Source organism: Lolium perenne, chromosome 6, assembly GCF_019359855.2.
Source record: "Lolium perenne isolate Kyuss_39 chromosome 6, Kyuss_2.0, whole genome shotgun sequence".
Classification (NCBI taxonomy): domain Eukaryota; kingdom Viridiplantae; phylum Streptophyta; class Magnoliopsida; order Poales; family Poaceae; genus Lolium; species Lolium perenne.
The window spans coordinates 73422341-73494429 of record NC_067249.2 but is presented as its reverse complement, the minus strand read 5'-3'; the positions used below and the strand labels follow the sequence as shown (position 1 = coordinate 73494429).

Genomic DNA, 72089 nt, shown 5'->3' with positions numbered 1-72089 from the left:
TATATGACATGAGTAAACAAGTGAATCATATAGCAAATACTTTTCATGAATAGCACTTCAAGACAAGCATCAATAAGTCTTGCATAAGAGTTAACTCATAAAGCAATAATTCAAAGTAAAGGCATTGAAGCAACACAAAAGAAGATTAAGTTTCAGCGGTTGCTTTCAACTCATAACATGTATATCTCATGGATATTGTCAACATAGAGTAATATAATAAGTGCAATATGCAAGTATGTAGGAATCAATGCACAGTTCACACAAGTGTTTGCTTCTTGAGGTGGAGAGAAATAGGTGAACTGACTCAACATTGAAAGTAAAAGAATGGTCCTCCATAGAGGAAAAGCATCGATTGCTATATTTGTGCTAGAGCTTTGATTTTGAAAACATGAAACAATTTTGTCAACGGTAGTAATAAAGCATATGTATCATGTAAATTATATCTTATAAGTTGCAAGCCTCATGCATAGTATACTAATAGTGCCCGCACCTTGTCCTAATTAGCTTGGACTACCGGATCATCACAATGCACATGTTTTTACCAAGTGTCACAAAGGGGTACCTCTATGCCGCCTGTACAAAGGTCTAAGGAGAAAGCTCGCATTGGATTTCTCGCTATTGATTATTCTCAACTTAGACATCCATACCGGGACAACATAGACAACAGATAATGGACTCCTCTTTTATGCATAAGCATGTAACAACAATTAATAATTTTCTCATTTGAGATTGAGTATATATGTCCAAAACTGAAACTTCCACCATGGATCATGGCTTTAGTTAGCGGCCCAATGTTCTTCTCTAACAATATGCATGCTTAACCATAAGGTGGTAGATCTCTCTTACTTCAGACAAGACGGACATGCATAGCAACTCACATGAAATTCAACAAAGAGTAGTTGATGGCGTCCCCAGTGAACATGGTTATCGCACAACAAGCAACTTAATAAGAGATAAAGTGCATAATTACATATTCAATACCACAATAGTTTTTAAGCTATTTGTCCCATGAGCTATATATTGCAAAGGTGAATGATGGAATTTTAAAGGTAGCACTCAAGCAATTTACTTTGGAATGGCGGAAAAATACCATGTAGTAGGTAGGTATGGTGGACACAAATGGCATAGTGGTTGGCTCAAGTATTTTGGATACATGAGAAGTATTCCCTCTCGATACAAGGTTTAGGCTAGCAAGGCTTATTTGAAACAAACACAAGGATGAACCGGTGCAGCAAAACTCACATAAAAGACATATTGAAAACATTATAAGACTCTACGCCGTCTTCCTTGTTGTTCAAACTCAATACTAGAAATTATCTAGACCTTAGAGAGACCAAATATGCAAACCAAATTTTAGCATGCTCTATGTATTTCTTCATTAATGGGTGCAAAGCATATGATGCAAGAGCTTAATTATGAGCACAACAATTGCCAAGTATCACATTACCCAAGACATTTATAGCAATTACTACATGTATCTTTTTCCAATTCCAACCATATAACAATTTAACGAAGAAGAAACTTCGCCATGAATACTATGAGTAGAAACCAAGGACATACTTGTCCATATGCTACAGCGGAGCGTGTCTCTCTCCCATAAAGTGAATGCTAGGATCCATTTTATTCAAACAAAACAAAAAAAACAAAAACAAACCGACGCTCCAAGCAAAGCACATAAGATGTGATGGAATAAAAATATAGTTTCAGGGGAGGAACCTGATAATGTTGTCGATGAAGAAGGGGATGCCTTGGGCATCCCCAAGCTTAGACGCTTGAGTCTTCTTGATATATGCAGGGGTGAACCACCGGGGCATCCCCAAGCTTAGAGCTTTCACTCTCCTTGATCATGTTGCATCATACTCCTCTCTTGATCCTTGAAAACTTCCTCCACACCAAACTCGAAACAACTCATTAGAGGGTTAGTGCACAATAAAAATTAACATATTCAGAGGTGACACAATCATTCTTAACACTTCTGGATATTGCATAAAGCTACTGGACATTAATGGATCAAAGAAATTCATCCAACATAGCGAAAGAGGCAATGCGAAATAAAAGGCAGAATCTGTCAAAACAGAACAGTTCATATTGACGAATTTTAAAATGGCACCATAGTTGCTCAAATGAAAATGCCCAAATTGAATGAAAGTTGCGTACATATCTGAGGATCATGCACGTAAATTGGCTTAATTTTCTGAGCTACCTACAGGGAGGTAGACCCAGATTCGTGACAGCAAAGAAATCTGGAACTGTGCAGTAATCCAAATCTAGTACTTACTTTTCTATCAAAAACTTTACTTGGCACAATAAAACACTAAACTAAGATAAGGAGAGGTTGCTACAGTAGTAAACAACTTCCAAGACACAAAATAAAAACCAAGTACTGTAGGTAAAAACATGGGCTGTCTCCCATAAGCGCTTTTCTTTAACGCCTTTCAGCTAGGCGCAGAAAGTGTATATCAAGTATTATCAAGAGACGAAATGTCAACATCATAATTTGTTCTCATAATAGAATCAAAAGGTAACTTCATTCTCTTTCTAGGGAAGTGTTCCATACCTTTCTTGAGAGGAAATCGATATTTTATATTACCTTCCTTCATATCAATGATAGCACCAACAGTGCGAAGAAAAGGTCTTCCCAATATAATGGGACAAGATGCATTGCATTCAATATCCAAGACAACAAAATCAACGGGGACAAGGTTATTGTTAATGGTAATGCGAACATTATCAACTTTCCCCAAAGGTTTCTTTGTAGAATGATCAGCAAGATTAACATCCAAATAACAATTTTTCAGCGGTGGCAAGTCAAGCATATTATAAAAATTTTTAGGCATAACAGAAATACTTGCACCAAGATCACATAAAGCATTACAATCAAAATCTTTAACCTTCATCTTAATGATGGGCTCCCAACCATCCTCTAGCTTTTTAGGAATAGAGGCTTCGCGCTCTAGTTTCTCTTCTCTAGCTTTTATGAGAGCATTTGTAATATGTTGCGTGAAAGCCAAATTTATAGCACTAGCATTAGGACTTTTAGCAAGTTTTTGCAGGAACTTTATAACTTCAGAGATGTGGCAATCATCAAAATTCAAACCATTATAATCTAAAGCAATGGGATCATCATCCCCAATGTTGGAAAAAATTTCAGCAGCTTTATCACAGGCAGTTTCAGCAGTTTTAGCAGTTTCAGGCAGTTTCTCGCGCTTTGCATTAGAAGTGGAAACATTGCTAACACCAATTCTTTTATTATTAATCGTAGGAGGTGCAGCAACATGTGTAGCATTAGCATTACTAGTGGTGGTAATGGTCCAAACTTTAGCTACATTCTTCTCTTTAGCTAGTTTTTCATTTTCTTCTCTATCCCACCTAGCACGCAGTTCAGCCATTAATCTTATATTCTCATTAATTCTAACTTGGATGGCATTTGCTGTAGTAACAATTTTATTATGATGATTTTCATTAGGCAAAACTTTCGATTTCAAAAGATCAACATCAGCAGCAAGACTATCGACTTTAGAAGCAAGTATATCAATTTTCCCAAGCTTTTCTTCAACAGATTTGTTAAAAGCAGTTTGTGTACTAATAAATTCTTTAAGCATAGCTTCAAGTCCAAGGGGTGAATTCCTATTACTGTTGTAAGGATTCCCATAAGAATTACCATAGCCGTTGCCATTATTATAAGGATATGGCCTATAGTTGTTACTAGAATTGTTCCGGTAAGCATTGTTGTTGAAATTATTATTTTTAATGAAGTTTACATCAACATGTTCTTCTTGTGCAACCAATGAAGCTAATGGAACATTATTAGGATCAATATTAGTCCTATCATTCACAAGCATAGACATAATAGCATCAATCTTATCACTCAAGGAAGTGGTTTCTTCGACAGAATTTACCTTCTTACCTTGTGGAGCTCTTTCCGTGTGCCATTCAGAGTAATTGATCATCATATTATCAAGAAGCTTTGTTGCTTCACCAAGAGTGGTGGACATAAAGGTACCTCCAGCAGCTGAATCCAATAAATTCCGTGAAAAAAAATTTAGTCCTGCATAGAAGGTTTGGATGATCATCCAAGTAGTCAGTCCATGGGTTGGGCAATTTTTAACCAGAGATTTCATTCTTTCCCAAGCTTGAGCAACATGTTCAGTATCTAATTGTTTAAAATTCATTATGCTACTCCTCAAAGATATAATTTTAGCAGGGGGATAATATCTACCAATAAAAGCATCCTTGCATTTAGTCCATGAATCAATACTATTCTTAGGCAGAGATAGCAACCAATCTTTAGCTCTTCCACTTAATGAGAAAGGGAACAATTTTAATTTTATAATGTCTCCATCTACATCCTTATACTTTTGCATTTCACATAATTCAACAAAATTATTGAGATGGGCAGCAGCATCATCAGAACTAATACCAGAAAATTGCTCTCGCATAACAAGATTCAGTAAAGCAGATTTAATTTCAAAGAATTCTGCTGTAGTAGCAGGTGGAGCAATAGGTGTGCATAAGAAATCATTATTATTTGTGGTTGTGAAATCACACAACTTAGTATTTTCAGGGTTGGCCATTTTAGCAACAGTAAATAAAGCAAACTAGATAAAGTAAATGCAAGTAACTAATTTTTTTGTGTTTTTGATATAGCAAACAAGATAGCAAATAAAGTAAAACTAGCAACTAATTTTTTTTGTATTTTGATTTAGTGCAGCAAACAAAGTAGTAAATAAAACTAAGCAAGACAAAAACAAAGTAAAGAGATTGAGAAGCGGAGACTCCCCTTGCAGCGTGTCTTGATCTCCCCGGCAACGGCGCCAGAAAAAGCTGCTTGATACGCGTTCAACACGCGTCCGTTGGGAACCCCAAGAGGAAGGTGTGATGCGTACAGCGGCAAGTTTCCCTCAGTATGAAACCAAGGTTATCGAACCAGTAGGAGCCAAGAAGCACGTTGAAGGTTGATGGCGGCGGGATGTAGTGCGGCGCAACACCAGGGATTCCGGCGCCAACGTGGAACCTGCACAACACAACCAAAGTACTTTGCCCCAACGAAACAGTGAGGTTGTCAATCTCACCGGCTTGCTGTAACAAAGGATTAACCCTATTGTGTGGAAGATGATTGTTTGCAGAAAATAGTAGAACAAGTATTGCAGTAGATTGTATTTCAGTAAAGAGAATTGGACCGGGGTCCACAGTTCACTAGAGGTGTCTCTCCCATAAAATAAACAGCATGTTGGGTGAACAAATTACAGTTGGGCAATTGACAAATAAAGAGGGCATGACCATGCACATACATATCATGATGAGTATAGTGAGATTTAATTGGGCATTACGACAAAGTACATAGACCGCCATCCAACTGCATCTATGCCTAAAAAGTCCACCTTCAGGTTATCATCCGAACCCCTCCAGTATTAAGTTGCAAAGCAACGGACAATTGCATTAAGTATGGTGCGTAATGTAATCAACAACTACATCCTTAGACATAGCATCAATGTTTTATCCCTAGTGGCAACAGCACAACACAACCTTAGAACTTTCTCACCTTGTCCCTGTGTCAATGCAGGCATGAACCCACTATCGAGCATAAATACTCCCTCTTGGAGTTACAAGCATCTACTTGGCCAGAGCATCTACTAGTAACGGAGAGCATGCAAGATCATAAACAACACATAGATATAACTTTGATAATCAACATAACAAGTATTCTCTATTCATCGGATCCCAACAAACGCAACATATAGAATTACAGATAGATGATCTTGATCATGTTAGGCAGCTCACAAGATCCGACAATGATAGCACAATGGGGAGAAGACAACCATCTAGCTACTGCTATGGACCCATAGTCCAGGGGTAGACTACTCACACATCACTCCGGAGGCGACCATGGCGGCGTAGAGTCCTCCGGGAGATGATTCCCCTCTCCGGCAGGGTGCCGGAGGTGATCTCCTGGATCCCCCGAGATGGGATCGGCGGCGGCGGCGTCTCTGGAAGGTTTTCCGTATCGTGGCTCTCGGTACTGGGGGTTTCGCGACGGAGGCTATTTGTAGGCGGAAGGGCAGGTCAAGAGGCGGCACGAGGGCCCCAGATGACAGGGCCGCGCGGCCAGGGCAGGGGCCGCGCCGCCCTATGCTCTGGCTGCCTCGTGGCCCCACTTCGTCTCCTCTTCGGTCTTCTGGAAGCTTCGTGGCAAAATAGGACCCTGGGCGTTGATTTCGTCCAATTCCGAGAATATTTCGTTACTAGGATTTCTGAAACCAAAAACAACAGAAAACAGCAACTGGCACTTCGGCATCTTGTTAATAGGTTAGTTCCAGAAAATGCACGAATATGACATAAAGTGTGCATAAAACATGTAGATAACATCAATAATGTGGCATGGAACATAAGAAATTATCGATACGTCGGAGACGTATCATGGACCTGCCGCATCTTGGTGGGACAACATCGTAGCCGTTTATCCGGCTGGAAAAGTGTTTACCTGGGAGGAGTTTGCAAGGAAGTTCAGGGAATCCAATGTCCCTGAAAGCTTTGTGGAATTGAAGCGTCGAGAATTCGAAAGTCTCGAGCAGAAGGATACGGCCATCCTGACTTATGTCAGGGAATTCTCAAAGCTGTCCCGGTACGCTGTTGAAGAAGTCAACACCGAGGACAAGAAAAAGAAGAGGTTCTTGAGGGGGTTAAGTCCCCAGTACAAGGTACAACTCCGAATGATGAGAGCAACTGAGTTCCAAGAGTTGGTGGATGCAGCCATCACTCTTGAAGATGATTTCAAGCAACTGCAAGAAGAGAAGAGGAAGAAGGCCAAGTTTGAGCCTAAGAGGTTTGTTAGTAACAAGCCCAACACCAGCTTGAGTTTCAAGCCCAGGTACAACAACAACAACAACAACAACAACAACAACAACAACAGCAACTACTACAATAGTAGGAGGAACCAACCTTTTCAGACTGCCAATCCAATGGTTTGCCGAAGCTGTGGACTTCCAGGGCATTTTGCCAAGGATTGCAAGAAGCCAAGGATTATATGCTTTGGTTGTCGCCAGGAGGAGCACATGCTGAAGGACTGCCCCAAGAGAAATACTGGAGGAGGTCAGTCATGAGGAGGAGGAAGCCGAGGAGGGAACTGGAAGAACAAGAAACCCTTCGGCAAGTTGAACTGCACCAGTCTGGAGGAGGTGGTTAACTCCGATCAGGCGGTGATAGGTACGCTCCAGATACTAACTCATCCTGGCAAAGTACTTTTTGATACTGGTGCAACTACATCATTCATTTCTCAGCAATTCATCATCAAACATGGGATTAGTTGCACTAAGCTAGATACACCCATAAACATACTTTCCGCGGGGAGAACGATAGTAGTAACCCATACCAAACAAAAACAAGTCATCATGATCAATAAGTGCGCGTTTGACGCAGACCTATTCATTTTACCGATGAAGGACATTGATGTCTGTTGCGGTCAGAAACCCACCGGCGAGCAGCGACGGGCAACACAGTAGAGCCGGGAGGCTCCCAGGACTGCGGCTGGCCCTGGTCCCTCCGAGCGACGGCCCGCAAAGACTCGGCACGCACGTCCGATGCTGGTGCAAGGGCGTGCCACCTGACCTATACCCGGTCAGGAAGGTGATGGATGTGCCTCGCTTAGTTTCCTGCATGGCATACACGTAAACATTAAATACGAGCCTCGATCGGCTCTCAAGTTGTCCTGTGGATCGGCTCAAAGAGCCGATCTACCCAAGATTCGTACGAGGTGTACGAATATATGGTGGTCCTGCTTGATCAAAACAAAGCTAAAACGACCTACTACGATCTAGGGTTTTCACCACATAATCGGAACATCCTACTCGTGATTGAGCCTGGCGGCCACGCACGGTTATCGTAAACCGACCCTAGACAAGGCCTAAAAACCAACACGAGGTTGATCCCCGGAACATCCTGTCTAGGGCTAGCAAACTACACCCTACGCGCCACTGGATCCTTCAACCCGTTTGTAAGGCCTAACTATGCAGATATTAAACTAATCCTTGAAGAACAAGGAGCAATCATAACGGATCGGATCTACTAAATAATGATCAAGCGGGGTGCCGCCCTTACACCTAAGATAGGCGTAAGGGCGGCTAGACGTCTCAGGGTTGCACGACGACAGCATATGATACGAGGAACAATGCTAACCCTAACACGTCTATGATAACTACGTTGCTCGCCATCAAAAAGGCTTCAGTACGAGCAACGCATGAACAACGGATGAACGTGTACTGCCTAGATCGCAAGATGCGATCTAGGCAGCATGATGCTTACCCGGAAGAAACCCTCGAGACAAGGGAGTTGGCGATGCGCCTAGATTGGTTTGTGGTGAACGTGATTGTTGTTTATTTCATAAACCCTAGATAAATATTTATAGTCCGTAGACTTTCTAGCATGGGAATAATCCTACTATATTACAGATACACGGGCAAACTAGCCCAAACTTTGCATATAAGGCCGATTCATGTATTCCTTCCATGTATGTTCTTCAAGCCCATCTTTAATCGCGGCCCACCTCTGATCCGGTCAGATTCTGGTGATAACACATTCTTGGTATGAACTGGTTAGAAGCTAACGGAGCATTGATCGATTGTGTGAACAAGACAGTGTCTTTGAAAAGCCCCGATGGAAGTAGAATGATCTACCAAGGAGACAAGCATACACAGATCGAAGTCGAGCTATAGCTGAACAGCATGAAGGAGGTGAAGTTGGAGGATATACCTGTAGTAAATGAATTTCAGGATGTGTTTCCTAAGGAATTACCTGGAATGCCACCAGATAGGGAGATAGAATTCACTATCGACCTAATTCCAGGAACAGCTCCGATTGCCAAAGCACCATATAAGATGGGGCCTAAGGAGTTGAAAGAACTTAAGGAGCAATTGGATGACTTGGAACAGAAAGGATTCATACAAGAAAGTGTTTCACCATGGGGATCACCTGTGATCTTCGTAGATAAAAGAGATGGAGGAAGAAGGATGTGCGGAGACTACAGGAATTTGAACAATGTGACAATCAAGAACAAGTATCCACTTCCAAGAATACAAGACCTATTCGATCAAGTTAGAGGCGCGGGAGTCTTTTCCAAAATTGATCTAAGATCCGGTTATCATCAGATAAAGATCAAGAAGGAAGACATTCTGAAAACTGCCTTTGTTTCAAGGTATGGACATCATGAATACCTTGTAGTGCCTTTTGGATTAACCAATGCCCCAGCAATTTTCATGAATCTCATGAATAAGATCTTCATGCCATATCTAGACAAGTTTGTCATCGTATTCATTGATGATATCTTGATCTATTCCAAAGACAAGGCCGAACATGCTGAACATCTGAGGTTAGTGTTGCAAACACTAAGAGAACATCAACTCTATGCCAAGTTTAGCAAGTGTGAATTTTGGCTAGATCAAGTGGAATTTCTTGGTCATGTCATTAGCAAAGATGGAATAGCTGTTAACCCGAGCAAGGTAGCAGCAGTTCTAGAATGGGAGGCACCCAAGACTGTCAAGGAAATCCGAGGATTCCTAGGAATGGCAGGATATTATCGGAGATTCATTGAAGGATTCTCCAAGATAGCAGGACCAATGACAAAACTGTTAAGAAAGAACACACCATTCGTGTGGTCAGAGGAATGTGAGAAGAGTTTTCAAACTCTGAAAGAGAAACTCACCACGGCACCGGTGTTAGCAGTTCCTGAAGTTGGCAAGGATTACACCGTGTACTGTGACGCATCCAAGCATGGATTGGGTTGCGTACTCATGCAGGATCGGAAGGTAATATCTTATGGATCGAGGCAACTCATACCTCATGAAGTGAATTATCCAACACATGACTTAGAATTAGCAGCAGTTGTATTTGCACTTAAAACATGGAGACATTTTCTCTATGGAGCCAAGTGTGAGCTCTATACGGATCACAAGAGTCTCAAATACTTCTTCACTCAGAAGGAACTCAATATGAGGCAGAAAAGATGGCTTGAACTGATCAAGGATTATGATTTGACCATCAATTATACTCCAGGAAAGGCCAATGTTGTAGCAGATGCCTTAAGTAGGAAGAGCACCGGAGGAGTGGAACAAGAGATATCACCAGAACTGAGGAAGGAAATAAGCCAAGCCCAAATACAACTTTGGGAGAAGGAAGCTCATGAAGGATGATACGTCTCCGACGTATCGATAATTTCTTATGTTCCATGCCACATTATTGATGTTATCTACATGTTTTATGCACACTTTATGTCATATTCGTGCATTTTCTGGAACTAACCTATTAACAAGATGCCGAAGTGCCGATTTGCTGTTTCTGCTGTTTTTGGTTTCAGAAATCCTAGTAAGGAAATATTCTCGGAATTGGACGAAATCAAAGCCCAGGGGCCTATTTTCTCACGAAGCTTCCAGAAGTCCGAAGGAGAGACGAAGAGGGGCCACGGAGGGGCCACACCCTAGGCGGCGCGGCCCCCTTGGCCGCGCGGCCCCGTGGTGTGGGGCCCCGTGCCGCCTCTTGACCTGCCCTTTCGCCTATAAAAAGTCTCCGTGACGAAACCCCGCATCGAGAACCACGATACGGAAAACCTTCCGTGAGACGCCGCCGCCGCCGATCCCATCTCGGGGGATCCAGGAGATCGCCTCCGGCACCCTGCCGGAGAGGGGAATCATCTCCCGGAGGACTCTACGCCGCCATGGTCGCCTCCGGTGTGATGAGTGAGTAGTCTACCCCTGGACTATGGGTCCATAGCAGTAGCTAGATGGTTGTCTTCTCCCCATTGTGCTATCATTGTCGGATCTTGTGAGCTGCCTAACATGATCAAGATCATCTATCTGTAATTCTATATGTTGCGTTTGTTGGGATCCGATGAATAGAGAATACTTGTTATGTTGATTATCAAAGTTATATCTATGTGTTGTTTATGATCTTGCATGCTTTCCGTTACTAGTAGATGCTCTGGCCAAGTAGATGCTTGTAACTCCAAGAGGGAGTACTTATGCTCGATAGTGGGTTCATGCCTGCATTGACACCGGGACAAGGATGAAAGTTCTAAGGTTGTGTTGTGCTGTTGCCACTAGGGATAAAACATTAGTGCTATGTTCAAGGATGTAGTCACTAGTTACATTACGCACCATACTTAATGCAATTGTCTGTTGTTAGCAACTTAATACTGGAAGGGTTCGGATGATAACCTGAAGGTGGACTTTTTAGGCATAGATGCAGTTGGATGGCGGTCTATGTACTTTGTCGTAATGCCCAATTAAATCTCACTATACTCATCATGATATGTATGTGCATGGTCATGCTCTCTTTATTTGTCAATTGCCCAACTGTAATTTGTTCACCCAACATGCTGTTCGTCTTATGGGAGAGACACCTCTAGTGAACTGTGGACCCCGGTCCAATTCTCTTTACTGAAATACAATCTACTGCAATACTTGTTCTACTGTTTTCTGCAAACAATCATCTTCCACACAATACGGTTAATCCTTTGTTACAGCAAGCCGGTGAGATTGACAACCTCACTGTTTCGTTGGGGCAAAGTACTTTGGTTGTGTTGTGCAGGTTCCACGTTGGCGCCGGAATCCCTGGTGTTGCGCCGCACTACATCCCGCCGCCATCAACCTTCAACGTGCTTCTTGGCTCCTCCTGGTTCGATAAACCTTGGTTTCTTTCTGAGGGAAAACTTGCTGCTGTGCGCATCATACCTTCCTCTTGGGGTTGCCCAACGAACGTGTGAAATACACGCCATCAAGCATATTTTCTGGCGCCGTTGCCGGGGAGATCAAGACACGCTGCAAGGGGAGTCTCCACTTCTCAATCTCTTTACTTTGTTTTTGTCTTGCTTAGTTTTATTTACTACTTTGTTTGCTGCACTAAATCAAAATACAAAAAAATTAGTTGCTAGTTTTACTTTACTTGTTATCTTGTTTGCTATATCAAAAACACAAAAAATTAGTTTACTTGCATTTACTTTACTTATTTCATCATGTTTCCTTTTAATTTTACCACAAAAGACATACCGGTAGGACGTGGGTCTATAGTTGGGAGAAATAATATAGAAGAATTTTTCAATCATGTTAGTACTATTGAAAATTTTGAAGATAGACACTTGGTAGACCTTGCGCCTACTTATGAAATTGCTGCTGCACATTTAGTTCGCTTGTTGGAAACTAAATTTGTTAATCTTAATCCTATAATACAACACATGTTCTTCACACTTGGCGATATGGAAGAAGGGGAAAAGAAAGATTTTGTATTAGAAACCCTTCTTAGAGAATTTGGTGGTTTAGCAAGAGAAGCTAGAAAGGTGTTTGCTAAATTCAATATGCTTGGTTCTCCTACTAATTTTGTTAGTCTCCTTGAAAAGATGGATATGGATAGAATAAGATTCACTAATAATATTGATGATAGAGGGGAGATCAAAGCACCAATACCATGTAAGCTCCTGGCTATGAATGATGCACTAGAAAATAACTATGCTTGGCTAGTTCCTGAAAATTTGTTTGATGAGAATAGCACGCCTAAGACTAATGAAAAGGGAGATGCTGAAACTTATGTATCCAATATACTATGCCTAGTTGAGAAAACTCCACACCCCGCTGTAGAAGTACCATCTCTTGATAATACTTGATACACACTTTCTGCGCCTAGCTGAAAGGCGTTAAAGAAAAGCGCTTATGGGAGACAACCCATATGTTTTTACCTACAGTACTTTGTTTTTATTTTGTGTCTTGGAAGTTGTTTACTACTGTAGCAACCTCTCCTTATCTTAGTTTTGTGTTTTGTTGTGCCAAGTTAAGCCGTTGATAGAAAAGTAAGTACTAGATTTGGATTACTGCACAGTTCCAGATTTCTTTGCTGTCACGAATCTGGGTCCACCTCCCTGTAGGTAACTCAGAAAATTAAGCCAATTTACGTGCATGATCTTCAGATATGTACGCAACTTTCATTCAATTTGAGCATTTTCATTTGAGCAAGTCTGGTGCCATTTTAAAATTCGTCAATACGAACTGTTCTGTTTTGACAGATTCTGCCTTTTATTTCGCATTGCCTCTTTCGCTAAGTTGGATGAATTTCTTTGATCCACTAATGTCCAGTAGCATTATGCAATGTCCAGAAGTGTTAAGAATGATTGTGTCACCTCTGAATATGTCAATTTATAATGTGCACTAACCCTCTAATGAGTTGTTTCGAGTTTGGTGTGGAGGAAGTTTTCAAGGATCAAGAGAGGAGTATGATGCAACATGATCAAGGAGAGTGAAAGCTCTAAGCTTGGGGATGCACCCGGTGGTTCACCCCTGCATATATCAAGAAGACTCAAGCGTCTAAGCTTGGGGATGCCCAAGGCATCCCCTTCTTCATCGACAACATTATCAGGTTCCTCCCCTGAAACTATATTTTTATTCCATCACATCTTATGTGCTTTTTCTTGGAGCGTCGGTTTGTTTTTTTTGTTTGAATAAAATGGATCCTAGCATTCATTGTGTGGGAGAGAGACACGCTCCGCTGTAGCATATGGACAAGTATGTCCTTAGGCTTTACTCATAATATTCATGGCAAAGTTTCTTCTTCGTTAAATTGTTGTATGGTTGGAAACGGGAAATGTTGCATGTGGTAGTGTATAATAAAATACTTGTAGAACATTGAGCTTTGATAACTTGATTCTTTGCAAATGTTTTGAGATATTTAGATGGTAAGGCTTGCTGGATAAATGAGTTAAAATTAGTAGTGGATTGTTGTCTTTAAGCTTGTGTCGTACTACAAACTCTATTTAAATAGTTAAAGGCGTAGTTGGACTTGATAGCTTTCCATGTCTGAGAGTTCATCGTAATAACTAAGTTGTGCTGAAGGTCGAGGGAGCTAGCGGGGTACTTGTGCCACCGTGAACGGCCCTCCTTGGAGTAAATTTTAATCATGCTCTTAATGATGAACCTGCTAGTTGTTTGCAATAAGCTTGTGAGTTCTTTTTGACTAATGTTAAGCTACGGTTTTTGGCACTTCCACCATCCAAATTTGCTAGCCTCTTCGGTACTGTGCATTGCCTTTTGCTCACATTGAGAATTGTGCATACTTCGCCGGTACATCCAAACCCGTGGGAGAACTTTCTCTTGTTCTCCTACACATAAGCCCATACATCTCCTCAAAACAACCACCATACCTACCTACCACAGCATTTCCATAGCTGTTCCGAGATATATTGCCATGCAACATCCATTTTTTACATTACATGCCATGTTGTCATTTATTACTTATATATTGCTTTGCATGATCATATACAGCTGATGTGTGGTTTACCCATGTTACGCTAGATCATTGCACATCCTGCTACACTGGCAGAGGCATACAGTTTCATACATCATGTTTCATTCATTATGAGTTATTTGTACCAAAAAGTGTGTTGTCATATTAGGATGTTGCCCCTAAAAATGGAAAGAGCCGTGGAGGCCATCAAAAAGAAAAGAAAAAGAGAAGAAAGAAAAAATGAAAAGAAAGAAAAAAAGAAAAGAAAAAAAAAAGAAAAAAAGAAAAAAAGAGAATAAAGAAAAAGGGGGCAGCATTACTATCTTTTATCCACACTTGTGCTCATGTTCAGCACCTACATTCATATGAGAGAGTTTTCATGTTTTACTAGTATAACTACGTGGGGAATTTACACTATAGAACTTGGGTTGTATATTCCAATGATGAGCCTCCTCAAAAGTGCTCTAGGTCTTCGTGAGCAACCAAGTTGGATGCACCCCCACTAGTTCCATTGGAGAGCTTTCATACACATATAGCTCTATGTGCATCCGTTGCATGGCAATCACTACTCCTTGCATAGCTTCGATCATAAGGTTTCCTCTTGTCTAATGGTCATTTACAGCTTTGCAAGCCTTTCTTCCATTTGGCCTTCCAAACCCCCATTAACGTTCTTTATGCCATAACATCCTGGTGCTAATACCAAATGCTTGCGCTCACCGGTTGAGTAGACTTCGAAACAGTTGATTCATGATGTTCATGTTTATGTTTACTTGACTGAATCCTTCTTATGTTGTGAAAATTTACTTGATGCTTGGAATGAAGGATAGAACTTCTATGCTGAATACTTAATACATCTTTAATGAACTTTGTACGGTTGCATGTCTTTAAAGCAATAGTTCATGAAAACTTTTAGCTTGTCTAACTCTTGCATTATCATCTCTTATGTCAATATAGATACTTGCTTTGAATGATTTGATCTCAGCTCATATGCTTTACAAATAGTATGATCAAGATTATGATGGCATGTCACTCCAGAAATTATCTCGTGTTATCGTTTTACCTCGCTTCTGGACGAGCAGAACTAAGCTTGGGGATGCTGATACGTCTCGACGTATCGATAATTTCTTATGTTCCATGCCACATTATTGATGTTATCTACATGTTTTATGCACACTTTATGTCATATTCGTGCATTTTCTGGAACTAACCTATTAACAAGATGCCGAAGTGCCGATTCTTTGTTTTCATTGTTTTTGGTTTCAGAAATCCTAGTAAGGAAATATTCTCGGAATTGGACGAAATCAAAGCCCAGGGCCTATTTTCTCACGAAGCTTCCAGAAGTCCGAAGGAGAGACGAAGAGGGGCCACGGAGGGGCCACACCCTAGGGCGGCGCGGCCCCCCCCCCTTGGCCGCGCGGCCCTGTGGTGTGGGGCCCCCGTGCCGCCTCTTGACCTGCCCTTTCGCCTATAAAAGTCTCCGTGACGAAACCCCAGCATCGAGAACCACGATACGGAAAACCTTCCGGAGACGCCGCCGCCGCCGATCCCATCTCGGGGGATCCAGAGATCGCCTCCGGCACCCTGCCGGAGAGGGGAATCATCTCCCGAGGACTCTACGCCGCCATGGTCGCCTCCGGTGTGATGAGTGAGTAGTCTACCCCTGGACTATGGGTCCATAGCAGTAGCTAGATGGTTGTCTTCTCCCCATTGTGCTATCATTGTCGGATCTTGTGAGCTGCCTAACATGATCAAGATCATCTATCTGTAATTCTATATGTTGCGTTTGTTGGGATCCGATGAATAGAGAATACTTGTTATGTTGATTATCAAAGTTATATCTATGTGTTGTTTATGATCTTGCATGCTTTCCGTTACTAGTAGATGCTCTGGCCAAGTAGATGCTTGTAACTCCAAGAGGGAGTACTTATGCTCGATAGTGGGTTCATGCCTGCATTGACACTGGGACAAAGGATGTAAAGTTCTAAGGTTGTGTTGTGTCATTGCCACTAGGGATAAAACATTAGTGCTATGTTCAAGGATGTAGTCACTAGTTACATTACGCACCATACTTAATGCAAGTGTCTCGTTGTTAGCAACTTAATACCGGAGGGGGTTCGGATGATAACAGAAGGTGGACTTTTTAGGCATAGATGCAGTTGGATGGCGGTCTATGTACTTTGTCGTAATGCCCAATTAAATCTCACTATACTCATCATGATATGTATGTGCATGGTCATGCTCTCTTTATTTGTCAATTGCCCAACTGTAATTTGTTCACCCAACATGCTGTTCGTCTTATGGGAGAGACACCTCTAGTGAACTGTGGACCCCGGTCCAATTCTCTTTACTGAAATACAATCTACTGCAATACTTGTTCTACTGTTTTCTGCAAACAATCATCTTCCACACAATACGGTTAATCCTTTGTTACAGCAAGCCGGTGAGATTGACAACCTCACTGTTTCGTTGGGGCAAAGTACTTTGGTTGTGTTGTGCAGGTTCCACGTTGGCGCCGGAATCCCTGGTGTTGCGCCGCACTACATCCCGCCGCCATCAACCTTCAACGTGCTTCTTGGCTCCTCCTGGTTCGATAAACCTTGGTTTCTTTCTGAGGGAAAACTTGCTGCTGTGCGCATCATACCTTCCTCTTGGGGTTGCCCAACGAACGTGTGAAATACACGCCATCAAAGGACTATCGGCTTTGCAAGTAGCCGATGAGCTAAATGTTAACCTGAAGAATGAGATAATGATGGGTCAGTTGGACGATCCATTCATCGTGGAGGAGATGAGAAGGATAGATGAAGGCAGACCATCAGAATTTCATCGAGGAGAATCAGGATCACTATGGTTTCAGAAGAGGATTTGTGTTCCGGATATTGCTGAAATCAAATAAGTAATACTCCGGGAAGCCCATCAAACACCATACTCTATTCATCCGGGAAGTACAAAGATGTACATGGATCTAAAGGAGCTATTCTGGTGGAACAACATGAAGAGAGAGATAGCGCAATATGTGGCGGAATGCCATACCTGCCAGAGAGTGAAGGCTGAACACCAGAGTTCGGCAGGGAAGTTACAACCTTTACCCATTCCAGAATGGAAATGGGAGGAGATAGGAATGGATTTCATCACCGGACTACCCATGACCAATAAAAAGAAGGACATGATATGGGTAATCGTGGACCGGTTGACGAAAAGTGCACACTTCTTAGCAGTAAACCAGCAGGATAAAGGAGAGAAACTCATCGATCTTTACATCAAAGAGATCATGAGTAAACATGGAATGCCCAAGAAGATCATGTCAGATCGAGGATCCATGTTCACGTCAGCATTTTGGAAGCAATTACACGAAGCCTTAGGATCCAAGTTGGACTATAGCACCGCCTATCATCCTCAGACAGGTGGACAAACAGAGAGAACTAACCAGATCCTAGAGGATATGCTTAGGGTTTGTGCCCTAGACTTCGGAGGATCATGGGAGGAGCACTTGCCATTAGCAGAGTTTTCATACAATAATAGCTATCAAAGCAGTATCAAGATGGCACCGTTCGAAGCTCTGTATGGAAGGAAGTGTAGATCACCCATTTGTTGGTATGAAGCTGGAGCAAGCAAAGAGTTCAATCCTGATTATGTCAAGGAAAAGCAACAAATCATCGACATTATAAGAGATAGGTTGAAGATAGCTCAAAGTCGGCAAAAGAGTTATGCCGATCAGAAAAGAAGAACATGGGAGCCACAAGTTGGAGACATGGTATATCTCAAGGTGAGCCCGATGAAAGGACTTTAGAGGTTTGGAGTAAAAGGAAAGCTAAGCCCTAGGTACATCAGACCTTTCAAGATTCTGAGTCAAAACCGAGGGTTAGCCTTTGAATTGGAACTACCGGGAAGGTTATCTCAAGTTCACAACGTATTCCATGTATCGCAACTCAGAAAGTGTTTAAAGACCCAAGATGAACCAGTATCACATGAAGAGCTCGAGTTACAACCAGACTTGACTTACATCGAGAAGCCAGCAAAGATTCTCGAGGAGAACTGGAAACAACTCAGGAATAGAGCTATAAAGTACTGCAAGATACAATGGAAGCACCATCCCGAGAGGGAAGCCACCTGGGAAAAAGAGGAAGACCTGAGGAAAACATACCCCAAACTCTTCAGGTATTACAACCACAACTTCGGGACGAAGTTTTCTTTAAGGGGGAAAGGCTGTAATGTCCCAGGTTTAGAGACGAACGAGGGGTAGATTTTAGAAAGGGATGTGCATTGCATTGTAAATTACGGGGAAATTTCGCGCTTTTAAAACAAAACTGCATCGAAGGGGAACAGGTTTCTCTCTCGACACCTTACAGGGTTAGGGTTTCGAGAGTGCGATGAACTTGTTCTTACTTAACTAGATTAGGGTTTTGAGAAGAGAGAAGAGAAGATGCATCACAATCTTAAGTTGCATGATTGAATTCTAAAATTAAGTTGTATGTTGGAAGTCAAACCAAAGTTGAATTTGAATTTCAAATTCAAACATCAAATAGATATCTCATAACTCAAATTTGTGATAATTCATTAAACAATTATAAATAATACACAATATAAACAATACAAATAATAAGTAAAGCTCATTAGAGAAAACCTTGAGCTTTATTGATCATCACACAAGAATACATTGTCTTTACAATATTCAGAATTGAATTATGAATTTACAACACATTACATGAAATTAATAAATGAAATAAGAAAAAGGAAAATTACAAGAAATTGAAATGACCTAAACTACATTGTTGATCTTCATGAATTCTTTGATCAAGATGATCTTGAGTTTCATCTTGATCATCTCCAAGTTCCCTGCACACACACAAAGAAGAAAAACAAGTTATGCCAAGTGGCAAAGCCACTTGGCAGATTAGAAAAGAATTGAATATGGTGGATAATACCACAGCTCTGCCGAGCTGATCCTCCCACCAGCCCAAGTCCCAAGCCACACACACAGGCAGCACACAAGGACTACTGCATGTCTAACACCACACAAGGCCAGGGAGAGTCACCAAAGTGACCAAGCAAGAGCTGTCGACCAAGGGAGCAAGGTGGGCTAGGTATAAAACCTTTTCACCAAGCCAAAACCCTAGCATCTCCATCGACAGAAGCTCAAAGGGTAAGAACACCAAGAACAGCAAGAATAGGAAGAACAGCCAGAGCTGTTCAACCCATTCCATACATCACCAGAAACAAATCAAGCATCACAAGCCAGCAGGAGGAGCAGGGCAAGCTTCACACATCATCCTAAAGCAAACCCTCTACACCAACACATTTCTAGGAGCTGGAGTGAGGTATACACAGATGATCATGGGCAAGCAATAGTTTTGCTCATAAATAAGCATAAGCATCAATCACAGAAGAAATGAAGGGTAGAAACCCTGTTTGGGTCATCATCTGGCTACCAAGCCAGTTGGTGCAAGCAAATAAGGGTGAAGCAAATAGGAAATCACCAAGGGAACACTGGTTAACCAGAACAATGGCTTAACCAAGGAAATCCAGCAAGGAAATGATCCTATCCAATCAACCAAAGTCACCTAGCACCTAAGACTTAGCACACCATCAGACAGATAGACAACTGGTGTCTATTCTTGTTTGTCAACAGCAAAGATCACTGGAAATCCAACAAGGAATTAACCAGTGAGGTATTCACTAAGCCACAGCAAACCAACTGAGGTGGGAGCTTCCTGAACAGCAAGGAATTGCTGTTGAGGCCACCTCAACCACACAACTAGTCCAAACAGTTAAGCCTTGCACAGATATCATCACCCAGAAGGGTTCAAAGGGGGCTAGGGTACCCAACCAAGGGTTGGCATCCATCTAGCTCTATCAAATTCATTGAAATGATCATTACTGCTCAGCAGTTCACATCATTTATCCATCCAATAAAGCAAGGTAATACAGATAAATGAATTACACAAGTAATCAATGCACCAGAACCTTGCACATGATCCAGAGGATCACTGCAAGTATCAACTGATGCTTGAGCAAGCACCAGCACATGTCTGTGACACACACATACACAGAGATAAGCAACAGCAAGGCACAGACAGCAGGTAAGCAATCCACTAACCAGCAGCTGATGATCATATGATCATCAGAGCTTGCTATAGCATGCCAGTGCATGTTAGAGCATCACTGAGCAGCAGAGCATGTACCAGTCAATTAAATAGCCACAGTTAAGCAACAATTGTATCACAGATAATCATACAAACCATTTTATGATTGTATCTAGAAGCACTCCATCAAGGGATGGAGCTGTTAATTCAACAGCTAGGCTCAATTGAGCATGTCCAAGAATTAGAATACAAATACTAGCACATCAGGAGCACTGGCTCTTGCAAATTGCATGGATGACACACAGTCATCAGGCCAGAGGCAAGTAATTGCACACACAGGAGAGGCAGGAGCAAGATAACAGCACCAGTAACAATTAAATGAGCTTAGCATCACAGTATGCTCATGAGCAAGAGCTCATGAGTTGCAACAGCAAGTAATGGAGAAAGAACAGCACAGCACAGCAGCCTAGAACCATGGCAGCAGCACAGCAGCAGCATACACATGGCAGTACAAGCACAGCAGCAGTAGCGCAGCAGCATGCCTAGCCCAGCACGACGCAGCAGCTAGCACAGCACCAGGGCTGGCATAGCGCAAGGCCACAGAAGTGTAGCAGCAGTAGCACATCAGCACGGCAAGCATCTCCACAGGGAGAAGCAGGCCAGTGGCCGAGCTAGACGAAGGGGAGGAGAAGAGAAGAAAGTAGAACAGGTAACAGAGGAGGAAGGAGGAGGAGTAACTTACAGGCGAAGCAGATGAGCACGACCATGGCGGCACGGGGCACACGCCGGGCGAACGGCGGCGCCAGGCCAAGCCAAGCCTGGTCACCACATCGCCGCAATGCCGGCATCACCACGGCGGCGCCACGGCGCCAGGGACGCCGATGAACGGCGGATCTTCACGGATCCGTGCGGCCGAGGCGCAGACGCGTTGGGGGCGAGTCGAGGAGGACACGAGCGTCAGATCGACGCGGACCACCATGTCCGCCGTCGAGAGGGGGTCCAGATCCGCACCATTTCGTCGCCGGTGATGGCCGGAGACGGCCGGATCAAAGCGGTGACGGCGGAGGCGATTTCGGCGTCGCGGGAGTCGAGAGGGGGATTAGGGTTAGGACACCGCGAGGAGATGACGCGACTGGGTCGGTTGGACCGAGCCCAGTGGGCTGGTCCAACCTAACCAGCTCGGCCGCCTGACAGGTGGGCCCGAGGGGTATTTTGGACATTTCCAAAATACCCATTTAAGTGAGTATTTCTAAGAATTTTATAAAATAGAATATAGCTCTAAAAAAATAATTAAAAATATGAAAATTGATCAGCATAAAATTCTCTATCTAAATAAAATATCAAAGAGAAATTTTGAAGACAATTAAGAATAAGTCTTAATTTGATGATTTAAATAATGATTTAAATCACACATATTATTTTCAATAATGAAAATAAGTCCATTAATGCAATTGGACTTTAAAAACACCTTGACCATATTTCAAAGTTGTATTTACCCTAAATAGAGCATCTCCAAATTATTCTTAGTATTAACCTCTCACATGAAATAATAACGACATCGGAAGGGGGGGAACAAACCCTAAAACTGGAATCATGCATAATTGCTTCTTTAACCATTGCCCTTATCGGACAATGATGCTATTTTTCAGAGACAGAGGACAAGGGTCAGTCCACACCATCCAACTGCAAAACTTTGCAGTGTTCAGGCAAGTTCATCACTTGCTCATGTCATTTGAGTATTTCTATCAAATTACTTGCAAAGCACTATGGTTATCACTATTGCATAAAAACCAAAACCACTACTTTCATAACTATGAATATGACTATGTGGTGGGCAATGGAACCATGGATTGTGTTGATATGGTGGAGGTTCCATTGCAAGGGTTTATATCCATCTAGGATTAAACAACAAATGTCGCCAGTGATTCTTGTGTCGTAATACCCGTGTTAACCATAAGATCCGGAGTGGGACGGAGTAGTCAAAAGTGTTTCCACCTCTCGTTCATCAACGGATGCGCTTTACCGTAGACACTTGTATCTATTAGGGCAAGCGGTTGGCTGGGGAAGCCTTAAGTCCCCACGGCATAGTCCGTAGACACTTGTCGCTCGAAGAACAAGCGGTTGGCTGGGGAAGCCTAAAGTCCCCACGGTATTGCGGTCTATGATGGGTTGCAGCTACCGGCGAAGGAGTTTGGTTAACGAGTCCCAAACTGTTGTCGTGGTCGGGGTCCACCCGTGAGTGGGAATAATGGGACCGGCGAGGACCCAGGGTCGGGGCATGCAACAAAGGGTGGGTGTTTGAGGTAGCGGAGGAACATGATTGGCTAGACCTTATACCGGGCCTCACACCATAGGAAGTGTGGACGGGAGAGCTGCCCGGTTGGCACCAAGGTTAAGATCTCTTATGGGTAAAGCAACACACTGATGACCCACATGTATAGGGGATCGCAACAGTCTTCGCGGGTAGTATAACCCAATTTATTGATTCGACACAAGGGGAGACAAAGAACACTTGGAAGCCTTAACAGCGGAGTTGTCAATTCAGCTGCACCTGGAAACAGACTTGCTCGCAAGAGTTTATCAGTAGTAACAGTTTTATAGCAGTAGCAGTAGTGAAATAACAGCAGCAGAGTAACAGAGACAGCAGTAGTGATTATAGTAAACAGCAGGATTAAAATACTGTAGGCACGGGGACGGATGACGGGCGTTGCATGGATGAGAGAAACTCATGTAACAATCATAGCAGGGCATTTGCAGATAATAATAAAACGGTGTCCAAGTACAAAGCAATCAATAGGCATGTGTTCCAATTATAGTCGTACGTGCTCGCAATGAGAAACTTGCACAACATCTTTTGTCCTACCAGCCGGTGGCAGCCGGGCCTCAAGGGAATCTACTGGATATTAAGGTACTCCTTTTAATAGAGTACCGGAGCAAAGCATTAACACTCTGTGAACACATGTGATCCTCACATCACTACCATCCCCTCCGGTTGTCCCAATTCTTGTCACTTCGGGGCCATTGGTTCCGGACAGCGACATGTGTATACAACTTGCAGGTAAGACCATAAACAATGAATATCTTGATGAAACAATAACATGTTCAGATCTGAGATCATGGCACTCGGGCCCTAGTAACAAGCATTAAGCATAGCAAGTTGCAACAATATCATCAAAGTACCAATTACGGACACTAGGCACTATGCCCTAACAATCTTATGCTATTACATGACCAATCTCATCCAATCCCTACCATCCCCTTCGGCCTACAGCGGGGGAATTACTCACACATGGATGGGGTAAGCATGGCTGGTTGATGGAGAGGCGTCGGTGGTGATGATGGTGATGATCTCCTCCAATTCCCCGTCCCGGCGGAGTGCCAGAACGGAGACTTCTGGCTCCCGAGGCGGAGTTTCGCGATATGGTGGCGTTCTGGAGGCTTTCTGGCGACTTCGACTTCTCCCCGTGCGTTTTTAGGTCGAAGGCAATATATAGTCCGAAGGAGGGCGTCGGAGGCCGGCCGAGGGGGCCACACCACATGGCCGCGCGGGCCCCCCCTGGGCCGCGCCGCCCTATGGTGTGGGGCCCTCGGGCCTCCACCTGATTTGTCCTTCTGGCTCCGTCAGTATTCTGGGAAAATAGGGCCTTCTGCATAAATTCCGAGGATTTTCCTGAAAGTTGGATTTCTGCACAAAAACGAGACACCAGAGCAGTTCTGCTGAAAACAGCGTTAGTCCGTGTTAGTTGCATCCAAAATACACAAATTAGAGGCAAAACAATAGCAAAAGTGTTCGGGAAAGTAGATACGTTTTGGACGTATCAACTCCCCCCAAGCTTAGCTTATTGCTTGTCCTCAAGCAATTCAGTTAACAACTGAGCGATAAAAGAACTTTCACGAACACATTTGCTCATATGATGTATATATTCTCATGCTATGGCTAATACTTAAGCAGTTCATAATAAGATGCATGCAAATAAGATCATCTAACAGCTATGTCAATCATGGAGAGGTACCAACAATTAATAATAAGCATCATGAATCATGTATATAAGCAGGATTGCAATGTTCATAAGAGAGTATGATAAAGTGGTATCTCGCTTGCCCGTATTTGATCGGCAAAACATAAATGCCCAGGCACCTCTGGAGTTCATAGAAAGACTAGAAGTAGAGATTGTCAAAGATAAAAGCATCAAAGTTATACCACAATCAATCATATTTTGAGACAAGCATATTATACTAAGAATGACAATTGTGCTCTCAAGATAGTGCTCAAAGAAAGAATGGAGACACAACACAAAAGTAAAAGATTGACCCTTCGCAGAGGGAAGCAGGGATTAACATGCGCTAGAGCTTTTCATTTTTTTAAAAAAAATCAGGAGTAAAATTATTTTGAGAGGTGTTTGTTGTTGTCAACGAATGGTAATGGGTACACCAACTACCTCGCCAACCGGACTCCCAAGAGCGGCTCCCATGAATTATTTTTATGTTTATGTGGCACTCCTTCCAACCTTTCTTTCACAAACCATGGCTAACCGAATCCTCGGGTGCCTACCAACAATCACATACCATGAAGGAGTGCCTTTTTATTTTAGTTTTATTATGATGACACTCCCCCAACCTTTGCTTACACAAGCCATGGCTAACCGAATCCTTCAGGTGCCGTCCAACGATCACATACCATGGAGGAGTGTCTATTTAAGTTAATTAATTTGGGACTGGGAATCCCATTGCCAGCTCTTTTTGCAAAATTATTGGATAAGCGGATGTGCCACTAGTCCATAATGAAAGTCCGTCAAGAGTAAATGACAAGGTTGAAAGTTAAACACCACATACTTCCTCATGAGCTATGAAACATTAACACAAACTGAGAAGCATTTTGAAGGTTTTAAAGGTAGCGCATGAGAATTTACTTGGAATGGTTTGAAATGCCATGCATAGGTATTTATGGTGGACACTTTGGAATAACTTGGTTTTCAGGTGTTTGGAAGCACGAGCAGCGTTCCCGCTCAGTACAAGTGAAGGCTAGCAAAAGACTAGGGAGCGACAAATCAAGAGAGCAGTAACTGTCATAATCATGCTTGCGGCAAAATAAATTAACAGAGGCATAAAAGTGATACAAGAACTCTGAAGCAATATAAATCATTGAGGCTTAATTGACTTTTATTCAGTCATATGCATGCGTGAGCATGTGCCAAGTCGATATAAATGAATTATTCAGAGGAGGATACCACAATGTCATACCTACTTATGAATAAAACAATGCAAGCAAACATCCATGACATGCTACTCATATTAATAGATTGGAGCTAATCATGAGAGATCATAAACTACTAGACTTTCTCAAATAACATATACCTCACATGAACCAACTAAGCATGCTCACATGGATGAGTATATGTACAAAAATGAAAACAAATAGAGCTCATACCAGCCTCTCACCACAATTCAATTGTCGTAGATCGTCATTATTGCATTTCACTTGTGTAGCTTGGATAATATGAAATGAAAACCACGCTCCAGCCACCGAAGACCATTGAACTCATGATGAACTTTACAAACCAAAGAAGAACAGCAAATATTTTTGGTGTTTTCGAATTGGAAACAAGAACAAAAGGAAACAAGCAAACAAAGCAAAATCTTTTTGGGTTTTCTTATAGCAAACTAGCAATAGCAAATAAAGTGAAACAAATGCAAGAAACCAAAGCAAACAAATTGTGAAGAAAAACAACAGAAATATTTTTGGTCTTTTTGTGTTTTGGGAAAGAAACAAAGCAAAAACAAGAAATAGCAAACTAGAAGACTCACATAAACACAAAACAGCAGAAATTCGTCAAACTTGACAGCAGTACAGTACCCGATTTTTAATAAATTCTTCCACTGCTCAAATCGAAAAGTGTTCAACTAATGAAAGTTAGATAACAACCTGGGGAACATGCACAAAAATTGGCTTCGCAAAATACTGTTCTGGCTATTTTTTAGAATTTTTTCGGTAACAGTCTAGAATCTGTTTTCAGGCAGCACTTCCCCAAATATCATCTTCCTCTCATTAGAAAGCCACTCAAACAAACTAAACAAGTATATAGAAGTATCCAGCAATCATAATATGCAAAGAATGAGTGATGCCGGTATACCTCCCCCCAAGCTTAGGCTTTTGGCCTAAGTGGAGTTCAATCCCATCGAGGCCATGAGGTAGTATCTCCGTAGTACGACGAAGATGGATCATATTCCGGGTATGTGCTAGAAGAAGCACCCGGATACGTGACGGTGTAGTCGTAGGAGGGCTCGGCGTCCTCGGAGTCATTCTGCTGGTGGAAGTCTTGTATCTTCATATGCTCCTCCACCTCCTCCTTAGTGCGCGACCATGGTTGCCTGTCAATATTGAACAAACCCGGCTGGGGAAGAGGGATTTCCTTCTCATCCCTGTCAGCAAACAACATTCTATAGACCATATTATCTAAAGTGGAATCAGTGGTAACAAAATGATGGCTTTTCATAGCAGCAATATCAAGTCTCCTAGGGGTTAATGGCACATCATTAGGATCAAGAGGAAGTCTTAGGTGTGTTAAAACGCGCAATGCAATAGTTCCTCAAAAAATAGGCCCCCTGTTAGACAGGCGGTGAGCAATAAGAGAACCAAGATGATATGATGTCCGTCCAGTAAGTGCAGCATTCAAGAAAGCAAGATGATAGCTAGAAATATTGCTAGTGTTCTCCCTACCAAGAATGCTAGTAGCAATATAATATGCAAAATATTTAATGGCGGGGAGTTGGATGTTCCTTATCTTGCCACGCCGAATGGTGCGACAATCATCATCGGTGATCCCTCGATAGAGCTCCAACAGGTCCCGGGGGTTGTCATCAATCCTCCTTGCTGTACCTACAGGGGCAATATCCAATGCACGACAAAATTCTTCCAATTCCATAGTAACAGGATTACCATAGATCTTGAATGCAACTGTCGGCTCATATTGCTTGTTGTGGAACTTGAAGCTCTCGATGAAGATTTTGGTGAGCATGTAGTATTGCTCCCTTTCATCTCCCACATAGGTGGCTAAGCCCGCCCTGTTGACAAGGGTGAGGAAATCATCCAATATCCCTGCATTTCTCAGAAAATCATAGCATGGAAAAGACGAAGCATTAGGAGCCCCATTGTCCTCTTCGGGCGCGAAGCTAGGCGCGATGATATCCTCATTGTATGATCGCCTAAGTCGGGTGGCGGTCCTAGAAGGCCTCCCGGTGCTGGTTGTTCCTCTCTTGAACAATTCTCCAAAGTTAAACTTCTTCATCTTCCTTTTCTGAAATTTTTCAACAAACAATATAAAACTTGATTTGGTGACATATAATCAAGGGGAACTACTATAGAAACTTACTAGAGTACTAATCATGCATCAAGACTAGTTTATACAACTTAGAACAAGCATGCAAGCTCACTAAACATGTTACCTACAGCAGCAAAATATTCAAGATATACTCAACCAAACAAAATTCTACTTGGATAGGCGGAGGAGTCACATACCGGAGAGCAAATGTGCCAAATTTCAGACAGAAATCTGGGCTGAGCAAAGAGATCGAAAAATCCTGAGCTCTTGAGCAAAAATGCGTGTGAGAGAAAGCTGGTTCGAGTTTTTTCGGGAGAGAGAAGAGTCTGGGAGAAAGAGATGAAGTAGTGGGGCAAGGAGGGGCCCACACCACAGGGTGGCGCGCCCCCCTCCTTGGCCGCGCCGGCTGGTGGGGTGGCCCCCTGGTCATCCTCTGGTGCTCCCAGGTGCCTCTTCGAAAAAAAAGGACCAATGGTATAATTTTTGTGAATTTTTGAAAACTTTGAAAAATGCACATTTCTGGGTATTAAGTTTATTATTACTGGCCAGGAAAAATTTCGAAAACCCTAATCAACTAAGGAACTTTGCAAATCAAAAGTGCTACAGCAAATAAGACAAGTGGAGGAAGAAAGAGATGTTGTTTACCTCCCCTATGCATATAAAAAGTATTTGTTAACAAGGTTGATCAAGTCTTGCCACCAAATAAATTTTACATAGCATATGAAGAAATAAACCTCAAATCAATCATGTTACCTTGAATTGTATTGATATGGATCCAATCATAAGATTTTGATAACCTTCTTTAGGCTCATATATAGGACAATCGATAGTTCCAACTTTGATAGTTCTCACATTAGAAATAGTATTGACTCCACATACTTTATCAATCTTCTTGGGGAAATAAACGGTATGCTCCTTATCATCAACATTGAAAGTAACCTTTCCTTTATTGCAATTAATAACAGCCCCTGCGGTGTTAAGAAAAGGTCTCCCAAGAATAATAGACATATTATCATCTTCAGGCATTTCCAACACAACAAAATCAGTTAATATCAAGCAGTTATTAGTAACTTGAACAGGAACATCCTCACATATACCAACAGGAATAGCAGTAGATTTATCAGCCATTTGCAAAGATATATCAGTAGGTATCAACTTATCTAGATAAAGCCTCTTATAAAGAGAAAAAGGCATAACACTAACACCGGCTCCCAAATCACATAGAGCAGTTTTAACATAATTATTCTTAATAGAACAAGGAATAGTAGGTATACCTGGGTCGCCCAACTTCTTTGGAACTTTGCCATTGAAAGAGTAATTAGCAAGCATAGTGGAAATCTCCTCATTGGGGATTTTCCTCTTGTTAGTAACAATATCTTTCATATACTTTGAATAAGGAGGCAATTTAATAGCATCAGTTAAAGGGATTTCCAAGAATAAAGGTTTCATCCAATCGCAAAATTTATTATAGTGTTCTTCTTCCTTTGATTTTAGTTTCTTAGCAGGAAAAGGCATTTGCTTTTGCACCCAAGGTTCTCTTTCATTACCATGTTTCTTAGCAATAAAATCTTCTTTAGTATACTTTTTATTTTTATCATGCTTGTCAGGTTCATCTTCAACCTCTTCTTTATCAGAAGCATCATTCTTATCATTATCATTATCATTTTCATGTTCATTACCACTTTCAGTTTCAACATCGGAAATAGAAATACTATTAGGATCATTAACAGGTTCAGAGGATTCTACAACATTTTTATGTTTCTTCTTCTTTTTCTTCTTAGAAGGAGCACTAGGTTCAATTCGTTGAGAATCTTGTTCAATTCTTCTGGGGTGCCCTTCAAGATATAGAGGATCCTGGGTAGAGACACCACCTCTAGTTGTTACTTCATAAGCATGTTTCTCTTTAGAATTATTATTTAGCAAGTCATTTTGCACTTTAGTGAGTTGATCAATTTGAGTTTGAATCATTTGAAAATGTTTAACAAGCATCTTAACATCATTGGAGGTTCTCTCCACAATATCATGCAAATTACTAATAGCTTGAGAATTTTCCATTAGATGATTCTCTACTCTCATATTAAAATTTTCTTGCTTAACAATATAATTATCAAACTCATCTAAGCATTGAGCAGGAGGTTTTGAATACGGAATATCTTCCCTAGTAAAGCGTTGAAGGGAGTTTACCTCAATCATGGATGAAGGGGGGATTATCTCACATATATCCTCTATGGGAGGTAGATTCTTCACATCTTCGGATTTAATACCTTTCTCCTTGAGAGACTTCTTAGCTTCCCGCATATCATCATCATTCAATTCAATTAAACCCCTCTTCTTCAATATTGGTGTTGGAGTTGGTTCAGGTGTATTCCAATCATCATGATTCCGGCTTATTCTAGCCAATAAATCTTCAAATTTTCTGCTGAGTTCTTTTCTTGAAAACACAACCAGCACAACTATCCAAATATGCTCTAGATTCAATGGTTAGTCCACAATAAAATATATCAAGTAGATCATTCTTTTCTAAATCATGTCCAGGTCGAGCTCTGATAAGAGAACAAAATCTTGCCCATGCCGCAGGTAATTTCTCTTCATCTCCCTGGTCAAACCTATAAATTCTCTGTAAAGCAGCATGTTGAGCACTAGCAGGAAAGTATTTTCGAAAGAAAACATCACGCAAATCAGCTAGACTTTTAATAAAACCAGGAGGAAAATTATTATACCAAGTTTTAGCATCATCCTTTAATGAGAAAGGAAAAAATTTAATGACAAAGTAAGTACGCATCTTGTCATCATCAGAGAACAAGCTACTCATAGAAGAAAGTTCATTCATGTGTTCTACAGCACTTTCTTTTTCAGTACCACAAAAGGGTGCTTTCTCTACAATAGCTATATGAGATAGATCAAGAGAAAAATCATAATCTTTATCCTTAATGCATATAGGAGATGTGGCAAATTCAGGATCAGGAGATAGCTTATGTCTAACAGTATATTGTGTAAGAAACTTTTTAATGTTTCTTGCATCAGCAGTAGCATTGCATCTATTAATAAGATCATCATTAAGCTCTACATAATCTTCATCAGGATCATCACTAGAATAATCAAGTTCAGGTGAACTAACAGGCGTAGTAGCATTTTCATTAGGAGTTTCAGCATTTTCAATTTGTCTAGACCTAGCAATTGTAGCATCTAGAAAGGATCCCAATGAACCACTATCATCAAGCACAGCAGAAACATTATCAATATTATGAGAGTTTTCAGATTCAGCAGAAGTACCACCAAGAGAAGCTTGTGGTGGTGAAACAAGTTGACTTATCACAGATGGTGAATCAAGTGTAGCAGAGGTACTCAGAGTTGTACCTTTTCTTGTAGTGGATGGTAATATGGCGACTTTAGGATCGCGAGCTTTACCCATGATGGAGAATTTGCAGCGAACAATATCAATCCAAGTGAACTTCCAAATAAAACTATGCTCCCCGGCAACGGCGCCAGAAAACAGTCTTGATGACCCACAAGTATAGGGGATCGCAGCAGTCTTCGCGGGTAGTATAACCCAATTTTGTCGCGGTATCGTCACGGCATATGCCATAGGGTGGCTAATCGAAGTGGTTCCTGAGGGATCTCACGGCGGTATCCGGATGCGGGTATGGGCACGAGCGACACGGCGACGTACCCAGGTTCGAGGCCCTCCGATGGAGGTAAAACCTCTACTCCTGCTATGAGTGTATATGATGATCACACAATACAACGGTGCTCCTAGAGCTGTGTCCGGCTGCTCCTGAGAGGCTAAGGGAGACGATGGTCTCTCTCACAGGGCAGCTCTGTAGGTGGGAGGAAGCAAAAATGATCGATCCCCTGCACGAGAGGGGGTAGTGCGGCTTATATAGGCGCCGGCACTTTACATATAAGACCCTATAGTTTATCGCCGGCTTGGCCGGCTCCGGCTTCCGCTCCTTCCCCGAGGCGGTGACGTCGGGAGCCGTTGAGGCATCGTGGCCTGTCCCATCCGGTCGCTGCGATCAGCGGTATGGAGAGGAGGTGTCCCTGTCGCCGTCAGCCACCGTAGCCGCACGGATTGTCGTAAGCTCCGACGGCCTGTCCGGCGCGTGGCACTATTGCTCCACAAGGTGCCCGCGCTACGGAAGATGGAGTCAGCGTGGACTTTAGGAACCCGGACCACCAACCCGGTTCCTTCCAGTGCAAGACTCGCCAGCCTCGAGTCGGTCTGAGGTACAAACCCCAGTCGGATATGGCTTGTAGAAGCCGGCCCAGCTACAGCATTGGTGGCCGTAGCCAGGCCGACTAGGACCTAGAGCCAGCCGGCTTCCGGACCAGCCGACCACGGCGCTAGCCGGCTGCTCCTCAGCCGGCCTTTGCCGCGAGCCGGCCAGCGGCCAGCCGGCTGCTCCGCGTCCATTGCCCTATCCGGGGTCTTCCCCCCGACATTAGCCCCCGAAGCTGGCAAGGTCCTGCGTTTAGAAGGACCTAGGCAGGTTTTCCTGGCTTCTCGAATATATTTGACGGCACTTGGAGGGGCCGACTGAGAATTTCCATTCAGCCGGCTGCGCCCTCATCCGGCTCGTTCCTGCCAGCTGCTTCTAGCCGGCCGCTTTTTATACTTGTACAGTTTTTGCTTTCTCGCAAGATCTGATGGCGTCTCCGCCTCGCTGATGAATTTTGGTTCGAGCGGAACTTGTTGTCCGACTCCGGCTTGCGGCGCGCCGGGGTCTCCGCCGCCTCGGGCCCTGCGCCCGACTTGACTGGTCTGACGCCTGGCCTGGCGGTCGGTTCGTCTGGTCACATCAATGTTCCTCCGGATCCGGTGCGGTAGTGGGCGACGTGGTGTGGCCGTTTTCGGTAACCGTCGTGGTCGTGGGAGGAGTTACGGCGCAGTAAATCCTGATCGTGGCCCACGATCGCCACGTGGCCGCGTAACGGGTGCGCCAGGCGGCTATAAATGCCCCCGGTAGCGGTACCGAGGCGCCCTTCTTCTTCCTCGCGTTCTTTGCTCTCTCGCTCAAACTTTCTCCGTCGCACGCCCACGCTTCTCCTCCAGCAACCTCCTGGCGAACTCCGGCGAGCCGCTGCCCCGACGATCTTCCGCCGGGCCGCCGCCGCCACTCCATCAATCCAGCGCCACGGGGCCGCGCGTTTCGACGGAGCGTCCTCAGCCGCCGTTGTCACCGCCGCGGTCGCAAGGCTCTTCCTCGCCGTTTCGCCTCTCTTGGTCATCTTCTTCCTCAACCTCGACAATGGCGTCTCCCAGTGGATCGTGGAGGGGCTCGTATATGCGGGAGGACGACATCGAACGACTGGTGCGCCTCCGGCGGATCCCGCAGTCGGTGGTCACGCGGGTGCCCGGCGAGGAGACGGAGCCCGCGCCGGAGCCCGGCGAGCGCGTCGTCTTCGGCGCGCACCTCGATCGCGGGCTGGGCCTGCCGGCTTCGACATTCTTCCGGCAGTTCCTCGACAACTTTGGCCTGCAGCCGCACCACCTGCCGGCCAACGCGTGCGTCCTCCTGAGCTGCTTCGTAGCGTTCATGGAGGCTTACGCCGGCTTGTGGCCCGACATCGACTTTTGGAGCCGGCTCTTCTACTTGAAGGCGCAAACCACCGACGGCCACCTGCGAGCCTGCGGCGCCGCCTCGATCTACACTCGGCCCGGTACGCCTTTCCCCAAAATCCCCACCGTTGACTCGGTGAAGAACTGGCAAATGTCGTTCTTCTATGTGCGCAACGAGGGGCAGCTCGTCGACCGGATCAACTTGCCGGAGTTCAACCCGGCCCCTCCAGTCGGCCGGATCAACTGGAGCTATAACGCCCGCTCGACGGATCCGGACGCTGAGGTGAACCTGCTCTGGGACCTCCTGGCGACAGCCGTTGACAATGGGCTGACAGCCGAAGACCTCCTCTGCACCATCGCCGAGCGCCGGTGCTGCCGCTCCAGATGCGCACCCACAAAATCGGGCACATGTCCGGCCGGTTCGATCCGAACCGGACGTCCAAGGCGGTGCTCACCAAGGCCTGTGTGGCCAGCCGGTGAATAACATCACCAAGGCGAACCTGTCGGAAGACTGGAACTACGGGCTGGCGCCCCACGACAGGGACCATCCGCCGGAGCGGGTAAGCCTCGTGTCTTTGCCAATTTCCGGCTTGCGGCTGCGAGGCCGACTTCCTTTTTCTTCTGCCGACTTCTGGCTTGTTATTTGCTCATGCTTTTTCTGTCTTTCTAGCTCTTTGAGCGCCAGAACGCCGAGGACGGCGACCTGGCGACGAGGAGGTGGACGCCGGATCACGTCGATCCGGCTGACCAAGCCGGCGACCAGGCCGGCGACGATGACCTGCTGCAGGCGCCTGATCTAGGCGGCCAGGGGGAGCACAATCCGCCCCCTTCACCAGAGCAGCAGGAGGAGGAGGAGCCGGCGACGTCCGCCACGGGGCCAATCCCCGCCGTGCCCCTTCGCACGAGGCCGCCCAGCACCACGGCGACTTCGGCGCCCAAGGGCACAAAGCGAGCCGGCTCCACCGCCGCCTGGGAGGCGAAGGCGAAGAAGCAGCGCCGGCAGCAGCCGAAGAAGGTTCCGGAGCAGGCCGGGTGAGTTCTCCTTCTTTTTCTTGTTTGATTCCTTTTCTTTCCTTACTTTTATGCTTATCTTTTCTCTGTTTATCCGGCTAGGGCCCCTATCAAGTTTGCCCAGGGCGGCGGCTCCCGGCAAGCTCCACGCATTGTGTCGCCGCTTCCGCGCCAGAGGAGGGAGCAGACGCCGCAGCCTTCCTCGCGCGCACCTACGCCGCCGCCGCCTGCGGGTACTCCGCCTCCCGCAGGGGCACCTTCCTTTGCCGTGCCGCTGGCCTCAGCGCCTGATCGCGGCACGCGGGCCGACCCACCGCGGCAGCCGACGCTGGACGATATGTTCCCGCGCCGAACACGTCTTCTGGACCCAGCCGCTGGGCCGGGCGGGCATGCCGCCTTCAACCGGAGCCGGAGCCCGTGGGGCTGCTCCCGGAACCGGAGCCGGCAGGGCTGCGCCGCTGCGGCCGGAGCCGGCACCCGGCCCGGCGTGGTGGAGCTGGATGAGAGCCCGGAGGCGCCCCAGCGCCGGAGATGACCGCGCCGGCTGGACCATCCGCTGCGCCGGAGCGACGCCACCGCCGCAGCCGACGACAGAGGAGCCGGCCAGGCAGAATCGCGAGGGACGAGCCGGCGCGCATGGAGGGCGCCGACTCGCGTGCGCTGGTGAGGACGGAGACCCCATCGGCGTCGCCGCAGGGCCTGCATGTGGCCAAGGGCGCACTTCTTCTTCAGGTGTCGTCCGCCTCCGACTCCAGCCTCGGCTCGGCTGCCACCATGGAGCAGGCGTGGCTCCGCGCCGACTCCTACAAGGTGACCAGCCGGGAGGGGAACCCCGGCCAGGCGTCGGTGGAGATGTTCTTCTCCAGCCTGCAGGCCAACCTCAAGGCCAGGGCAGCCGAGGCCGCGGCTAATGTTGCCAAGGTGGAGGAAGCTGGCAAGGTAAGCTTCGTCCGTTTTTGATCTGATTATTATCCTGGTAGCCCTCCGAGGCATGGGCCGGCTGCTTGAAGCCGGCACGGGCTTCGCCTGTGCGACTGACTTTCTCTTTTCCTTAGGCTGTGATGGACCGGCGCACCACTCTGTATAATCGCGCCGTCACCCATTACCACAAGGCCAAGCTGGACCGGGCCAACTTGGCCCGCGAGCTGGAAGCCGCCAGGGTAAGCTCTTGCTTCTTTCGACTCGATGTCTTATTTTCTTTTTAGTCTTGGTTGGCTGACATTTCTTTCCGGCCGCCTCGCAGTTGAAGCCGCCAAGGTCCCGCAGCTGGAGTCGGATCTCCGAGCCGCTCGTGCCCAGTGCGCCGAGAGCGAGGAGGCGGGCCGATCCGCCGCCGGCAAGCTCAAGCTGGCTGAGCAGGAGTTGACGCGGCTGCGCCTGCTGGAGCAGAACCATCTCGCCGAGCTCAACTCCCTCAGGACGGCGGAGAAGGAGAAGGTGGATGATCTGAGCCGGCGGCTGACGGAGGTGGAGAAGCAGCGGCTTGTGCTGCAGGAAGAGGTCACCGCTAAGTCCACGGAGCTGACGGCTACCGCCAAGCGCTGGACCGACGAGTTTAGCGCGCTTGATCGCGGCTTGGCGGGTGAGTGCATCTCTATGTTCCTTTCCCCTTTGCCGGCTTTCGGCTGTCGGCTGCCGGCTTTCGTTGGCAGTCGGCAGCAGAAACTTCTTTCTTCGCTATCGCCATCTTCGGGCTGGTGGTAGTCGGTTCTTGCCGGCTGCCGCCAGGCTTTTCCTTTTGGCTTAGGACTTCGAAAATTTGCATTTTTCAGCTTATTTCGGCTTTGATGGTTTCTGACTTGCTCCTTCTTGCAGCGGCCTTCCCGGAGACGCAGGACGCGGCTTTAGCAGCCGTTGGCGTCGCGCGCGACTCCAGGAGGCGGGAGACTGGCGAGGGCAGCTCAGAGTACTTCTCCATGGAGGACCACATGGCGTCCATGGCTGCCCGCATCGAGCCCATCACCAAACTCGGCTGGGAGCTTCGGAAGGCGGCTGAAGAGCTGGTGCCGATGCTGTGGCCTGAAGAGGCGGTGCCGCAAGATATCTCCGGCCTCATCTCCTCGATGGAGCGGGCGCCGGACCGCTTCCTCGACTGGAAGGAGTCGGCCACGCGCGCTGGTGCCGACATGGCGCTGTCCTTCGTCCTCTCCTGGTACAACGAGGTGGACCTGGGGCAGCTCCAGTTCCGGCGAGCCGGCGTGGAGGACAAGCTCCCAGCCGATCTCAAGGCCGCCCGCCTTGCCCGAGCCAGCGCCATCGCCGACTTCGTCGACAAGGGCGCCTTCGTCACGGACCCGAACCCTCCTCCATCCGATGAAGATTACATGGACGATGAGGAGGCGGAGGACGCGCCCGAGGACGACCCGGCAGCCGGCTCCGCTGATGCCCCTCCGGCTTAGATTTCCTGCTTTTCAGTTGTTCTTTTGCCAAGACAATTTATTAAATCCCCGGGATGCCGGGTGCGCATGTATGAATATTATCGCCCTTTAATTATGTCACACTTTAATGTGTTGGTTATTCATTTGTGTGCCGAGTTGCTTTCTTTCGGCTCGTTCGCTTTTTCCCATCTGCCCCACTCTTTGGCTGTGCTCTTGCCGGTCATACGTCCGACTTGCGATCCGTCGCCGGATCAAGAGCGGGCCGCTGGGTGAGGCCGACGATATTTCGGCCGAACGAACTGAATTCGGCAATCCGGCACTTATATAAAAAGTTGCAAGTCAACTCGCTCTTACTCTTTCCCTTAGTCGTTTTTCGCGTGCCGGCTTCCTAGGCCTTACTCCCGCCACCGGACAGCCGGGTTGCGGTCAGTAGCTGGATCGGAAGCCGGCTGTCGGAAACCGGATCACGTACTGAGCCGACCGCGTGAGAGGGTTCAAGCCAATTGGCGAAACAAGGTAAAGTGCGCGAAAAACTTGTCGGAAACGGCGCTCTCGGCGCAAGCTTTTTCATAACTCACAAAAGGGATACAAGGGATACATACATTCCTGCTCTCATGTGTAAAATGGGCGGAGTAACCTGACATTCCAGGGACGTTTAGTCTCCTCGTCAGCCTTGTCCGGCTTGTTTTTCTTAGCCTCTTGGGCATCTATGAGATAGTAGGAATCATTGCCTACTGCCTTGCTCACGATGAAGGGACCCTCCCATGGGGATGACAGCTTATGCTGTCCGGCTGTCCGCTGGATCAGCCGGAGCACTAGGTCTCCTTCTCGGAATGCTAAGGGCTGGACCTTCCGGCTGTGATAGCGTCGGAGGCTTTGCTGGTAGATAGTAGATCTAGAAGCAGCCAGCAGCTGGCCTCTTCGACCAGGTCAACTCCATCTTCGCGAGCTTCTTTGGCGTCGGCTTCTGTGTAGAGCTTGATCCGTGGCGCGTCGTGCTCGATATCAGTCGGCAGGACGGCTTCGGCCCCGTATACGAGGAAGAATGGTGTGAAGCCGACTGAGCGGTTTGTCGTTGTGCGCGAGCTCCACAAAGACATTGGGCAACTCTTCAATCCAGCAGCCGGCTGTTCGCTCGAGCGGCTCCACCAGCCGGGGCCGGATGCCGGCTAGGACTAAGCCGTTAGCCTTTTCCACTTGTCCGTTGGACTCTGGGTGCGCCACGAAGATAGGGCCATCCGGATCCCCATTTCCCGCAATAGCGAGAGAAGATGCCTTGGGAGAAGTTGCTGCCATTGTCGTTGATGATGGTGTGGGGGTAGCCGAATCTTACAATGATTTCCTTGAGGAATGTGACGGCTGTGGACCCGTCCGCTTTCTTGATTGGCTTGGCTTCGATCCACTTGGTGAATTTGTCAATCATCACCAAGAGATGTGTCATGCCGCCTCGCGCCGTTCTGAATGGGCCTACCATATCCAAGCCCCATACGGCAAATGGCCATGTGATGGGGATGGTTTTCAAGGCGGAAGCCGGCTGGTGTCTCGCTTTGCGAGCGCCGACAGCCGTTGCACTTCTTCACCAACTCTTCGCGTCTCGAGCGCGATCGGCCGATAAAAACCGTGCCGGAAGGCTTTGGCCACTATGGCTCTGGATGAGGCGTGATGTCCGCACTCTCCTTGATGGATTTCCCGTAGGAGTTCAATCCCTTCAGCCGGCTCGACGCACCGCTGGAACACCCCACTTACGCTGCGTTTGTACAGCTGGTGGTTGATGATGGTATAGGCCTTGGCCCTTCTCTCAATCTGCCTGGCCTGGACTCTATCATCGTGCAAGACACCGTCGGTGAGGTAGGAGAGGAATTCTTGTGCCCTTGAAGGTACGCATCTTATCTCGAATACGCTGACCAACGGGGCCTCTGCGTGGGAGCTTCCGGATTCGACCGTATGGTCGCCGGGTTCGGCTTGCTAGCCGGCGGGTTCGGCTTGCTAGCCCCGAGTTTGGCGATGAAGCCCCCGGGTTGGACCGAGAAGTCCCGGGTTCGGCGTGGTAGCCGGCGGGTTCGGCTTGTTAGCCCCCGACTTGGGCGATGAAGCCCCGGGTTTGGCTGAGCAGCCCCCGGGTCAGCCGGCACGAATATTGAATCCGAGTCCGGTGACGGTATGATGGACGGCTTCTTGAGGACCGCCAAGGCGACACCCGGCGGAATGGCTTGCCGGGTTGAGCCAATCTTGGACAAGGCGTCAGCCGCCTCGTTGTTTGCCCGTGGCACGTGGTGGAATTCGCAGCCGTCGAAGAAGCCGGATAACTGCTGGACATGGAAGCGGTATGAGGCCATGTTGGCGTCCTTCGCGTCCCAGTCGCCAGATGCTTGCTGTATGACCAAGTCGGAGTCGCCGAAGCAAAGTATGCGACGCACGCCAATCTCCTTGGCCAGCTTCAGCCCATGAATGAGCGCTTCATACTCCGCCACATTGTTGGATGCGGCGAAGTGGATCTGCAGGACGTAGTCCAGCCGGTCTCCCTTGGGAGAGGTGATGACGATGCCGGCTCCCAAACCGTTGCGCATCTTCGAGCCGTTGAAGTGCATCTTCCAATGTGTGGAATCCGGCACAGGCGGCAGGTACTGCATCTCAGCCCAGTCGACGAAGAAGTCCGCGAGGATCTGCGACTTGATGGCTGTGCGTGGCTCGTAGAGGATGGTGTGGGCGGCTAGCTCCAGGGCCCACTTGGCAACCCGGCCGTTGGCATCCTTGCTGCCTATGATTTCCGCCAAGGGCGCTGTGGCAACCACCTTGATGGGGTGCTCTTGGAAGTAGTGCTTCAGCTTCTTGGCTGCCATGTAGACGCCGTAGGTGACCTTCTGGTAGTGGGGGTAGTTTTGCTTCGACTGGGAGAGCACTTCGCTAAGGTAGTAGACTGGGCGTTGGACCAGCTGCTCCCTGCCGGCTTCTTTGCGCTCCACCACCAGGACAACGCTAACCACTCGGTTGGTGGCTGCGATGTACAACAGCATCGGCTCCATTGAAGCCGGTGTTGCAAGGATTGGCGCGGTTGAAAGCACGCGCTTCAAGTCACGGAAAGCCTCATCCGCCTGCGGTGACCAGACGAATTTGTCCGCCTTCTTCATTAATTGATACAGGGGCAGTGCCTTCTCCCCCAGCCGGCTGACGAAGCGGCTCAAGGAAGCCAGGCAGCCAGCAAATTTCTGGACGTCCTTGAGGCACTGCGGCAGTTCCATCTTCTCCAGGGCACTGATCTTGTCCGGGTTGGCTTCGATCCCTCGCTGAGAGACGAGGTAGCCAAGGAGCTGGCCAGACGGCACGCCGAATGTGCACTTGGCCGGGTTGAGCTTCATCCGGAATCTTCTCAGATTGGTGAAGGTTCCTCTCAGGTCATCAAGGAGGGTAGTCGTCTCCTTGGTCTTTACGACGACATCATCCACATATGCGTGAACGTTTCGCCGATTTGATCCCGCAAGCATTTTTGCATGCACCTTTGGAAGGTGGCGCCGGCTCTTTTCAAGCCGAACGGCATAGTCGTGTAGCAGTAAGCCCCATAAGGGGTAATGAACGAAGTCTTTATTTGATCATCCGGATTCAAAGGAATCTGGTGGTAGCCTGAATAGGCATCTAGGAAAGACAACAGCTCACAGCCGGCAGTCGAGTCTATAACTTGATCTATGCGCGGCAGGGAGAAGGGGTCCTTCGGGCACGCCTTGTTCAGGCTGGTGTAGTCGATACACATGCGCCAGGAGCCGTTCTTCTTCAAGACCAGGACCGGGTTCGCCAACCAGTCCGGGTGCAGCACTTCCATGATGAAGCCGGCAGCTAGGAGCCGGGCGATTTCTTCACCGATGGCCTTCCTTCGTTCTTCGGCGAAGCGCCTGAGAGGCTGCTTCACCGGCTTGGCTTCAGGCCGGACGTGGAGGTGGTGCTCAGCCAACTCCCTCGGCACACCCGGCATGTCTCTTGGAGTCCATGCGAAGATGTCCCGATTCTCACGGAGGAAGCTGGTGAGCTCGCTTTCCTATTTCTTGCTCAAGCCGGCACCGATGGTGACGAACTTGTCCGGCTGCGCCGGGTCCAGCAGGATCTTCTTGGTGTTGTCGGCCGGCTGGAAGTGAGTCGTCCCAGCCGGGTTGCCCGCAGCCGGCATGTCCGTCTCTGCGCGGCTTTGGCGAGGCGACGGCGTCGTGGATGAGCTGCTTCTCGGTGGCGATGACCAGCGTCTTGGGCCATCTTGGAGCTCGCGTGGCGCAGTCCATGGAGGCGGCGATAGTCGCCGGCTACGGTGATGACCCCCTTGGGGCCATGCAGCTTCATCTTCAGTACCCATAGTAGGGCACCGGCATGTACTTGGTCCGGGCGGGCCTGCCCAGGAGCGCGTGGTAGGGACTCACGAGGTCCACCACCTCGAACTCGATTCTCTCGGTGCGGAAGTGGTCCGGCTTCCCGAACATCACCTCCAGCGTGATCCGGCCGATCGGCTGGCAGCAATGGCCTGGCACGATGCCATGGAAAACGGTGGGGGTGGGGCGCAACTCGGCCTCCTGGATGCCCAGCTTGCGGGCGGTGTCGCGGTAGAGGATGTTGATGCTGCTGCCGCCGTCGATGAGGACACGCGAAAAACGCACGCTGCGCCGGGTTGTGCCGATGGTGGGGTCGAGGACCATGGCGTAGCTGCCCGGCCCGGCAGACAGCCGGTGTATCGCGGCGATCAAAGGTGATGGCCTGCTCTGACCAGTTTAGGTACTGGGGGACCGGCGGTATGACCGCGTTGACCTCAAGGGAACGGCGCTCTTGGCTCGTCCTGTCCTCGGGCTCGGAGGTGAAGATGATGTAGGTGGCGTCTTCGGCCAGATATCGGCCGCCATGGTGCACTTGGTTAGCCTCGTGGTGCTCGAGGTTGGCGTTCTCCGCGCCGGCTTGGCCACCCGGCCCGCCACCGGTGGGGCGGGGGAGGCGGGAGGGGTTCACCGCTTGTCAGCCGCTTCATGAAGTGGCAGTCGCGGGTGAGGTGGTTGGAGGGGTTCTTGCCGCTGTGGTACTTGCACGGCGAGTCGAGCATCTGCTCAAAGGTGTACTTCGGCTTCCACTGCCGGTCTTGCTTCCGGCGGCGGCTGCCGCCTGCCGCGTTGTCTGCCACGGCGGCTACGTGGGCGGAGCCGTACCGGCGGTCCGGCTGGTCGCTGTGACGCTTGCCGCGGTAGTTATCCCGCCGGCTGCCATGAGAGGCGCCGTCTGCCGGCTTGTGCTCAGCCGACTTGTGATGGTCCCGCTTGGAGGGAGCCGGTGCTGGTCAGCCGGGCGCCTTGCCGGCTTCTTCAGCCAGCGCGTATTTGTCCGCGATGGCCATCAAGGCGGCCATCGACTTGGGGTCACCGCGGCGCAGCTTGTGCCACAAAGATGGTGTTTGGCCGGCAGCCTCCCATGAAGAAGCCGATGGCCTGGATCTCGTGCATGCCCTCGCAGAGTTGCGCATCTTGCACCAGCGCGTCAGTACGCGCGATCCGTCTCGTCCGGGCCCGCTTGCACATCTCCAGCCTGCTGAGGCGACCCGGCCGGCGGTAGGTGCCGGTGAAGTTGCCGACGAAGGCCTCTTCGAAATCCAGCCAGCCGTTAATGCTGCCGGCTGGCAGGTTGTTGAGCCAGGTGCGGGCGGAGCCGACTAGCATCGTGGGGAGTAGCGTACCGCCCACCGCTTGTTGCCCCGCGAGATGCCGACTGCGGTGGAATAGTCCAGCAGCCAGTCCTCCGGCTTGGCGGTGCCGTCGTACTTGGGCGTGTCGCGGGGGAGCTGGAAGCCGTCGAGCACGGGCTCGTTGGCGATGCGGGGCCCGAAGCACTTGGGGCAAGCCGGCGCCTCCTCTTCCGCGATGCGGGATTCGACCAGCCGGTCGAGGCGGTCTCTGGCGTCGGTGGGCTCGATGCGGGGGCCCAGCCGGGAACGTGCCGGCTGGCGTGTGCCGGCTGCTTCTGGAGCCGGCCGGTGCTGGCGGCGGGGCTCGGAGTCTTGCTCCTGGTATCGGCTTGGTGGAGGCCGGCTGCGGCTGCTGCCGCTCGGCTGGTGGCTCGGCCGGCCCGAACTTGCGTGCGTGGCCCGGGAATCATGGCGCCGGCTTGGTGCTGGGGAGGCGGACTCGGCCGTGTCCCTGGCTCCTTCCCTGTCGTTGCCTGCGGCGCCACGAGCGTGAGAAGCTCTGGGGGCATTGACATACCTGGGGTCGGCGATCTGCTTGTTGGCTGCGTTGAGCAGCTCAGTCACCCGCTTGGTCTGGCGGCGTAACTCTTCGCCTTCAAGGCGGTTCAGCTCTTCTGCGGCGGCTTCTGCCGCGCGCATGTTCTTGTCGGGGGTGTTGTAGACGGGCAGCTCTGCGGATGGAGCCGGCGAAGGAGCGCCGTCGCGGGCGATCTCGGCGCCAAGGTCGCGGCCCCTGCGGCGGACGTGACCGGCTCGGCTTGGCTCGTCGCCGCCTGGAGTGAGGCCGTGGGCGCGGTTGTACTCGCGCTGGGTGATCTCCATCCGGCGCTTAGCAGCAGCCGCTCTTCGGTTTGCTTGAGGAGGAGCTGGCGGTGCGCCTCCAAATCCGCCTCGATAGCGGTGGGGTTTCCGCCGTGCGTGAGCGGCGTGCTCGGCTTTGCCCGGACTTCGTCCAGCCGGGACGGTGGCGGTGGCGGCCTGGCGCCTGAGCCGGAGGCGTTGGGGTCGATGTTGCGCTCCGAGGCCGGGGCCACGGGTGCGCGGGTTCTGACGGGGCTCCTCGCCAGCCATCATGACTTGCACGACGGCGGGGCTGGCGGGAGCGCTGCTGCCGGCTCGCGGAGGAGGGCTAGCGCAGCGCAGCACCTGCCGCGGGTAGCGCGGTGGCGCGACGGTGACGACGTAGACGTCGTGGCCGCCGAAGGAGATGACGCTGCCGCCGGCTGGGAAGGGCCGGTCAGCGAAGCAGCCAGCGTTGTCGCTGACGCAGTCGAGGGAGCCGAATCTCCGTATCAAGCCAAGCGACTCGCTCCCCGGTGGTGATGGTGAGGACCGTCCGGATGAAGACACCGGCCGAGGATGCTGAAGGCCCCACGGTGGGCGCCAAATGTCGCGGTATCGTCACGGCATATGCCATAGGGTGGCTAATCGAAGTGGTTCCTGAGGGATCTCACGGCGGTATCCGGATGCGGGTATGGGCACGAGCGACACGGCGATGTACCCAGGTTCGAGGCCCTCCGATGGAGGTAAAACCTCTACTCCTGCTATGAGTGTATATGATGATCACACAATACAACGGTGCTCCTAGAGCTGTGTCCGGCTGCTCCTGAGAGGCTAAGGGAGACGATGGTCTCTCTCACAGGGCAGCTCTGTAGGTGGGAGGAAGCAAAAATGATCGATCCCCTGCACGAGAGGGGGTAGTGCGGCTTATATAGGCGCCGGCACTTTACATATAAGACCCTATAGTTTACTGGCCGGCTTGGCCGGCTCCGGCTTCCGCTCCTTCCCGAGGCGGTGACGTCAGGAGCCATTGAGGCATCGTGGCCTGTCCCATCCGGTCGCCTGCGGTCAGCGGTATGGAGAGGAGGTGTCCCTGTCGCCGTCGGCCACCGTAGCGCACGGATTGTCGTAAGCTCCGACGGCCTGTCCGGCGCGTGGCACTATTGCTCCACAGTGCCCCGCGCTTTACGGAAGATGGAGTCAGCGTGGACTTTAGGAACCCGGACCACCAACCCGGTTCCTTCCAGTGCAAGACTCGCCAGCCTCGAGTCGGTCTGAGGTACAAACCCCAGTCGGATATGGCTTGTAGAAGCCGGCCCAGCTACAGCATTGGTGGCCGTAGCCAGGCCGACTAGGACCTAGAGCCAGCCGGCTTCCGGACCAGCCGGCCACGGCGCCAGCCGGCTGCTCCTCAGCCGGCCTTTGCCGCGAGCCGGCCAGCGGCCAGCCGGCTGCTCCGCGTCGATTGCCCTATCCGGGGTCTTCCCCCCGACAAATTTATTGATTCGACACAAGGGGAGACAAAGAACACTTGGAAGCCTTAACAGCGGAGTTGTCAATTCAGCTGCACCTGGAAACAGACTTGCTCGCAAGAGTTTATCAGTAGTAACAGTTTTATAGCAGTAGCAGTAGTGAAATAACAGCAGCAGAGTAACAGAGACAGAAGTAGTGATTATAGTAAACAGTAGGATTAAAATACTGTAGGCACGGGGACAGATGACGGGCGTTGCATGGATGAGAGAAACTCATGTAACAATCATAGCAGGGCATTTGCAGATAATAATAAAACGGTGTCCAAGTACAAAGCAATCAATAGGCATCTGTTCCAATTATAGTCGTACGTGTTCGCAATGAGAAACTTGCACAACATCTTTTGTCCTACCAGCCGGTGGCAGCCGGGCCTCAAGGGAATCTACTGGATATTAAGATACTCATTTTAATAGAGTACCGGAGCAAAGCATTAACACTCCGTGAACACATGTGATCCTCACATCACTACCATCCCCTCCGGTTGTCTCAATTCTTGTCACTTCGGGGCCATTGGTTCCGGACAGCGACATGTGTATACAACTTGCAGGTAAGACCATAAACAATGAATATCTTGATGAAACAATAACATGTTCAGATCTGAGATCATGGCACTCGGGCCCTAGTGACAAGCATTAAGCATAGCAAGTTGCAACAATATCATCAAAGTACCAATTACGGACACTAGGCACTATGCCCTAACAATCTTATGCTATTACATGACCAATCTCATCCAATCCCTACCATCCCCTTCGGCCTACAGCGGGGGAATTACTCACACATGGATGGGGGAAGCATGGCTGGTTGATGTAGAGGCGTCGGTGGTGATGATGGCGATGATCTCCTCCAATTCCCTGTCCCGGCGGAGTGCCAGAACGGAGACTTCTGGCACCCGAGGCGGAGTTTCGCGATGTGGTGGCGTTCTGGAGGCTTTCTGGTGACTTCGACTTCTCCCCGTGCGTTTTTAGGTCGAAGGCAATATATAGTCCGAAGGAGGGCGTCGGAGGCCGGCCGAGGGGGCCACACCACATGGCCGCGCGGGCCCCCCCTGGGCCGCGCCGCCCTATGGTGTGGGGCCCTCGGGCCTCCACCTGATTTGTCCTTCTGGCTCCGTCAGTATTCTGGGAAAATAGGGCCTTCTACATAAATTCCGAGGATTTTCCTGAAAGTTGGATTTCTGCACAAAAACGAGACACCAGAGCAGTTCTGCTGAAAACAGTGTTAGTCCGTGTTAGTTGCATCCAAAATACACAAATTAGAGGCAAAACAATAGCAAAAGTGTTCGGGAAAGTAGATACGTTTTGGACGTATCACACACCTCTGCAGAGTGTAAAGAACCGTGACCTGTCACTCCCTGTTCCGGGATATGGAACTACGAACGCGGCCGGAAAGGAGCTCCATGAAGTTCTAGTAAACCGGTGAAGGCTGACGGACATAGCTCTTTGAAATAAAAGCAATCTCTTGAAGAAATGTTTATCAAAACTTGCATTGGTATTAGACTTTCTGGTCTAATATCGTAGCTAGTGCATTAAACACCTCTTATCTATAATGAACTTGTTGAGTAGGCTCGTACTCATCCCACTCTTAAATCCCTTGCTTAGATTGTCTGAATCATCTGGAGGAGGACTACGACAACCCTGAAGGAGCCGAGATCATCGGCTATGAAGAACCAGACCTCTCTGGAGGTATTGAAGGCGTAGACTACCTCATAGTCTACGGAACCGGGGAGGCTTCCGGAGGAGATCAAGCCTAGAAGCATCGAGTAGTAGTAGTAGTAGCCGAGCAGCCCGAACTCTTAATACTTAGCTTCTCGAGAATAAATGTATGACTTAATGAGACTTCTATATTGTAAGCTAAGTTGGGTTCACCTCGAACCCAGGAGTATTCCTCTTAGGACCCAAGAGGAGCTCCGAGACGATATGTGTAATATGCTTGTAATAATAAATGAATGAGTTATGGACCTGCTATGTTCTGTTGTACTACTCTGAGGGATGTAATATTTGCGGAATGGTACTTCGTGAATGTTATATCAACGACTGGCATACTACAACATGCAGTGGTATGCAGGGTCACCACACTGGCGTTGCCCCCTCTAGCCCCTCCAGAGCCATCCCCCTCCTCCTCGACGTCCCTAGAGGAAGTCATCGGGCAAAGCGCAGGTGGCACTAGCAGCGATGGCCCCCCTACTCCCTCGTGCGGTCGCGACGACGCGGGTCTTCACGGTAGGTGACAGCTCTGTGTGGGTAGGGTGTGGCGGCGCGACAATGCGGTGGATTGGCGACTATGCGGTACCGTCGCGCTCGTGGCGGCATTGGCTCCCGGGAGCAGTTTCAGCGACGGGCGGCGTGAGCTTGAAGCGCGGCGGGCTGGTAGTGGATGTGGGATTCGCGGGTGAAGCCCGGCGTGGCAGTGCGCAGCCAGCAATGGCGTCCAACTGGCTCGTCGCATGGAGACCAGGCGAGGTGCGGGTGGTACTAATCGAGATCTTGGCCGCCTCGAGTCGGGTCACGGCAGGGGCCATGCACCTATTTCAAGCCCTTTCTTCTCCTCCCCAAATTCCGGACGGCGGTGTTCTTCCCGTGGGGCTATGGTGGTGCGGTGATCCGGCTTGCTCTTCGTTGGAATACTATGTCTTCTCAGTGGTATCCCTTGTGTCTGTTAGTTTGGCACTACTCAGAGTTGGGAATCCGGGGTGGCGGCCCTGGACGGTGGGAGTCCGGTGGGGTGGCGGGCGTGCCATGGGCTCTGGTGTTGGCCGATGTCCTTTGCCGTACGGGCAGCGTGGTACCGGGGATCCACATGGTGTGGCAGCGGTATGGCGGTTGCTTTGGCGACTGTCGCTACCCTATGAGGATGACAAAGTGCTTTCGCCGGTGGAAATCATTTCCCTTTGGGCCATGACGGCGGCGTCTGCGGACATTGTTCCCTTCTTGAAGGCGTCACTGTGGAGGCACTTAACCTCTCCGCATACTCCATGTGAAAACCTAATATCCCTGAATCGGGTGGCAGCGACGGTTCTACGTCATGATCTTCTTGAAGATGCCACGTTGGAGTTCCCATGTCGTGCAACTCTCTGTTGTTTTTGTGGCGGAGGTCCTTTGTCTTCCCTTCTTGGCAAAGCTTTCTGCGTGTTCTGAACCCGCGATGTTTCTCATGGAGCGCTCCCTTGGTGTTACTCGCCAGTTTGTGAGCTCTATTGGTCAATTCCTGGTGGTGCCTGGCCTCTGGTGGCGTCTGCGATGGTGGTGTTGTCTCGTTGGTTGCGGTTGTTGTCGGTTTACCCGTGCTAGGGTGAGCACCGATTTGACAACGTATCCCGCCCTGCGTTTGCTCTTCCTCTTTGTAGACTTTAATAGTCGAGCCGACTATTTGCATTTTCTGGCTGTAGCTATCCGGGTGGCCCTTGTTTTGTGTGTACGTGTGTGTGTAGTGCTACCTTGTTAGTTGGATTCAACATCTTGTACTTGTTTCGCCGCTACAGGCGTTATTAATTTAACCTCGGACATATGGCCTTTTATCTAAAAAAAGAAGAAGAAGGTGCGCATGTCCGAGCTCATCGCGGAGCAAGCAGCACAGAGCTCTAAGGAAATGGTTGAACTTATGGAGAAAGTGGCCAATACGCTAACGTTGGCGAGCTCAAAGTTAATGAATGTGTACTTTTTTGAAATTTTCCTTTAATCTTTCACGGCTATGCTATTTTGTTTGCATGGTTTAAGGAGACAGAAATGTACACAATGCTGTTTACACCATTGAGTTGATATCTGCCAACAAAATAGATGAAACCAGATCAAATAGAACTGCGAGCTATTTACCCACTTACCTTTCTTCTGTTTTTTCCTCGGTTTGTGCTAATGTTGGGATTATCAAAATAATTTTTAATTTTTTTCATACCAATTTCCTACAGGTTGCACCTTTATTTCGATAAAACTAAGCACTCGTGAGGAAAATTTTGAGACATGAAGCATTGGTTATTGATGCATAAGTGCACATGTAGATGTTACAGTGCTTTTAATTAAGTTTGCTTCCAAGAAGTGAAGATGCTTCAGAAGTTCAAAAGTTCAGACATATATGCTTGCTTCAAGTGTTGTTCAAAATTGCTACAAAGGCTCTGAGTAATGCAACAGGCTCATTAATGGTTGCTAGTATGAATTCATTAAGGGGAGATTCATAGCTGATGAAGTGATGCTGCTGCACAAAATCCTCAAAGAAACCAAATACAAGAAACAATAAGGTGTGATCTTGAAAATTGACTTTAAATAAGCATATGACGAAGTTATCAGGGACTTTTTGTTTGATTGCCATAGGTAGAAAGGTTTTAGCCACAACTGACTAGCATGGATAAAAAATGTTCTCTTTGATGGCACTTTGAGTGTTAAAATTAATGATAGTGTGGGCCCATATTTTCGCAGCTTCAAAGGGGTGAGACATGGTGACCCTTTTGCTCCTTTGTTGTTCAACATGGAAATTAAATTTTTGTCTAAAATGGTCCAGAATGCACAGCAGGGTGGTTTAATCAGAGGCCTGGCATTTTGATTGATGTGGGGGGATCTCTATTCTACAGTATGCAGATGATACAATCCTCTTTATCCAGGATGATCTGGATAGTGTTATGAACTTGAAATTACTGTTGTGTATGTTTGAATCCATGTTTGGCCTGAAAAATCAACTTTGAGAAAAGTGAAGTGCTCTTGATTCAACCTGAGAAAAAATTACAGATGTATGTTGAACTGTTTAACTGCCAAATTGGAAAATGGCCTATGAGATATATGGGGACTCTAGTGAGTGCTAAAAGAACAACTGTGGCTGAGATGACATTTGTTGAAGAAAAAAATCGAATGGAAGGCTAGATGGGTACCACTATGTCTATTGGTGGCATGGTGACAAAATTTGATGTCTGTCTATCTAACAATGATGTTTACATGATGTCCTTGAGACTGATTCACACAATAAATATTGAAGGATTGGGAAACAATTTAGTGGATTTCTGTAGGCTCGCAATAGAGGGAAAACAGAGATGTCACTTAGTCGGTTGGAAACATGTATGTAAATCCAGAAGCAAAGGAGAGTTAGGGATGAAAAATCTAACAAAAATTTAATATTAGTTTCATATCCAAATGGTGGTTGATGCTTGAAAAAGATAAAGGACCATGGAAAGATTTTATGTGGAGGAAATACTTGTCCAATTCCTCCTCCTTCTGAGCCATCCATAAATAAAAAGATTCTTCCTTGTGATCTGATATGCTTTATATTAAGAACATTTATCTTAGTGGGAGGAAAATGCAGATTGGTGATGGGACTAGAACCCACTTATGGGGTGATACATGTTGTAGTTTTGCTCCTTTAGAAGAAAAAACCCATGTCTCTTTGAGATCTGTAATGAGCAAGACCTAACTGTTTCTTGTTGCTGTCGTAAGAAATGGTCGAAGATTTACTTTTAGGAGATGGTTACCCATCGACTTGCAAGATCAGATGAGAGGTTTGCACAGAATTCTATGTTTCATTACCCTCTCTTCCCAACCAGACATTCTTGTGTTAAACCGTCTACAAACAACTGTGTAGCAAAATTATTGATAGATCCTTTAATCATTCGTGGAAAGCAAAAATTTCCTTAAAAATTAAGGTTTGGCTCTGATTTATATGGCACAATGCTATAGCTACTAAAGACAATGTGACAAAAAAAAAAGAAATGGGTGGGACATGCAAAGTGCCAATTCTGTAAAGAAGAAGAGACTATATTCACCATCTTTTCTTTACTTGTTCGACTCCCAAATATATTTGGAGCTATGTTGTGAGGACTATTGGTGCTACAAATAAACATGCTTTCTTCTCCCAATTTTTCTGGTGGTTCCCCCAGTTTCTTCCTGTCAGGCGCAACATCTAGATTTGGAAACTTGGCAATTTGAAAACTGTGCAACAAGTCATGTCTTGATGTCAAGTTAATCAAATCTCCTATTGATATAATATGTTGTTCTGTTGTGTTTATGAAATATTTGACAGGTTCAAATGACATTGCATATCAAGATTCTCTAAGAAGGGGTGTTGAAAATTTGGTTGATGTGGCCATGTCGGCATATGAAGCAAATCCCCCCTCACCCAATCTTGGTTTACTGAGTGCTCATTCATCCATCTTGCATCATGTTGATGATGATCAGACACATATTGACAATGCCTGAAGCTCGTGTTGAGGGCGATGCTGTGGAGTGATGCTGATATGTTCCTAGAAACTCCCAGACCTATGTTTGCAGTCTCCTAGTTTGTTCATTTTGGGGACCACTTTATTGATTTTGTTCTTAATACCCCTAGTTCGTATTTTGGTTCCAGAACTTCTCCAAGTCAAGCTCTTCTAACGCTAGCTGTATGCGGCGGTTTCCTTCTATCCTTGCACCCGGATGCCTTTTGTTGCCTTTTGCGTTATGCTTCATAACTGAAATCGGGTTCTACTGTGGTTCGCTTGAAAAAGCAGTGCTTTCAAGTGCCTATACATAGTAAAGCGAGGCCTATTTTTGAAGCATGAATCGTGATGACCTTTATGAGTGTAACATGATTTTGAAAAAAACTCATCAATCGAGTAGTAGGAGATACATCGAAAGGAGGCCAATGGCTCACATTAATAGGAGTATCATACCAGAATTGTAACATTAACACACCAAATTTTGTGATGACATTCTCAAGCTTCTTTATTTCCCACATTGTTCTCTCTGCCATGCAGTACGGCCCAAGATGTTCTATCTGAAGATGGATATGGTGGTTACGGGAGGTATATTTCTGGCCTATGGAGAATAATTACAGCCAGTAATTTATTGGTTTGATGGAATTTGAAAGTCTATTCTACATGTGAATCCATACGTATCTTTGGGAGTTTATGCCTCGAGCTGATAGGAAAGTAGCTGCTGAGCTCTCCAACTATATTTTGTCACTATAAACGCGTTTGGTTTATTGTTAGAATTTTTGGTAAACATGATGATTTTATCTATGTTTGATCAAAGGGAAATTTGCCCGGGTTGATGTCTGGGTGCTATTGACATATACTGATCATGATCCCCGGCTTCATTCTAACACATAGTGGCACAAAGAGCGCTGCCTCCTTAACTGATACAAAAATTTCCCTTCCATTTTCAGATTTTTTTATCATGGAGATCTAATATTTGGATTTTAGCTTATATAATTCTATGTTTTATTATTTATGAGGAAATGCATTTTTGACAATCAATACCACATATATTTATAGTAATAAATAGTACATGGTAGAGATACACGAGTTATCGCTAATGACACAAAATAAAAAATAGTAGCAAATCTTCGAGGTCTTTAAACTCTTTCTTCACGGACACAATCTTGTACTTTCCTGAAGGCAACCAAAAATAGATAATAAACCATGGACCTGTAAATACCAACGAAGGTTCTTTCATAATTTTAATTTGAGCTGCAATACTAAGGTTGCGTGCACGCGCGCAACCGTTGAAGTGGTTAATCAACATCGGCAAGAGTACCATATACCTGAGATCAATCAGAATCTCCTGAAAGATAAAAAACCTTATCATGAAAGCTCATGTTTAACAAAAATATGAAGGATTTATAGAAGTTTATTTAGATGTTTGTTAACTTTCATAATAAGCACATGAGTATGGTTCAAGTAGGGTGTCAATTGGTATCCTACCTAAGTCTCACTTGTAGTGCATTCTGCTTTTCTAGTGTAAATTTTGACATCAAAGTTTAAATTAGAATTGGCAAAATACACTATACTTGAAATCTCACCGGGATCCCAACTTAACACCCTAGGTTCAAGTATTTATGTTCACTTATTCTTTTTTTTTTTTGAACATTTTACTTATTCTTTTCTTAAGATGGACAGACGCGGTAAAGCGCGTCTTTATAGTCTAGTGATGTGGTATTTTGAGTCGTGGTAGCCACTCGCACGTCGCAGTTCAGCACTAAACCCGGCTCCTCGTCCCCACCTATTCTAGCTGATCACTGTTCAAGCCATCCCCGCCAACCAATTATTGAAGGGAAATGATACGGGGAAGCGCCGCACGATTCTTTCCGTGTGCGGCGGCAGCGCCACGATTGTTGAAACAGCATCGGCCCCCTATAGGAACCGCAATGTCAGCACCTTATCTCTTCCCTACTTTCTTTCAGCCACACAACTTTATCTCTCCCTCTCAGGCCACACACAGAAGAGCACCGCACAAGAGAGTCGCCGGAGCGCCGCGCCGGAGATTCGTCGTACCACCGCGTCGGAGAGGCGTTGGAGCGCCGCGCCGGAGATTTGCCGGACCACCGCGCCGGAGAGGCCTCGGAGCGCCCCACCTGGAGCACATGGAGAAGGCGCGTCGCCGGGGGACTCTGCTAGGCCACCGTTGATGAGCGCGAGGACGAGGTGCGCCGCGGTGAGGGCTTCATCAGGCCGTCGCCGGCGACCGCTGGAAGGTGGCTCGTCTTGGGAGGTTTTGCTTCCACCGACAAGCTCGAGGAGGATCAGCGCGCGTGACGCATGGATGGCTCCGCCAAGCCGCCGTTGACGGGCGCGAGGAGGAGGCGGACGACCATGCAGCGGCGAGCAGGACACCGACGACGAGCACGCCGGCGAGCTCGCCGTTGACGGGCGCAAGGAGGGGGCGGACGAGCATGCCTCGTAGAGCAGGGCACCGACGACGAGCACGCCGGCGAGCTCGCCGTTGACGAGCGCGAGGAGGAGGCGGACGAGCATGCATCGGCAAGGAGGGCACCGACGACGAGCACGCGCGGCGATCTCGCTGTTTACGGGCGCGAGGAGGAGGCGGACGAGCATGCAGCGGCAAGCAAGGCATCGACGACGAGCACGCCCGCGAGGCTGCCGAACAGTACGCAACAAGGGAGGCTGCTCCGCGACGCCGAGCACCCACTAGGGAGGTTCCGCCGCCGCAGTTCTCCTCGCCTGGGAAATTTCGCAATTAGGTGATTTTAATCTGGTAGTTATTATTGTAATAACCTGATGATCATGAATAATTAATCTGATAATTGTGATTGTTGGCTTTTTTTATCGTACTACTCATGTGATGACATGATAGCCGTAACCAATTAATCTGGCAGCTGTTGTAGTATTAATCTCCTGAATATTGCGGAGTAATCTGGTGACTAAAATTTTGTATGGGGAATTTGGGATGACACTCTGAAATAGTTTTGATAATCTGGTAATCATGTGATGAAATCTGGTAATTAGCGCCGGATGGTGTTTTTCTCCTGGTGTTTTTTTACTTTAGTTAAAACCTGGTAGCCAAGTGGAAGTAATCTGGCAATCATGTATAGTTAATCTAGCAAACCTGGTAGCAAGTGTATTAGGTTATTTCAGGGCAAGTGCAAGAAGTACTTGTGTTTAGTGATCATTTTTCTCTCCCTTATCATATTTTAGAATTCCCCACCATGAGACAGGTTCTATATGCATTTTAACCTGTCGATGGTGGCGGGGCAAAGAAAAAGGTGGCTTCGGTTTGTCTGCATGGCCAGCCACAGTCATTGCATTTTTTTATGTAGCCGTGTCGAGAACGTCAGCGCTAGATACTGCCAACGAGGCACCACACGCAAAGAAAAATATGGACGCCCGCTCAAACCTCACATGGTGGGGCCAAAAGAATCCGCCGCACGGACTATGCATTTGTGCGGCGCCGCTGCGTAGTGCTGTCCATTATTGAATTATCCCCGCCAGCCAATACCGCAATACGCCATGGCCCAATATCGTCACCGACGACGGTCTAGGGCATGGGCTCTGACCCCAACCGCCCCACAGGAGGCCGGCGTATGCCTATGCCGTCACCCGGCTCACCGGCAGCTAGCATAAAGACGTTCATCGCATCTCGATTTTCGCAACTCGATCCTTTCTAACACGCCGTAGTCTTCGACCGCCGCGATGGCGCCACCCAGAGCGCCACCCCCGGCGACAAAGTACTTCTGGGGCGACTCCCCGGAGCCTGACGAGCACTACGCCTCGCTGGGGCTGCGCCACACCGAGTCCTACTACCAGTCCCCCTGCGGCCGCCTCTTCACACACTCCTTCCACCCGCTCTCCGCCGCGCACGACGGCGACGTGAAGGCCGTCGTGTTCATGACGCACGGATACGGCTCCGACACCTCCTGGCTCTTCCAGTACATCGCCATCAGCTACGCGCAGTGGGGGTATGCCGTGTACTGCGCCGACCTCCTCGGCCACGGCCGCTCCGACGGCGTCCACGGCTACCTCGGCGACATGGAGTCCGTCGCCAGGGCGTCCATGTCCTTCTTCCTCTCCGTCCGGAAGACCACCGCGTACGCGCCGCTCCCGGCCTTCCTCCTCGGCGAGTCCATGGGAGGCGCCGCTACCCTGCTCATGTACCTCCGCTCCCCGCCGGACGCCGGGTGGACGGGGATCATCTTCTCCGGGCCGCTGTTCCTCATTCCGGAGAAGATGTACCCGTCCCGCCTGCGGCTGTTCCTCTACGGCCTCCTCCTTGGGTTCGCCGACACCTGGGCCGTGCTCCCGGACAAGAGGATGGTGGTCAAGGCGATCCGGGACCCGGAGAAGCTCAAGGTCATCGCGTCCAACCCGAGGCGGTATTGCGGCGCGCCGCGGGTGGGCACCATGCGGGAGCTGGCCCGCATCACGGAACTGCTCCAGGAGAGCTTCGGGGAGGTGACGGTGCCGTTCCTGGCGCTGCACGGCACCGACGACGGGGTCGCCGCGCCGGAGGGGTCCAAGATGCTGTACGATCGCGCGCCGAGCGAGGACAAGTCGCTCATCCTGTACGAAGGCATGTACCACTCGCTCATCCAGGGGGAGCCGGACGAGAGCCGCGACCGCGTGCTCGCCGACATGCGCGCCTGGATCGACGAGCGCGTCCGCCGCTACGGCAGCGCCGCCGTCCCCGCTCCGGCCTAGAGCACGACACAAACAAGGCGGCGACGTACTGTGTGCACATTTTCTCCTTCTTTATTCTCTGCTTCATCTCGTAAAGTTCTACGGAGGTGATGTTATTTGTGTTCCATTTGCCCCTAATGATCTGAAAAAAAGGTGAAAGATTAAGGATCTGAATCTGATAACGGCAGCAATATTTCCATTAGTTTTTCATTTCCATCATTACTGTTCAAAGTTGCGTGTCAGATAAATTGCTTGCCTGACTTAACAAATGTTCAGACTTCACATCAAGTTATTACTACTATATGCTAAAAATGAGTTGCAGGTCAGATCCAAGTACCCACTGGCAGATCGTGATGTCCTTTTCTCGGCGATCCAGATCAGGGACGCATGGCATATGATTGTGTGGAGTAATAAAATATGTAAGTTACAATCCTTTCAATATATCGTACCTCATCTATTTTAAAATTAAGTTTCTCAAATTTATCTAGAGTCGTATATATTTAGATACTCCCGGAGGTACATATAAACCTGGAATATATCTACGAATCTTAAGAAGGTAGACAAGCTTATTGTACAATAACGATGTACAGGGTCGAGTCGAGTTAGCCATCATTAGTAGAACTAGATGATACCCCGCACGTTGTTGCGGAACTACAATAAAAATAAAAGATGATAATTATCGAGCATGGACTAAAGAAGACATATGAATATATATTTTTGTATAATTAAGTACAAAATGTGAACCATAGTTAGAAAGGAATGCTTGATAAGCACCCACAACCAACAAACAAAAAATCAAATAATATAATAGGAGAATACAAAAGCCACGTGATAAACACAAAGGATATCCCTGCATAAGGTCAACAATATATGCGTTGCCAGAAGAAGATGAATAGCAGTACTTGAAGGAGAGCGAATTAATATGGAGACATGCCTCTGTTTAACCATCCTTAGAATGATGTATGCACAAAGAAATTGACAATGACATCGTTGGATCAGGCATTATGGGAAAAGGATTATTTCCCTTCAGTCTTATCCCATATGCACAAACAATTAAGAATAAGAATCCTTGGTAAATTAATTTGGTCTTGTCTTCCCTAATGTGCAAGAGGAAAAGTAACTACAAAATTTTGAAAGGAAAAAACTATCCACTATTCGAGCTACTTTAATTAGAACAAAAATGGTTCCAATGGAATTTTAACATTCCATCAGTCAATAACAAGCACACATAGTGGCTGCCTGGCTGATGTTCATGAACTTCAAAAGTTTCTTTTCTAACCCCTACAAGGATCCCACCTGCTCTACCTTCTAGAAGCGGTCCATTTCCAAATGAAACGCTGCCCCCAATCAATTTTTGGTAGTTCCTGAGCACTAAAATCAGATTTGAGTCTCTTGTAAACCAATAAAATCAACCGACCCGGACGAATGGAACCTGGGTGCGCGCGCACCCATTTACGAAAAGTTCAAAAAAATGCTATTTAAAAGTTTCAAAAAAATGTGAAATAAAATTTTGCATGTACATATTGTGTTGATACTTACTCGTGTGAGTTTTCACGAAAAAATACTATTGTGTGTGGCCTGCATAAAAATAACAAAATGTCCAAATGAGAATAGTGAACATGAATTTGTACTATTCACAGGAATAGGAATTTGCATTTTGTCATTTTTGTGTAGGTCACACACAATGGTATTTTCCGTGAAAACACACACGAGTAAGTATCAACATAATATCTACATGCAAAAATTTACTTCACATTTTTTGGAAATTTTTAAATAGCATTTGTTTGAACTTTTCGTAAATGGGTGCGCGTGCACTCAGGTTCCATTCACCATTTCCGTAAAATCAACATTCTTTTCAGCCAGAATTTCACAAAGATATCTCTTTCTTTCGATTCTATTTATACTTCTTAAATTCCAAGTAACGCCTATCATGATTTTCAATTGTTCTTCTTTCTACCGCCAATTTGAACGTTAGGTTTAACACAGACAATGTATGGTGAACCTTTATGTCTCATTTTCCTAGTTGACATAGAACACTGGAATTTTTCGAAGTATCTATTTACTAGATCAACACTATAACTATACACTGAGCGACATGATTACACGCGGGCACGGATGAATTTTTGAAACTAGTGCAGCGCAATGAAAAGATTTACGTACAATTGTACAAACTTATTTTCGTACTACTAATGTTCAGGCGGTCACAGTGTTCCGATGTTCATTGCCTCTGTACCGTACCTGAAGGTTTCGATCAGCTGCCTAAGTTTTTCGCACGAATCGCCTCCTTCCTCCATGGCCGTGCGAGCTTTCGCGCCGTACGCCTTGGCCTTCCTCCTCCTCTCCTCCGCCTCCTCCCCTCCGTCCATGAGCAGCGATACCGCACGCGCTATGCCTTCACGCAGAACTGGCACGGGCGCGTCGTCGTCCAGGACCATCACTGGCGCCGTGACGCCGATCGGAAGGCCGACGCCGAGCACGTCCACGGCCAGCTGCTCGTTCAGGAACTGGTCGGCGAAATGCGGCCACGTCACGACCGGCACGCCGTGCGCGATGGACTCCAGCAGCGAGTTCCACCCGCAGTGCGTGACGAACCCCCCAACGGCGCGGTGCGAGAGGACGGCGAGCTGCGGCGCCCAGCCGCGCACAACGAGACCGCGGCCCGCCGTGCGAGCCTCCAGGGCCTCTAGCCATGCCCGAGCCTCCGGCGAGGCCAGCTCCGACTCCTTCACGACCCAGACAAACGGCTTCCCGGTGCCCTCCAGGCCGTGACCGATCTCGAACAGTTGCCTGGGAAGCTTCCGTGCGACGCTGCCGAAGCTGACGTACACGACGGAGTCCGGGGCTTGCTCGTCCAGCCACGCGGTGATCGCGCCCTCCCTGACGCCGGGCTTGTCGCCCCCGCGCGACGCCGTGTCCTCGGTGCCCCGGTTGTGCAGGCAGAACGGGCCAAGCGTCCACACCGGCTTCCCGAGAGCAACCTCGTAGGCCGCGACGAACTTGTCTTCAAGGTCCAAGAAGGTGTTCACCACCACGCCGTCGGACGCACGCATGGCCGCCATGGCTTCCTCACGCAGCTCCTTGCACCCAGGAGAGGTGAGGAAGCCGGGCACCCTTCCCTTGCTCACCTTTACGGGCACGGGCATCCCGGGCACGACGTGTGTCTGCCGGTCGTCACCGGTGGCGGCGGCTACCCGCTCGTGCAGCCCGTGCGCGGCGGCGTTGAGGTCACAGAGCGAGAAGAAGCAGGAGGGCCCGTGGAAGAAGAGCCGCGGGATGCCGAGGCTTCTGGCGACGCCGGCCGTCCACGAGTTAAACCAGTCGGCGATGATGCAGCTCGGGCGGGGCTCCAGCGCGCGCAAGTAGGCCTCGAATGGCGCCGCGAGCTTGTGCAGGGCGAGGAAGAAGGGGAGGATCTGGGCGTTGTCAGCGATCTTGTCGGTGTTCTGGCAGTCAGGTGGCAGGCCGTAGTCGGCCGGCGAGAACGCGAGGTCGACGATCTCAAGGAGGAGTTCCTTGTCGACGCCGCCGTCGCGCAGCCGCCTGGCGTTGAGCGGCGTGGTGACGAGGCTCGCGCGCGCGCCGCGGGACGCCAGGAGGCGCGCAAGGTCGACCATGGGGATGAGGTGGCCGTGCGCCGGTAGAGGGACCAGGACGAAGTGCGGCTTCGCCGTCGCGGCAGCGGCAAGTGCTTGCTGTGTTGGCGCCATTGTGGGCACACTCATCAACGCCCTCGCAAGTGGTTTAAGAGAGCGATGAGGGACTGGAAGAAGAAATGGGTACTAATGGTCAGCAAAAGGCGCTTTTAGAGCGTGCAAAATAATCTTAAGGCTGCTGCTGCGTTTCTCACAGTCCCACTAACAACTTCCTCATCCTCAACTTTTGCTCCAGCCATGGCTGCCACTCCACGTTGCTGTGCTCCCCACTTCTTCTCTAGCTTAAAAAAGAGGGCTTCTCTCAATTGGAGCAAAAATATCGTGTTTTTCTTTGAGCCATGAAACCAGAGGATATGAGAAATGCGTGGTTGTCAGAACACGTGGTGTGGAATAGTAGGTGCGTTTTCCAGAAATCTGAATTTTATACCACAAGAGCTGCTGACTTTTTTAGATTTTTAGTGCTCCCATTTGACAGTTACCCGCCATTATACAATTTGAATGGCCACACATCAGCTGATGGTTATCTTGGAGGAGTCATCATTTCAAATTATTTATTTAGGTGATCATATCACATGCAAAACATGATGGCACGATAGGACATCTGAACGGTGCATATAATCCAGTGTCTTTGTTTAGACCTCATCGATTTAGAGCATGGCAATCGTGTTCTTGGGAAGAGGATTTTTGTTTGAACTCTCACAAATTGTTAACACTTGCTCCGAATCGCTGGCTACCAAACCTGAAACAAATGGCCTGTTTAGTTCACAGCCACACTTTGCCAAGCCAAAGTTTGGCAATTTGGCATATGTTTGGTTCTTGCCACACTTTAGAACTGCCACACTTCACTATCCATATGGTCCACTTGTTATAGAGTGAATTTTTTACCAACTTTTCCCACACTTTGTGGCTTCCAAAATCCTAGCCACACTTTTGTGGATGCCACACTTGTCAAAGTTAGGCTTGGCAAAGTGTGGCTGAGAACCAAACAGACCCAAAGTCCGGAGAATGCTAGATCCACTCATAGATCGACACACCCGCTCTAACGCCATCAGGGACGGAGCCAGAAACAACTCAAGTGTGGTGCTAATACGGGCTTAGTGGTGCTAATTACTTTGTTTAGGCCTCATCGATTTACAGCATGACAATCGTGCTCTTAGGAAGAGGGTTTTTTTTTTTTGACCTTTCACAAACTTTATTAAATCACTTGCTCAGAGAGGACTATGTTGGGTCATCCTATGGTGTAGCGGTTGTTATGCCAATAACATCACTGGGCAGAAACATTGGCTACCAAACCCGAAACAAAGTGTGTAGAATGATCGATCCACTGTGAGATTGTGAGATCGACAGACCCGCTCTAACACCATATCAAGTGAATCCATGTGCTACCTTATTACAATCAAGGTGACAAAAAATGAATCTGAAATCAAGAGGAATTGAGGACATGCGTGTCAGTTAAGGACGCTGTTGTAGACCATTGTGAGGTGCAGGATCACATCGTGGGGGAGGCTGGTACTTGAAGCTGGTCTGGCCTGGAGGTCAAGCAAGAATCGTGGGTTCAGTCCCTAGTTCACTTCATTCCCACAGGCCCAGCCCGCAGCGCTCTCCTCGGTCCTTTTGTGGGGAGATCCATATCAAATGCACATAATATAAAAATGTACTTTATGACAGTTATAGTAGTATAGATTTTACATTGTAGATTTTAATATTTTTCTAAATATTTAGTCAAACTTTATAAAGTTTGACTTTGACTAGATCTAGTACGTGGAGTAATTGTGAACGAAAGGAGTATTAACGATAATGATTCTAGGGTTTAACGACGTACCCTCCAGGGCGTCGGTTCCATGTTAATATAGGATGTAAAGCCCATCAAGCCTTGTACAGGGAGAGTCCTACACGTATTGGAGTACTACTCCACATACGGTAGACTAAAACAAAAATAAACAACTAATACAAATATATGTTTAACACCCTCCCTTAATCTTAACCGTGAGAAAGGTTGAGATTACGTTTAAATTCATCAAGCTCCTTCACTGGTAATGCTTTGGTGAATCCATCTGCTACTTGATCTTTACTGGAGATAAACTTGATATCTAGCAGCCAGCAACTCGCTCTCTCACAAAATGAAAACCAATCTCTATGTGCTTGGTTCTAGCATGGAACACTGGATTTGCAGACAAGAAGGTGACACCTATGTTATCACACCATAAGCAAGGTCTTACTCTGAGTGCTACGCCAAGTTCTCTAAGAAGAGCTTCAACCCATATTAATTCAGTTGTAGCATTTGCTAATGCCTTATATTCAGCTTCGGTACTTGATCTAGAAACTGTGGCCTGCTTTCGAGCACTCCAAGATATCAAATTGGGTCCAAAGAAAACAGCAAAACCTCCTGTTGACCTTCTATCATCAATACAACCTGCCCAATCTGCATCTGAAAAAGCACTAAGCAAACTAGAGGCAGACTTCTGAAATGTAAGACCTAGTTTCAAAGTTCCTTGAACATATCTTAAAATTCTTTTCACGGCTGTCTAATGTGTTGTTGTAGGATCATGCAAATATTGACAAACCTTATTAACTGAATAAGAGGTCTAGTCAATGTAAGATACTGTAGAGCACCAACTATACTTCTGTATGTGGTGACATCAGCAGAGCCAAGAGGATTACCATCTGTTAAGGACAACTTTTCGGTAGAAGACATTGGTGTAGGACAAGTGGTACACTGTGTCATGCCGACTTTTGCAAGAAGCTCGGTAGCATACTTCTCTTGTGTAAGCAGCAGTCCATCATCAACCTTTTTAACTTTAATACCCAAGAAGAAGTGTAAGTCACCCAAATCCTTCAAAGCAAAGTCACTGTTGAGGTCCTGAAGGAGCGCAATAATTGCTTTTGGAGACGAACTGGTGACTATAATTTCATCAACATAGATAAGAACATAAACAATGATGCCCCTTTTATTGTATATAAACAATGAAGTATCAGCTTTAGAAGGATAAAAACCGAGAGACTGTAGTTTTGCACTTAACCTTGAGTACCATGCATGAGGAGCTTGTTTCAGTCCATAGAGAGATTTGTCAAGTTTGCAAATGTAATGTGGATTTTTAGAATCCTCAAACCCTGGAGGCTGTCTTATATAAACATCCTCTTCCAGAACACCATGTAAGAACGCGTTCTTGACATCTAGCTGCCTTAAGCTCCAGCCTCTAGAAACAGCAACTGCTAGAACAAGTCTAATGGTAGCTACCTTTGAAAGGATCGTATGCCGCACCTAGAGGGGGGGGGTGAATAGGTGCTAACCAATTTTTAGTTCTTTTTCAATTTAGGCTTGACACAAAAGGTAAATTCTCTAGATATGCAACTAAGTGAATTTACCTATATGACAAGGCTAACAACTAAGCAAGATATATCTAAGCAATATAGAGATAGAATAGGATAGAGGTAACCGAGAGTGGAGCACGCGATGACACGGAGATGATTCCCGTAGTTCCCTTCCTTTGCAAGAAGGTACGTCTACGTTTGGAGGAGTGTGGTTGCTACGAAAGCCAAACCAACAGCCACGAAGGCTTCACTCAGATCTCCGGTGAGCAACGCCACGAAGGCCTAGCCCACTTCCACTAAGGGATTTCCTCGAGGCGGAAACCGGGCCTTTACAAGGTTCTTGGGGCACACATCCACAACCAAATTGGAGGCTCCCAAATCTGTTACAACACAACAATCAACAACAATACATCAACACAAATCAACTAGGGAACCAAATAGGAACACTAGCATGAGATCCCTCAAACAAGAGAGGGGGAAATGAAGAACGCTTCGGTGAGGATGTAGATCGGGGTCTTCTCCTTCGATTCTCCAAAGCACAAGTGATTTGGGTGGTTGAGGGAGGAGATCTGGCGATTTTGGTGTTCTTGGTGGCTCAGCAATGGAGGATGAAGTTCTTAGGGTTTGAGCAAGCTTCCAAGGTAGGTGAAGGGGGGTATTTATACCCCCCCAGCTTTTCTGCCCGTTGGAGATGAAACGCCGGCAGTGCCGGCCCTGAGACGCCGGCAGTGCCGGCCATAAATTCGAACCAGCAACCAACAGGCAGGCCGGCAGTGCCGGGCCAGAAACGCCGGCAGTGCCGGGGTGCACTCACCGGCAGTGCCGGCCTGGAATCGCCGGCAGTGCCGGGGTGCACACACCAGCAGTACCGGCCTGGTGTTGCCGGCAGTGCCGGCCTGGGCCAGATTCCAGGAACCTCCTTCTTTTCTTCCTTTTTGAGTGAGTCGAGATTTTCCTGTGATATCTTTTCCTAAACTGTAGACCACTTAGCACACGGTTAAATTGTCACCGGTGTTGTTAACAAACACACAAAACTCAGAGATCATGAAATGTTCTTTCAATCTCCCCCTTTTTGGTGTTTGATGACAATACCGGGATTTTGCAAAGAATAGAGCAAGAATATCTATATGTTTGATAGAAGAGAGAAACTCCCCCTAGATGTGTGCATGCGAGAAATGAGAGAAACTCCCCCTAGATGTGTGCATGCGAGAAATTTAGTGCAAGAATATATATATGCACACATCAGGTATAGAGCAACTTCAACTAACAAGATAGTAAGCGCAATGCTCATAAGACAAGATAAGATGACAAGTTAAGATCATACCTTTTCATACTGACATCCTTAACATTTCAAGACAATAGCCTCAATATCATGAACAAGAATCCCATAATCACATCAAGTATCAATTTGAGATAGATCCATAGACAATATGAGATATAGGATGATCATACCAAACCATGACAATACTCTCAACCATATAGAATACCGAGACCATAGCAATAGTTCACCACACATAGCAATAGTTCACCAAACATAGGACACATAAAACACAAGATAAGGTTCAACATAACATAGAAGATAAATGGAGGACACAAGCTTTAACGGAATGATAAAAAGCAAATGCTTGTGCCCTCAAACCACCCTAGCAAATCCCGTGCAAGTCCTACTAGACCTTCTTCTCCCCCTTTGGCATCAAGACACCAAAAAGGAGAAAAGAAGCGATGCTACAATGTCCCATGAGAGCTCACTCATCCTCCGTCTCTTCATCGTCCTCCGTCTCTTCATCGTCTTCAGACTCGGCGGGCTCAACATCATCACTAGGAGGGCGCCGACGGCGAGAAGGACCGGGAAGCCCAAGCTGTTCAAACTCAGTCACATTGCCATGCTGGGAGAGCCATTCTTCTTCAGGAGTGATGACCTCCTCAGATCCACTTTCAACAGGAATATCCAACTTGCGCATGATGAGCTTTGTGTTCCTCCTGTCCATTTTCCGCTCCCTATGAGCCTGATACTGACGCCTGTTGATGTCAGACTTGAGGCAGAACATCTTGGCCAACTTGGCCTCTATGCGAGCAAACCAGCCATTGTCAGCAGGAGGTGCAAACTCAAAATCAGAGTCTTCTTCAGCAGAATCCTCATCATTGGGAAGACGAGGAGGGTTGTCGTGAGTCTTGACCTTGAGATCCTTAGCCTTGTGAGGTACCAATACACCTACCTCATCAGAGAGTATGCCATATCCAGCATTGTCCCAACGTGAGCATATGAAGAGCATGAAGTAGGGGGCAAAAACAGGAGCCTTGCGAGCTATAATGCATGACCAAAACTCATTCCACAGAAAGTCCATCACATCAAGCTGAAGCCCAGAGTCACGGTGCTGATGAGAGAGAAATAACAAGTTCCCAAGGTATCCATAGATCTGATCAATGCAACCAACCTTGGGATTCAGGACCTCTCGATAAATGCGGAGAAGGATGTCATACACCGGGCGAAGGAATTTCTGAGATCCATATACCACTTCTCCTTCAAGATAAAGATCAGCAAGGAGAGCCTTCTCAATGGGCTTGGGAGTGTTGTGAGCTCTAAAATATCCATCTGCATTGACAGGGAGCACCGGATACCCAAGGCAAGCTGCAAATTGGTCCCAAGTGCCATGTAGCAAGCGACCCTCTGTCATCCAAGTCATAGTCTTGGCATCATCATTGTCAACATAAACTGTGGCAAAGAATTGCCCAATCACATCCACACTGTAAGGATGATGGAACTTCATGAGTGGAAAGAGACCAAATTGCTCACAAATCTCTCGAGCTTCTGCAAAGTATTGGGCATGTTTATCCATGTGAGTAAAGTTGATGTGATGCATAGGAGCGACTTTATAGGTGGCATTAGCATAGATATCATCAAAAATCTTCTCTTGATACTTAGTCCAGAACAGCTCAGAGCAATTGGTGGCCTTGGGAGTGGTGTAGATGTTGGTCTGACGCAGTCGAGCATACTCATTATCGGGCCACTTCCCAACAGGCATGCCTCTCAACCTCTTGATGAGATTAGCTCGAGGTTCAACCGGAGCCATGTTCTTCTCCCGACGAGACGACTTCTTCATAGGTAGGATTTCAGCTTCAAAGTCACTCGGTAAAGTCCGTTTTCCTGAGTTGAAGCGATGAGGGTCACCACCTGCACCTGCGATAGCAATGGATGGAAGAAGCATAGGATAAGGTACACTAAAACAGAGCAAAACATGATAATCAAAGCATGGTGAATGAAGTGTTCAAGATACAAGAGAGGAGGCTGAAAGAGATCTGGCAACAGCTACACCGGCAGTGCCGGGGTGGTATGGGCGGCAAGCAGCCGGCCTAACCTGGGCAGCGTTTGCCGACAGAGGCGGCAGCAGCCGTCCGACTGGGCAAGGCCAGATGGAAGGGGCAAGAAGGCTTTGCAAACACGAAGAAACACCAGATCTGCTCTAGACTCAACCATTGTTCCTCAAACTTTCACACCACAATGCAACAGATCATCCACCTCTATGGCAAAACTTTCGGAGAGATTCAACCACCCTTCTTTCTTCTAGAGAGGTCTACCCATTCTAGAGAGGGAGAGAGAGGGGAGGAAGCTAACCGGAGGAGGAAGCCATGGAGGAGAGGGGGCACAGCCCAGATCCAGCCGACCAGAGGAGGAGGGAGGTCCTGGGACGGCGGCCGGAGGGCAGGGCGACGGCGGCGGCGGCTGGGGTCGAGTGGGAGTCGAGGACGCACGCTGGGGGTGAAAGGGGCAGTTGCCCTAACTCCCCCTGCGGGCCCTCAACATATCCCACGTCCACAGCGGCAGTGCCGCCCAGCCGAGGCCGGCAGTGCCGGTGCCACCGGCAGTGCCGGTGTAAACGCACCGGCAGTGCCGCCGAAACTGCCCACAGCCCAAAAACCCTCGAAATTTTGCTAAGTTTTAGAGAAGGAGATAGAAATGGTTTCTTTAGGAAAGGTGGGGCTTAGGATAGATAGAGAACACTGTAGATGGTACGATATCACCCATATTTGCAAAATATTGCAAATGAAGACCAAACATGAGTGATTTCCCATAAACAAGGAGTTGTCAATAAAAACCAAAGAAGATCCAAATAACTCCAACTCTTCACAAAGAAGAGTGTGGTGGCCTAGGCCACCATATATGAGTGTTATGGTATGGCACCGCGAAGATATATCTTGGGTCCAAACCAATACTCATCATTGAAGCTCACATATCAACATATGATATTAAGAGAATGATATCTTTAATGTTGGCATTGTGGGGGGAGGGATAGCTCAATAATTTAAACCGCACTCCCCCTATTTCCATGCCCACATCTAAACCAAATAAAGTTTTGAGACAAAGGTGTGTTTGCAAGATGGTCAAGCTATACTCCTTGAATCAATGATATTTAGCTCATTCCTCAAATAAGAGAACCTTGCTTCATCAAGAGGCTTCGTGAATATATCGGCAAGTTGATCTTTGGTAGGAACATAGATAAGCTCAATATCACCACGGGCAACATGATCCCTAATGAAATGACTCCGGATCTCAATATGCTTCGTTCTTGAATGTTGCACCGGATTATAGGCAATCTTGATGGCACTTTCATTGTCACATAATAGAGGCACTTTGTCACAAATGACACCGTATTCCTTTAAAGTTTGCCTCATCCATAACAATTGAGTGCATCCACTTGCGGCGGCAACATATTCGGCTTCAATGTGGAGAGAGATATGCAATTTTGCTTCTTAGAAGACCAACACACCAAGGACCTACCAAGGAATTGGCAAGCCCCGGAAGTTGATTTCCTATCATCCTTGTCACCCGCCCAATCCGCATCGGTATATCCATTGAGAATAAAACTTGAGCCTTTGGGGTACCAAATACCATATCTTGGGGTATCAACCAAATATCGAAAGATTCTTTTGAGAGCCATCATGTGGCTCTCCTTAGGAGAAGCTTGATACCTTGCACACACACCAACACTCAACACTATGTCCGGTCTAGATGCACAAAGGTAAAGCAAGGATCCAATCATGGAGCGATATACCTTTTGATCCACCTCTTTACCATTGGGATCTAGTGCAAGATGACATTTGGTAACCATAGGAGTGGCCACACCCTTCAACTCGGTCATCTTGAACCTCTTGAGCATGTCTTGGAGATATTTTGCTTGATTGATGAAGGTTCCTTCCCTCAATTGCTTGATCTCAAAACCGAGGAAGAACTTCATCTCTCCCATCATAGACATCTCAAACCTATCGGTCATAAGCTTTGAGAATTCATCATTGAAAGCTTTGTTAGTAGAGCCAAATATAATATCATCAACATATAATTGGCAAACGAAAAGCTCCCCATTGACCCTCTTAGTAAAAAGAGTGGGGTCGATTAGCCCAACATCAAACCCACGGTCTACCAACAATTCCTTAAGGTGCTCGTACCAAGCTCTAGGAGCTTGTTTGAGACCATAAAGTGCTTTATCAAGCTTGTAGACATGGTTAGGAAAGTTGAGATCCTCGAACCCCGGGGGTTGCTTAACATACACCTCTTCATGCAAAGGACCATTAAGAAAAGCACTTTTCACATCCATTTGTTGTAACTTAAAGTTATGATGCGATGCATAAGCAAGAAGGATACGGATGGACTCAAGGCGAGCCACGGGAGCATAGGTCTCTCCAAAGTCAATTCCTTCAACTTGAGAGAAACCTTGAGCCACCAATCTTGCCTTATTCCTCACAATATTTCCAAACTCATCTTGCTTGTTCTTGAATATCCATTTAGTGCCTATAACATTGCGGCACTCCTTTGGCTTCTTTACTAAGGTCCACACTTTGTTGCGCTTGAAGTTGTTGAGTTCCTCGTGCATAGCTTCCACCCAATCCGAATCTTCAAGAGCTTCAAACACTTTCTTGGTTCCACTACGGAGATATAGGCATGCTGATTGCTAAAGTTAGCCAATAGCCTTCTTGTGGAGACTTTTGCTCGAACATCACCAAGGACCTTGTCATGAGTGTGTCCACGAATTTCAAGGGTCCTATCACTTCTTGCTAAACGACGGGCCTCGATCTCCTCCTTGGTTCTTCTTGGCCTTGGAGGTGTCACTTGATCAACTTGATCATTTGGGTCCCCGTCTTGACCTTGAATTTGAGCTTCCTCAATTTCTTGAGATTGCTCATCCTCATGTGCTTGATCTTGGACAATATTTGGTGAAGCGCAAATATCAAATGGATACTCATCAGAGCCATCATGAATCCTTGGTTGATTTTGTCCTTGATCTTGTTCATGAGAGAGAGGGTTTTCTTCTTGTTCTTGGGTTGGTGCAACATTAGCTTCAAGAGATGGGGTTTGTTGATGTTGAGAGGATGAGGGCTCCACCGTGGTAGAGCATAGTTCTTCCCGAGACGCCACACCGTGTCCCTCAATGGGGCGGAAAAATCCCACACCCATTCTTACTATGGCATCTTGAGGTATTTCATCACCTGCACATACATCAACTTGCCCCACTTGGGAGCCATCATTTTCTTCGAACCTCACACTACAAGATTCGATGATAATCCCGGAGGCTATATCAAAGACTCTATAAGTGTGAGATTCGGCACCGTAACCAACAAATATACCCTCCAAAGCTTTAGGAGCAAATTTAGACAAATGAACTCCTTTGATTTTGTAGAAACACTTACAACCGAACACCTTGAAGTATGAGATATTAGGCTTGTTGCCGGTGAGTATTTCATATGGAGTCTTGTTCAATCCCTTGCGGAGATAGAGCCGGTTGGAAGAGTGGCAAGCGGTGGAGATGGCTTCGGCCCAAAAATTATAGCGGGATTTATACTCCGCCATCATAGATCTTGCCATATCCATAAGTGTCCGGTTCTTCCTCTCTGCAACACCATTTTGTTGAGGGGTGTAAGCAGCGGAATATTGATGACGAATCCCCTCATCACTAAGAAAATCATTGAGTGTATAGTTCTTGAACTCGGAGCCGTTGTCACTTCTTATTGCCATAATGAGGAGGTTGTGTTGGCGTTGCACCTCGGTAGCAAAGTCAATGAATATTTGTTGAGTCTCATCTTTCGTCTTGAGAAAGTAGGCCCAAGTGTATCTTGAGTAATCATCAACAATCACCAAGCAATGTTTCTTCGCACCAAGACTTGCATGAGTAACGGGACCAAAGAGATCCACATGAAGGAGCTCCAAGATCCTCTTGGAAGAGATGATAGTCTTGCTTGGATGCGGAGAGTCATGCATTTTGCCTTCAACACAAGCCCTACAAACACGATCTTTGGCAAAAGAAACATTTTCCATTAGTCCCACAATATGGTTCCCCTTGTGAAGACTTTGCAAAGTTCTCATGTTGACATGGGCTAGGCGGCGATGCCACAACCAACCCACATCCGCCTTTCCGAATAGGCACATCGCACTTGAAGTGGTGGTCCCCGAAAAGTCCACCACATACAAGTTATGTTCGCGATACCCAACGAAAGCGACTTTTAGAGTCTTGCTCCACAAGAGAACCACAATATCATTATCAATAAAGACGGCGAAACCCATATTGCCAAGGGCGGAAACGGAAAGAAAATTGTAACCAAGGGTTTTGACAAGCATGACATCCACAAGAGTAATGTTGTGAGCAACCACAACCTTGCCAAAACCCATTACCTCGGATGTAGAATTATCGCCAAAGGAGACGGTGATATTATTTATATTGGGCCTCAACTCCTTGACGAGGTTCTTGCCGCCGGTCATATGACTTGTACATCCACTATCAAGTACCCATTTTGACCCTCCGGCGGCATAGTCCTACATGATATCAATTCTTGGATTTAGGTACCCATTTCTCAATGGGTCCTCTTTTGTTAGCAACAAGGGTCTTTGGGACCCAAATAGACCAAGCAACATAACCATCATATGGGCCAACATATTTAGCATAAACATCACCATAATAATCTTTAAATAAAACATAGTGAGGGTTAGCATTTCCCGCATCATCATCATTCATGGTTTTGCCCTTAGGGGCTTCGCCATTAGTGATATCTTTCTTCTTCTCTTGTGCGGGCTTGACCTTTTGCTTGTTTGCCTTCTTTGCCTTGGCCCCATAACCAAGGCCCTCCTTCCCATTGTTTGATCTTTGCTTACTCAAAAGATCATCCAAGGAAAGTTTACTTTGGGGAGAGGAGGCCTTGGCAAGTTCATCCTTCAACCTAGCATTTTCCTCAATAACATTTGCATGATCACATGAAGGAGTAGAGGAACTAGGCACATCATATGAAGCAAGCCTAATTTGAATTTGTTCATTTGACTTGGAGAGGAGAGTGTACTCACTCTTCAAAGCTTTGTGAGCTTTGTCTAGTTCATTTAGATCCTTCACAAGTTTCTCATGATCAACACCAAATTGGGCCTTTTCCTTTTTAAGCACTTTATTCTTAGCCCTAGCAAGATCTCTAGCTTTAGTGAGCTTGTTAATTTCATCTTGAGGCTCTTCAATATTTTCTAGCCTCTCTTCAAGAGAAGCTATGGTTTCTTGACTTTCCTCAAGGGCATTTTTAAGAGCATGAATTTCAAGAGAGTCTTCTCTCTCTATTTGACATTTTTTCTCAAGAGTATCACTTAGTTGAGCTATACGAGCCATGACATTTGAAACATGCTTTTTAGTGTTCCCTTGTAAGTTAAGAATGAATTCATCAAACTCAAGCATTTCTTGTTTCACTATTAGACTAGCATGATCAACTCCTAGGTCACTTGATATGTTAGGCATAGAGGGGCTAGGAGATGATACCTCGGAGGATTTAGCCATGAGACAACTTTCTTCCTCCACATGAATGACCTCATTGGGGGATTCACTTGGTGATGAAGAGTTAGAGGAGAGGGAGGCAAGAGCGACCAATCCATTAGAGGTTGCATCTTCTTCATCATCAACATCATCATCTCCGGAGGTATATTCTTCTTGAGTTGATAGCACAATAGATGTGTCTAAGGAGGACCTTGCCATGAAGCAATGTGCATTCTTGATATGAGGATTCTCATTGGGGGATTCAAAGAGAGATGAAGAGGGAATGTTGGTAGTGGCAATGGCGGCCACTTCCTTTGAGCTTTGTTCTCCTTCATCACCGCTAGAACTTTCAACTTCATCGGAAGAATATTCTTCCCTAGTCACTAGCACAACTCTTGAAGGCCTCTTGCTCTTCTTGGTCTTGTTGTTGTAGAATTTCTTGTTGGGGGCTTTTGAATATTTGCTCTTTGTGTCTTTGCTCTTGTCCTTGGGAATGAGCCTTCCATTATGAAGCTCTCTATTCTCATAGGGGCATTCGGCAATGAAGTGGCGCTTGTCATCACAATTATAGCAAGATCTTGTCTTTGGACCAAAGCTAGTGAACCCACTTTTGTGGTTTCTCTTGATGTTGTCTTCCTTGGCCTTGGAGGGATCAATCCAAAAGGACTTTGCATGGAAGGCCATGTGATCATGATAGTGGCATTCCAAATCTTCCGGATAGGACATACTCCAAGATGCCCTATATTGTTCTTGAGGGTGCACTTCTTCTACGGGGTTGACCCTCAAGGCAAGATTGTTCCATTTTGACATACCAATGGCACGATTGAGAGAATCATGAGAGTTTTGCTCGAGCACCTTGAGGGCTTGCATCTCGTGC

At 47.4% G+C, this 72089-nt stretch overlaps 2 protein-coding genes across 2 annotated transcripts; one reads left to right on the top strand and one right to left on the bottom strand.

Annotated features, from left to right (window-relative positions):
• Window positions 1-54332: 54332 nt before the first annotated feature.
• On the top strand, window positions 54333-55678 carry LOC127307685 (caffeoylshikimate esterase-like). Its single transcript, XM_051338437.2, has one exon. It carries the CDS (start codon window positions 54493-54495, stop codon window positions 55495-55497), a length of 1005 nt encoding a protein of 334 aa, XP_051194397.1. The 5' UTR covers window positions 54333-54492; the 3' UTR covers window positions 55498-55678.
• Window positions 55679-57468: 1790 nt separating this feature from the next.
• On the bottom strand, window positions 57469-59486 carry LOC127307682 (UDP-glycosyltransferase 73E1). The gene is made up of 2 exons (XM_051338434.2): window positions 59324-59486; window positions 57469-59236 (listed from the first exon to the last, which is right to left on the bottom strand). The coding sequence occupies exon 2, from the start codon at window positions 59196-59198 to the stop codon at window positions 57678-57680; it is 1521 nt and encodes a 506-aa protein (XP_051194394.1). The 5' UTR covers window positions 59199-59236; window positions 59324-59486; the 3' UTR covers window positions 57469-57677.
• Between the last annotated feature and the right edge of the window lie 12603 nt (window positions 59487-72089).

What these genes read in the sequence shown, in the direction of transcription:
- LOC127307685 (XM_051338437.2), top strand. Translation starts at nt 54,493, where the DNA reads ATGGCGCCACCCAGAGCGCCACCCCCGGCGACAAAGTACTTCTGGGGC.
- LOC127307682 (XM_051338434.2), bottom strand. Translation starts at nt 59,198, where the DNA reads ATGAGTGTGCCCACAATGGCGCCAACACAGCAAGCACTTGCCGCTGCC.